General features: G+C 34.4%; 3 protein-coding genes across 3 annotated transcripts; all 3 read left to right on the top strand.

The window, feature by feature from the left end:
* Window positions 1-8,567: 8,567 nt before the first annotated feature.
* Window positions 8,568-16,937, top strand: LOC107643731 (rhamnogalacturonan I rhamnosyltransferase 1-like). The gene is made up of 8 exons (XM_088486160.1): window positions 8,568-9,223; window positions 10,264-10,331; window positions 10,486-10,574; window positions 11,616-11,781; window positions 12,520-12,809; window positions 14,315-14,519; window positions 15,373-15,530; window positions 16,542-16,937. Exons 1-8 carry the CDS (start codon window positions 8,842-8,844, stop codon window positions 16,762-16,764), a joined length of 1,581 nt encoding a protein of 526 aa, XP_088342286.1. The 5' UTR covers window positions 8,568-8,841; the 3' UTR covers window positions 16,765-16,937.
* Window positions 16,938-26,561: 9,624 nt separating this feature from the next.
* LOC107639890 (P-loop NTPase domain-containing protein LPA1 homolog 1-like) lies at window positions 26,562-27,465 on the top strand. The gene is made up of 4 exons (XM_088487550.1): window positions 26,562-26,756; window positions 26,902-27,018; window positions 27,149-27,207; window positions 27,363-27,465. Exons 1-4 carry the CDS (start codon window positions 26,562-26,564, stop codon window positions 27,463-27,465), a joined length of 474 nt encoding a protein of 157 aa, XP_088343676.1.
* A 4,900-nt stretch (window positions 27,466-32,365) lies between these two features.
* On the top strand, window positions 32,366-37,741 carry LOC107639891 (rhamnogalacturonan I rhamnosyltransferase 1-like). The gene is made up of 8 exons (XM_088486111.1): window positions 32,366-32,870; window positions 33,487-33,554; window positions 33,650-33,738; window positions 33,871-34,036; window positions 34,508-34,797; window positions 35,793-35,997; window positions 36,074-36,231; window positions 37,057-37,741. Exons 1-8 carry the CDS (start codon window positions 32,555-32,557, stop codon window positions 37,283-37,285), a joined length of 1,521 nt encoding a protein of 506 aa, XP_088342237.1. The 5' UTR covers window positions 32,366-32,554; the 3' UTR covers window positions 37,286-37,741.
* Window positions 37,742-72,089: the final 34,348 nt, after the last annotated feature.

The following is a 72,089-nucleotide window of genomic DNA, read 5'->3' on the forward strand; positions in this document are numbered from 1 at the left end:
TTACAAGACAAAAAGTCAAAAAGTCTCCAGAAGTTGTTTCAAAGACCAGCAAGTGTTATTAAGTGAAAAAGGGGCTAAGATTCAACCCCTCCTTCTCTTAGCCACTGAAAACCATCAAAGTTGATTTGCTCACTTGACTTTCCTTCAATTGTTAGAGGTTAACTAAGTGACAGCAATTTGTAATTACCATCACAATTGACAATGATAATAAGGATAGAAATTTTGATTCTCAACCCTTGCTAGGACTTTTCTTAGTTGTTAGTTATTTTCTTGTTATTTATATTCCTTGCTTACTAAACTCAAAACCCAAAAAGATACAATCTCATAACCCATAATAAACACACTTCCCTGCAATTCCTTGAGAGACGACCCGAGGTTTAAATGCTTCGGTTAATTTTATTGGGTTTGTATTTGTGATAAACAATTTAAACATTGACCGATGATAATTTGTCGGTTTAGAACTATACTTGCAATGCGACATTTTTGTGAAAATCTTTACCGACATTTTTCCTCCGTCAAATTTTTGGTGCCATTGCCGGGGAATTGCAAATGTGTACCTTGTTACTGGCTGGTTATTGTACTTACTGTGAATATATGTGCCTTTTCGTTTCTTTGTTAGTTGCTTCTAGTTTTAGGAGTTTATTTTTATTATTTCTTTTTAGTTTTTGTTTTTATTTTCTCTTGTTACTATGAATTCTCACCTTTTTTGCTATGAGTTTGGTTCAAATTATGTTGTAGGGAATGGAAGCTACAATGAGAACATGCATCAAGGATGGAACAATCAAAGGTGGGAGGAGCTTCAAGCTTATGGACAACCATCTTGGCAACAACCTCCTCTAACATACTATGAGCAAGAGCCATTCTAAGATGCATATCAATTCTATGGCTATGGTGGACCTCCTTGTGACTACCAATAACCACCACCATATACATATGCGCCATATCCTCAGTATAGCCCTCAACCACCATACTCACAAGCCCCCTACAATCAAACACTTCCATATGACCCTAACTCATATCCACCATACCAACCACCTTATGAACCATATGAGCCATACATAGAACCACCCCAATTCCAACCCAATTACTCCCAAGAACCACCACCTCAATATACACCACCTCCAATGTATGCGAACTTTCAACCACAAGATGAATTTTTCTTTCCACCACAACCCTCCATAGGGAAATGTCCATATCCATCAATCCAAGAGCAATATGATCCTAATTATGTTAGCCAAGTGGAACAAGAGCCACGGGATCATTTTAAGGAAGCAATGGATCAACTTCAAGCAACCATCCATCAAATGGAGCAAGAGGAAGGCCGAAAAGCACTCGAAGCTCTCATGGCTAACATTGCCAAAACGTGAGCCACCATCGACCCATGGGACTCATGCAACAAACAAAGCATTACCATGGATGAATGTGGAAAGTCAACCGAAGAGCGGAGTATGAACAAGATCTTGGAATCTCAACTTGAGAACAAGGGACTAGAGTGTGTTGTGGAACAAGTGGAAAAGATGGAGAGTGTTGAACCGCCACATCCTTGTCATGATGAACCGCCCTCCTATTATGAACCCCTTCTCCCAACCGATGAACCCTTCCAACCACTCCAATCTCCAATGGATGACACTCTTGGTGTTCTTCTTCAAGGGCAAAGAGAGATGCAGCGGATGACACTAGAGTTCATAGCTACCTTGACCGAGGTAGTAGATAATTTAGCCTCCCTACGCTTCAACACTCAAAGTACCCCCATGGCCGCATGTGGAGAATCTGATGAAGAACATATCATGAAGGAGAGATTAGGAACCTCGGTAGAAAGTGGGGAATGTGACTTTGTATTGGAACAAATGAAGGAAGCTGTAATTAATGAAGAGGAAGAAGTGGTTGAAGACTTAGGAGATGCTAAACCTCCATGGAAATATAGAGTTGTAGAGTATTCTTTCAAGAAGCTTGAAATTAATGTTGAGGAGGGTAGTACACAACCTCCAAGGCATGTTCCCTATGAAGAATTGGATGGAATAGATCAAGAAGCAAGTTTCATTGGTGATAATGATCATGAATCAAGCCATCATAGTCATGAATTTGCATCAACAAGTGACATCCTTGAGTTAGAAGAGCCTTCTCCCGAGAAAGCAACGTTGACGTAGATTTCTCTCAACCTCATATTTATGATTTGAGTGACGGAGAAGATTTGGATGAACTCGGTGAGGAAGCGCTTGAAAGTGAGGAATCTTTTCAAAGGTGGAAGTCCTTCGGCAAGGTTGGACGGGAGTTGAATATGTTTTGTCAAGATCGTTGGAGACTTCCCTACCTAGGTTGCCATCTACTCCTTCATTTGAGTGGGTAAAACTTATCTTTATTAGCTATATTGTTCCACTTAAGTATGGTATGCTTGAAACGATGGCCAACTTAGGAGGCTTTGTGGAATGAAGCATAAGAGAAGGATATTTAGTGGTTAGAGTTTCAAATCAAGACTCATCAAGGTTGAGATTTCAAGAGCTAGATGCAACGGTTGGACTAGTGATCGATTGGTTGGATCTAAGACAAGAGTTTGGTACTTCATTGAGAATCCGAATTGCTTGCCACCCAGTTGGAACAATGATTCCACTTAAAGACGGGTGTAGAAACAAGATTTGGGATCCCGGCATACAAGAGGATCAACTTTGAGAGCTCAAAGCTTGTGAAAAACTTCATCAAGGCTTGGTGAATTCACTTGGAAATGTTGGAGCTTATTAGAAGTCGAAGGGTTGGTGGAAGTTTCAAGATGAGTTCAAGTACAAGCCACCATGACAAGCAGCTCACTAAATGTCCAACTTAAGGACTCTAACTAAAAGTGCTAGGTGGGAGACACCCCACCAAAGTAAATTCTTCCTATTTTTCCTTTTTTTTATATTGGTAATAAGTTGCATTTCTATTTTTAGTTAGGTTTATTTAGTTTAGGCTGAGGTTTTACTTGTTTAATAATGTTTGACATTAGTTTCTTATATTAAAAAAAAAAGGAAGCTCACGCGTCATATTGAATGTTGCTCTCTGGTACGAAAACCAGAGAGTTGCGCTGGAACCGTGCGGGTGGGGTGCTAGGCGCACAGCCTAACCCACGCGTGCGCGTCGCTGACGCGTACGCGTCATTTGCAATTTTGGCTTCCCATGCGTGAGCGTGGCGGACGCGCATGCGTCGTATATTAATGATACCACCTCCGGTACAAATACCTGAGAGTTGTGCTGGAACTATGCGAGTATTGTGCAAGGAGCACAATTCACACCCACGCGTATGCGTCACCTTCTCTTTTCTGCTTTTCACGCGTACGCGTGACTGACGCGTACGCGTCGCCTCTTCTTTTCCTTTTTTTCTTCTTTCTTCTCTCCTTTCTCCCTCTTTCTTCTTCCTTTCTTACTTTCTTCTTCTTCATTTCTTTAACTTCTTATCCTTATTCTCTTTTATTCTCTTTTGTTTATTGCATTTGCACACTTTCATTTATTGCATTTTAACTTCACTTTTGTAACTTATTTTTATTTTCGTTCTTACGTTTCCTATTTACCATTGGTGTTAAATTTTCTACTCAATTTTTGAAAATTTCTTGAATCATTTTAGTGCTTCGTGACTTGTTTCGCATTAATGGAAATTTTTGCCCCACACCCAAGATTAGTGCTTTCACCCCTTCTGACTCATTATTATTTGTTTTTATGCTTCATTATCATTGAGTTAGGATAAGACCAAATGCTCTCATGCTTATCACTAATCTTATCTGTGTCAATTCTTGTTTTAACTTGATGTTTCCGAGTATTCTTTCCATTTACTTATGCTTTGACTTTACTCTTGCATTAAGTGTTAGTTGATATGCCATTTGCTTATACTGTTTTCTCACTTGCATGTTGTAGCTACCATGTATTTGAGAACCTCACTATTATTTGGCATTATCCTACCCATATTTTATTTGTTTTTATTTCTTTGTTTGTGGGTTATTCTTCTTCCTTTTTCTCTTCTTTCAGGATGGCCACCAAGAAGGGAAACAGAAAACTTCTAAATGGGGCGGACAAACAAGTCCCGCCACACAATCTTTTGGAGAAAGCGCATCAGTTGTAGCAACCCATCCACTTGCACGTCTTTGCATGCACCGAGGACGGTGCAATCTTTAAGTGTGGGGAGGTCGAGACCGACTTCCGTGGGTAACTACTTCCTGTCTCAACACCAATGTTTAATCTTTTTTGTTAGATTAGTTATTGCATTGGATAATAGACTGCATGTATAGTTAGTTGCTTGCATTTATGTCCTACTTGGTTAAAGTGATGAATTCTTTTCCAAGAAACTATTTTATAACATTTCACTACTTTGAATTAAAATTTTGTTGAACTTGCTTGAAGAAATTTATTTTGGAACATGGTTTTAAGAGCTCGAACACACAAAACCAGTGATTTTTTTGAACCTATTTGATTGGTTGCATCTTATCAACCAATGTTTTATTTTGTTGTGTGTTGTTCTCTCTAAAATTGTGATCTTTGTCTTGCTTGATTCTATATTTTTGTTGTTTGATGTATGCATGCACTTATGTGATTGAGGCCTTTTGTTTCACTGAGCTTACATACCCATATGGCCTTACCCTTTCATTAACCTTTGCAAACCAATGTTGAGCCTATTTTACCCCATTTATTCTTTATTTCAGTACGTCACTAACTCTAAGCGAAAAACAATAATGTCCTTAATTTGAATCCTTTATTAGCTTAGATGACTGAGAGTGTTCATGATTTAAGTGTGGGGAAGTTGGGTTTGGAAACATTTGGTTTGGAAATTAGGTATTGTATATTTTTGGTGAAAATGTGAAAAAAAATAGTTGAGCACATATTCTTGCATTCAATACCTTAATCATATGCATGAATATGTGGTAAACATAGTTAATGGGTAGTTAGATTTTTCATTTTGATTACATGGAATGTCTTAGGTTAGGTGGGAAGTTTAGGTTAATCAAGGATTCGAATTTTAGTCCACTTAACCAAATACAATCCTACTTTGACCCTAACCCCATTACAACCCTTGAAAAGACCTCTTAATATGTGTATTTGTGCATTACATTTTTGTTGATTAGTAGAAGAAGAGCAAGCCTTAGAAAGCAAGATTAGTAGAGAATTGAAAGAGTCAAACCTCAAACACTTGAGTGATTAGAGTGTATACACTTCCGGTGAGGGTTCGATACTCGATTCTTTGTTCCCGGCTTTCACGAACTTTCTTCTTGCACGTCTACTTGTACTTTATTTTGGAATTCGAATTAGTGGAATTCAGTTTATATTTGTTCTCGGAAGATCTATTTACTTTTAACCAAGTAGGTAGAAGTATTTTGCATTTAGTTGCATTCATATAAATAGGTTGCATTTCATAAATTCTACCATTCCTCTTCACCTCCTTTATAGCTTCTCTTGAGCTTAGCATGAGGACATGCTAATGTTTAAGTGTGGGGAGATTCATAAACCACTATTTTACGATTTATTTTGTATTGAATTGAGTAGATTTTATCAATTATTCATACACTTATTCATATAAATTGCATGGTTTTACAAATCCTTCCTAATTTTGTGCTATGATTGAAAATATGCTTCTTTGGCCTTAAATTTGCTAATTTTTAATCCTCTTTTATTACCATCGATGCCATGATATGTTTGTTAAGTGTTTTCAGGTTTTCTAGGGTAGGAATGACTTAGAGGATGGAAAGGAAGCATGCAAAAGTGGAAGGAACACAAGAAATTAAAGATTTCAAAATCTGGTAGTAACGCGCACGCATGAACGACGCGTACGCGTGGCCAGTGAAAAATCCAGTGACGCGTACGCGTGGCTGACGCGTACGCGTGACGAGCGTCACGTGCTGCATTAAATAGAATTCGCTAGGGCGATTTCTGTGCTGCTTTTAACCCAGTTTCAGACCCGAAAATATATATATATTAGAGGCTGCAGAGTGGAGCTGGAAGGGAGACTGACTTTTATTCACACAATTTTAGGTTTTAATAGATGTAGAATTCTAGAGAGAGAGGTTCTCTCCCCCCTCTAGGTTTTAGGGTTCTACTCCAATTTATTCTTAGATTTAGATTTAATTTCTGTTTTTATTTACAATTCCTTGCAATTTATTGTTCTAGCATCTTTGTTCTTCAATTCTACTTGTTATTTCCTTCAATTTGTTATCCTTATGTTTATGCACTCTTGATACTTTGGATCTTTGCTAATGCAATTTATATGTTAATGTTGTTATTGCTTTCTTCAGTTGTCATTGTTAATTTCTTTCAATTGGTAGTTGTTGGATTTTATTATCGTTGCAATTTTATCATGCTTTTATTTTGTGTCTACCAAATGTTTGATAAAATGCTTGGTTGGATTTTAAATTAGATTTTTGTATTCTTAGCTTGGATTGAGTAATTTGGAGACTCTTGAATTGTCAAAGTCTCTTATTGGTTGGTGATTGAAAGTTGCTAGTTGGCTTGAGCTTCACTAACTCTAGACTTTGATTAGGACTTGTGAACTCAAGTTGATTTGCTCACTTGACTTTCCTTCAATTGTTAGAGGTTAACTAAGTGAGAGCAATTTGCAATTACCATCACAATTGACAATGATAATAAGGATAGGAATTCCGATTCTTAACCCTTGCTAGGACTTTTCTTAGATGTTAGTTATTTTCTTGTTAATTACATTCCTTGCTTACTAAACTCAAAACCCCAAAAAGATACAATCTCATAACCCATAATAAACACACTTCCCTGCAATTCCTTGAGAGACGACCTGATGTTTAAATACTTCGGTTAATTTTATTGGGTTTGTATTTGTGACAAACAATTTAAACATTGACCGAGGATAATTTGTCGGTTTAGAACTATACTTGCAATGCGACATTTTTGTGAAAATCTTTACCGACATTTTTTCTCTGTCAATCATCTTCTTCATTGTATAAAATTGCACCTGATTCCAACGCGAGATCCCAAGTTTTTCTATTTTCAAGCATCTGTTTCTCCAAAATATTATTTCTGTTTTCCTTACTTCCTTCATTCTTGTCCGAACCACCATCATCAATCACCCTCTTCCCAACTACTTCATCGTTTTCCTTCATTTAGGCTTTCTACGCTTTCGCTGAAGCACTGGTGCATAGTATATCCGGACAGGTCAACACGGTTTGACCAATTTTTATCGGAACAAACCAAATTTAACCGTTTTAACAATGAGATTGGTCTTCAATTTAAACTGAATTAATTTTAAAATTTGGTTCATTAATTTTTCGATTGAACCAACAAATCCAATCCAAATTTAATAACAATGAGTCTGACTATTATGTCAAAAGAAAAATAATAATCACCTGCTACAATTATAAATAGTGGTACGTAGCGTTAATTATGGAAAACAAATTCAAAAATTTGCCATATTTTTTCATTGAAAATTTGGTTTCATGCCATTATTATGCTTTTCAAGAAAAGTGCTAAATTTTACTACGTGCACCAATCGCGAATTAATATTGAATAGGTTCTCGGTTCATTTTTTCCCATGTTTTCTTGAAGCATATTTTTCACAACACTAATAAACGAACTGAAAGAAAGAAACTTATTAACACAGTATTGATTCCTCAAGAAAAGTGGAAAAAATTTGAAGTCATCAACATATATACAATACAAACCTGCGATGTGTGTACAAAATAAATATCAGCTACTAACTCAAGTCATCATATAAAATATGAGATATTAATTAAAAATAAATTAAATACTACAATATATTTATATATAAATTTATAATAACTAATTTAATAATTAATTTTTTTATGTGTATATAATATTTTTTATAATAATATACACTCATGCATATATTGAGAAATGTATATATATAGTAAACATAGCAAAAGTAAATGTTATGTGCTTGCGGTTTTTTTTTTAATTTTTTTTTAGTAAAATTATAATTAGGTTCTTACAAATTTTGACTTCGTTCGAACTAATTAGTCTTTAAAGAAAAAAGTATTAATTTTAAACTTCACGATAGTAAACAATAGATACGTTATATCCTTCTATTAATTCATCATATAAAATTTAATGATGATATTTATATGCACCGTTAATTACTGTGATGTATTTATTTATGAAAGATTGTCACATAAATAACAATTTTTAGAGTGAAACTTCACCTGTTTTAGTAGTATTTATAGTCAATAGAGAACAATTAATAAAAGTTATATAAAAACTTAAAAAATAATAAATATTTCACTATAAAAAATTACATCATTTTTATACTTATATGCGACAACAACAGAACACGCACTATTATAGACAACAAAATCTATGGACAATTTCATTTTATTTTATTTCGTACTACTATTAACAGAAGAACATATATATTTACTATTTGCTATTTGCTATTGTGAAAAATCTAAATAATATTTTTTTTAAGGGTTAATTAGTACAAAATCAATTTTTTAGAACAAAATTGTCACTTTACTTTTTTTTTTTTTTTTTTACTTAATATGCGTGTTATGTACATTCTCAATATGTATATGTAGGTGATTGTGCACCTTTCTGTATACCATAATAGGAGCATTTGCAATATGCATTTTCAAAAACATAAATAAATAACAAAGCGGCCTAAAAATTTTCTTTAAATACTCTCTTACTTCTTCCATTCCTTAGCTTGAACTTGTTCTTCCGTGTTCTGATTTCTTCTCTGCTCCTTCTTAATTACCACTTCCTAAAACAAAAATAATCCCACCCTCTCCTTCTTGAGGAGAATAATTATAACAATAGTTCTGTTTTTGTTTATATACACATTTTGAATTTATCCAGTTTCATTTGGTTATTATTATTATTTATATGAACAACAATAAATAATTCAAAATGATGTTTAGCAAGGTCATTTATGAGGATCAACCGGAGCTAGAGGACGACGGCACGAAGGAGAAGCCATACGGAAAGATGAAATACGTTGCGGTTATTAAGGCAGAGATTTTCAAGAGCTTGGTGAACGGAGGGGTGTTGAAGGCTGAGAAATTCAAGAGTTTGTTGCATGATGGATATAATGGTAGTGAGAAATTCAGGTTCCTCCTTATGGTTGCAAGAAAGAAATCTTCATGGAAGGTTTGGGTGCTTAGAATTGCGTATTTGGTTCTTCTTTGGACCATCTTGGTGCAATTCAAGGACATCATTGGAGACATGGTTACACCAACGTCCTTTAAGACTCGCTCCTCGGTCACCACCGTCGCCTCACTCCCCCCACAAAGTACGTATCCTTTATATATATATATATATATATCATGTTAATTGTACACTAAAAATAAATTATCAAAATAGTTATAAATATAGAACATACGATTAAAAGTAAAATATATATTAAAAATAAGTTAAATAATATATGGCTGATTTTTTTTTCACTCTCAAGATTTTTCAGAAGTTATAAAATGGCGGAGATCACATTTTGTAAAAATGATATTCAGTATTCTCAAACACAATTAGCGTAAATCATTTTTATACGTTTTTCTAATAATACATAGATGTAATATATTGATAATTATAAGAATCACATATATTATTTTGATTTAAAGCTTTGCGTTCATCCGCGTTTATATATATCTACCAACTGTTTTATAACTATATGATATTTTATACCTTTTATAAAAGTGATATTAATAGATAGTCTTTATTGATATATCTAATATATAGTACGATAATTGAAAAGTATATTTATATACTATCAACAATATAAGTATTTGGATTTGAGTAAATTTTATATATACATTTTTTATTGGTTTTATGATAAATCTTTTTGTGGAATCTAATAAAAATAAAACTTTAGACTTTGAATCTTTAATACTATGACATGAATACTTAAGCTGATAAATGACGACATATTCACATGATAAGAATGAAAAATAAATAATTAAGAATTAATCAGGACTTAAAAATAATTAAGACTTCGACATAATAGTTTTTATTTAATTTTTCTTTCTATTATTATAAGTACAGCTCATAATCTCAATAAGAAAAAATTGGAAATAAATCTCAAACATTTTGGCCATAATCTCTGAAAAATAAATCACATTAATAGATGTCCTTGTAGTTGCACCCAAGCACCTATCTAAAATTTAACCAACAATAAGCAATATGCAAATTTCAATCAAATGCATTAATAACATCACATGAATATGGGTTGTGTATATCATGCTTTTCCAATCAGGCCCATGTGTCATTAAAGGAGACTTGCTAAACGAAATTTCTTGCATTTTTTTTCTCTCTTCTTTTTGTTTTTTCTTTTTCATGCAGGGACTTATGAGAATAATGGGTATCTAATGGTTTCTTCAAATGGAGGATTGAATCAAATGCGAGCAGGAGTATGCATATTTAACCCATTAATCCTATAATATATATTTATAACCGAAGCCTCCAAATTTAGACTTTCCATATACATAACTAATATATTTTCCTATATAATTTTTTTCTTTAATTTTAATTTTCTTTTTTGTTTTCCTTTCAATTTTACCGCAGATATGTGATATGGTGGCCATTGCAAGATATATGAATGTGACACTAATTGTTCCTGAATTGGATAATACCTCCTTTTGGAATGACTATAGGTGAGTGGAACCGGCTAGGTTTTCCCCTATTAACTTTTCAGGGAGAACAACTAGAACTGATGAAGGTGACCATAATTGGATCTTTCTGATTATTTTTATTACAAATTTCACGTCGTTCAAAAATAATATCTCTTGATATTTATGAGTATGAGATGTTTCTTATTTTATAAATTAATTTTTGAAATTAAATTAGATCTATTTAATTTTTTATTTTAATATGATACTAAAATCTATATAATTTAATGTTGTTGGACTATCTAAGTGCAAATTATATATTTAATTTTATTTTAAATTTTTATTTTAAAATTTTGTGAAAAAAATTAAAAACATTAAATTTAATTGGAACATAATCAAATTGACTATTTTTTAATATTTTAATTTCCTAATAAAATTTTTAAAATAAAAATTTAGATTGAGAAAACCAGTAAGAACTTAGCCTGATGTTATTTAATTATTTTGAGAATTTATTACCGATGTGCATTGGGATAAAATAATAATAAGTGTTGAAAATGTAAAATGTCAGAGATGCATAAGCTTGTGTTAGTTCTCTCATTATTTTCACTGAAAGGGACATATAAACACTTGATAATTTTTTATGAAAATTATTTTGATAATAATAAACACAAAAAATGCATAGATATCTGTTTTTTTTTTTTAAAAATACTATATATTGAAATAGAGTAACGCTACATATACATTAAAATTAACCACTAAAATTAACTACTATAAATATATTTTAAAAATAAATTAAACTACACATATATTTATACACAAATACATTAACGTCTGATTTTAGTGGTTAATTTTAGTATATAAATAGTATTTTTTATTGAAATAATAGTATCTGCAATATTATACAAGTAGCGAACAGCAACAATTTTGAGGCTGGATAGCAGCGTTTTAAACCGCCGCAAAATGTTTAGTAATTTTGTGTTATTTTACAAAATTCTCTAGAGAAAATCTCTTGTTGGCTATTTAGTTATATTGGTTCCAGAATGAAAATATGCTCTCAATTTGTTGTCCAATTGTCACGGTATGCAGCCAATTTGCAGATATATTCGATGTTGATTATTTCATCGATTCTTTGAGAGATGAAGTTCGGATATTGAGAGAACTGCCTCCTGAACAGAAGCACAAAGTGGAATCACAGTCCCTCTATTCCATGCCACCCATTAGTTGGTCTAATATGACATATTACTATGAAGTGGTATGTAACCTTAATGCATAAACCTACAATAATGTTATACAGCATGTATGTAACAATATCGGTCATGTATAAAGTATAATGAATATCTTGTACATTTCATGATCCTTTATGAATAATTTTGATACTTCATACTGAATATCATAATTATTTATGAAAATGTTCATATATTTGAAATACTCAAATTTTTTTTATTTGGAAAACAAATTACATACCAAAAATAAACTAGGTCTTTTAAATACAATAAAATAGGCTTTTTTTTTTAATCATATATACAGTAAATGAGCTTTTGTTGTTTCATGCATAAATCTTTGACATAATCTCTCGTGTATTTTTTTTTCCGTGTAAACTCGTGAATAATTTTGATATTTTATTTTAAAATTATCGTAAAACTATTTTTCTAAAATCGTTTAATTTAATAAAAGAAGATTTATGAATAATTATATTTCTAAAATATCTTGTCATATAAGAAATTTTTTTAAATTTACATAAATTTTTATCTCAATTTTTTTAAAATTTATTTTATGTTATTTTTTTAAGATAATAATTATGATCAAATTTTAGATCTTCAGATAATAAAAACTTTAATATCGTATCATAAAACTATTTTTTCTTTCTAAAAGTTTAAGTCGATAAAAAGAGATATATTGATAATTTATTTAATCTCTAACAAAAATTTTATATAAATTGACGTCAAATTCGATATTTTTCTTTTTTTTTTTTATTGAATAATACACACAGATTATTCCTCGGATGAAAACATATGAGGTGGTACACTTCACAAAATCAGATGCAAGGCTTGCAAACAATGGAATTCCAGACGAAGTTCAGAAACTAAGATGCCGTGCAAACTACGATGCGTTGAGATTTACTCCCCCAATTGAGAAATTAGCAAAGAAGATCGTTGACATTCTTAGGTCCCGAGGCCCTTTCTTGTCACTTCATCTTCGATATGAAATGGATATGATTGCTTTCTCCGGTTGCAATGAGGGTTGCACTCACGAAGAGATTGATGAACTAACCAAAATGAGGTATTCGTCAACATGATTAATTAATTCGTCGGTGCTAATTATTAAATATTATATAGGTGTTAAACTAAATAAAATGGTATTTAATTAGGAGTGGACTATATGAAAAAGACAAAAGCTACTTAATTAGGTACTTAACGTTTAGGAGATGAAATAAATTTATAATTAATTTGAATAACATTTATTATCCTTCGCCTCTTACCAGACGAAGATAAATTTTGATTCTACGGTTATGCTATTGGGATTTGCATCCTCCAAAATTTAAATTTTATTTTAGAAAGTAAAATGTGATCTTTTACTCTTAAATAGTTTTTCTTTCATATTTATTATTAGTCCCACCTATAAAATTAATAATGAAAAATCACATTTTACTCTCTAAAATAAAATTTAAATTTTAGAAAATCTAAATTCATACTATTGCCATAGCACCTTTACATTATGAAATACTTCAATTGAAAAAATGATATATATATATATATATATATATATATATATATACACGTGGATCAAAGTTAACATCTATATATCCAATGGTGAATGAAAAGAAATGTTCAACATATTGAAGATTATGTTTATTATATTAATTATGACTGATAAATATTGTTTTAATTATGAAATACTGTAATATTTTTGTGTGTCTTAGCATTACCATTAATAAGCCACTTGGCTCAATAATTAATACAATGCGCAGACACATAAATGATTATATGTTAACACATTTTTTTTATACAATTATTTAATTAATTAAGTTTGAAGTACGACATATGGATAATTTTTTTGTTTTTTGATTTTATATTAAATTTCTTTTTGGAGATAGCATAGATTAAACTATATATTTATTGCTTGTAGTTATGAAAGTTTTAATATCATATTATAAAATTATATACTCTAAAATTTTAAATTAATATATATAAATATATAAATAATTATATCTCTAATAAATATTTTTAATATATAATTTTGTTAAGAAGACAATTAACTATACGAATAAGCACAAGAAACCAATTTTTAAATTAGTCAATATCAACCAATTGTTTTTTTATTATAACTTTTTACCCTTCAACTTTTTTAATATTTGAGGTTTAAAATTAAAAATTAAAAATTTAGAATATAAGATTCAGAGTTTAAAATTTAAGATTTAAAATTTAAAATAAAAAATAATTTTAAAAAATCACTAATATTAATCTAAAAAAATTAATTCTCTAATTATACATGCACTATCATAGATTTCCTTCATGTACACTAAACATAAATTTAAACAGTACTCAAACTTTTTGTACTACCGTTATTCATCTTTTTTCTTTTTCTTTTTTTCCCTTTTTTTCTTTGGTGACAACTACTACTACTACTATTCTTTTATACATGGCATTTTTCCGGTAACGGTACAACCAAATATGGGGTGATAGTTTTGGGGAGTTTTCTGTTGGTGAGTGTTTGAGTTAGTCAAGTTATCAAAAAAGAAAAAAATATACATTGAAATAATTGGTTGCCTTTTGAAAATCATCTAGGTATGCTTATCCATGGTGGAAAGAGAAGGAGATAGATTCAGAGAAGAAAAGGTTAGATGGCCTGTGCCCTCTTACTCCTGAGGAAACAGCTCTAACACTTCGTGCATTGGGCATTGATCGCAACATTCAAGTTTATATTGCTGCTGGTGATATATACAAATATGAGAAAAGAATGGAAATGCTCCACGACTCCTTCCCAAATTTGGTTAGCAAACTCAAAAATCTCTTCAATTAAAAACTTCAATTCTTACTATTGCCTTTCTACAACTGTTCTAAATGCAAAAAAGAAAAGAAAAGAAAAAAAAAAGAGCAGTGAATATCCAATTTGGGCTTTGCTCTAATAACAATTTGGACGTACTCTTTAGTTTTGGAAAATATTAGATCTGATTTATTCTTTGAAGTGGAATATATAAAAAAAAATGTTATGAACCAATTCTTTTCAACAAATATCAGTTAATTTTTTAAAATTTTTTTTTATTTTTATTTTTAGATTCTAAAAAATTATAAATTTTAATTCTAAATTTTAAAATATAAATCTAAATTCTAAGGTTAGTTAATGTTGATTAACTAAAAATTAATTTTTTTTATTTTTTCTTTAAAAAATGAATCTATCTTAGTTTATAAAAAAATATTAGAGAATCAATACTTTCTATTAATATTAGACAACACTTTAAGTTAAAAGTAATGTTATACATTTAAATTTTTTTATGAACTAAGTTTAACCAAGTTAAATAATAAAATTTAAAATAATACTATCCATAACTAATTTTTATTGATGTTAAACCAATTTAGTTGAATTTAGTTCATAAAAAAATTTAGACGTATAATATTATTCTGAAGTTAATATTTTATTTTTATATTATTAAAATTTAAAATTTTATTGGCCATATATCATTGCTCTTATTTATAATTGGGAATCGAATTATGATTTAATTTGATTAGAGAACCAAATTATTTTTGGAAAAATGGTTCATGATCAAATTAAGTGTTTACTCTAGTAATTAAAAATGATAAATGACTTACCATGTTATCTCTATATTGCTCAACCTGAATAATAGGTGAAGAAGGAGACATTATTGGAAGCCTCGGAACTTGACCCTTTCCGGAACCATTCAAACCGAATGGCTGCATTGGACTACTATGTGTCAATAGAAAGTGATATATTTGTTCCATCATACAGAGGCAACATGGCAAAACTCGTTGAAGGACACAGAAGGTGCATTTTTATTTCTCAAGCATTATTTGTACACTTTAGACATGACATTAATCAATAACAAAACATCCAAAATATTTAAGTAAACGAGGTAAAAAGTATAGGTAACCGGCGTGGATACTGACAGCATAAAGCAGCAGCGATAACATTGAAATTCTACTAATTTTATATAAGTAATTTTAAATAATTAATTTTTTTCAATCAACATCAACTAATTTTTTAAAATTATTTTATTTATTTTAAATCATAAATATTTAATCCTAAATTCTAAAAATTATAAACCAAAGCACTAATCCTAAGTTAAAAGTCTAAACACAAATTGACTATAATGTTAATTCATTAAAAATTAATTTTTCATATTTTCGCATTATATATATATAGTTAATAAACTTATAGTTTTGGCATAAACAAAAGAGAAATAATAGTTGCACTATTTTTTTATATATTTTTTTATGATAGGAAAGATAAATATATATTTTTTTAAATTTTATTAACAATTTTTAATATAAAATAAAAAATATACAAGAGAAATATATATTACTCAAAAAATATTAATATTCTAAAAATCAGATCGATCAAACTAACCGATTTAATAAAAAAATTGATTATTTAACTGATTTTACACACACTAAAAAAATTAAATTATACAATTTTTTAATATATAAATATATATAATATTTTATTATATTAATTTAACCTCAATTTAATTTCAGTTGAAACTCAAAATATTTAAATATCTATTATACGAATTTAATAATCGATCCTATGTTTTATAACAATAATATTTTAAAAAATAATAAAAAATTATTTCAAATAATTTAAAATTATTTTATTTAATATTTATTTAATTATTACTAGAATAATTATGGATTTTAAATATATAAATATATAATTATAAATATTATATATATAAAATTATAAATATTATATTATATAAAATAATTTTAAATATTATTTTCCTAATGTCGCGGATCTGGTAACCTTGTTAGATATTAATTATTATACTAATTTCAGGTATTTGGGGTACAAGAAAACAATTCTTTTAGACAAAAAAGCTCTGGTTGAGCTGATAGACCTGTACAAGAATGGAACAATAGGGTGGAACGAGTTCTCCAATTCAGTGAAGGAAGCACACGCAGACCGCGTTGGGGGCCCCACTTCAAGATCTGTGGTCCCAGGCAAACCCAAGTTAGAGGACTATTTCTACACAAACCCACACGAGTGCATTCAGGAATAACCATATTCCCACATTCTCATTTGGGATAATTTTATATTAATCGATAAAATTTATATTATTTTTGTGTATATTTTTTATGTATATTTCATGAAATAAATTTTTTTATTTTTTATCTTTTACTAATCATTTTTATAAAAAATATTTTAAAATATGCACAAAAATAATATCTATCATATTTTTCTTTATTTTATTATATATCCTCAGCCGTCACATACAAATGGAATTGGAAAAGAATAGTAGGGAGAAAAAAAACAGAAAGTTAATGAAGCCAAAAAAAATTCGTCATCCAGGTTTTTTTGGTTCAAGATATATATTATCGTCGGGGTGTAATTAAATTTAGTTATTAGGGTCTATTAATATTAATTTTTTCCAACATCATGGTACAACTTTCCTTTTCGTTAAATATTTTATATTCTAATTTCTTTTTCTAAGAAAGAAAACAATATTTTAACTGCATTCATTAGTTAAAACTTAGATAAAACAAATATTAAATACAGAACTAATCCATCCTGGATCAGAATTTCATTTAAGAGTTTATTGTTGGCTAATAAATTGTTACATGTACAAGGCAGAATTTGAACCCCTAATATTTACTTAAGCAAACTAGTAAACTAACTACTAAATTACTAAACCAACCCAACTTGATTACTTCTGACATATGTAGACAACCACCTATATATTAAAGGTAGATACTACAATGAAGATTTTATAATTGTCTTCATGTGAATATATTTCTTTTTTATCCTTGGATGCTAGATTGTATGATTAGATTTTGATATTTATAAAAGTGTTGTTTTTGTTTAAAATGTGGCTAAATAAATAAACCACACTTTTAACCAAAGCATCTTCATGAGAAGATATTTTTGTCATCTTCATTGTAGTATCCACCTATATTAAATACCCATATTCGAACTTCACTCTTCACATAATTTCAGCTTTTACTTTTATCGAGTAAATACTCAAAATGACTCTTGAAATTTGACCCCGATTCAATTTAACCCTTGAATTTTTATTTGACCCAAATTATACAACTAAACTTTGAGGCGTGACTCAAATTGGCCCTTCGGTCAACTTCAGTCACTGAAAAGATGATGTGTCACATTTAATTGATACCTAGTACCGATTAGACGACGTCGTTTTACTGTTTGCGTCTAAACATGTGCAAAATGACACCTTGTGACACTACAAGGATGTTAAACCCCAATTCACTGTCCATTCATCACAGAAACTTCAATTGACCCTTCTTCTTACTCCTCTCGTATACGCTTTGAAACTGAATCCCATTTTCATCATTTAGGTCAAGTTAGAAGCTATTCACATTGTTTGCACCTAGTGAAGATGAAGAATATGCGAACAACCATTTGTGTAAGAACAGGTCAATAACAAAACCATTACTCTCAACCCTCCGTGCTCTATTTTGATATCTTTTGTTGGTTGAAGTTTGTTGATCATTGTTTTTTGTTATATTTTATTAATAAATCACTCGGAGATGTGGGTTGATTATGATAGATGATAGTGTTAGGGTGCCAGGGTTTAAAATTTTTTTATTGTATTTGCGCTATGATCAATTGTCAATGATGTGTTAGGTATATGGATATTAGTAGCAACGGAATTTTGTAAACCCCAGGTAATTAGTAAATAATTAACTAATAAATTAATTATTAATCAACAAAATTAGAAAATTAAATGTTATAGTTTAATAAAATAGAAATAATTAAAATATAAATTTTGACACTAATTTTTTAGTCCAAAATCGGGCTAATGGACCGAACCAATCGAATCGGACCCATCTTGGACCCAAGGCCCATATATAAAACGCCAACACACAGCCTTTTCCTCCTCAAATAAATGAAATCATGTTGAAGGGGGGGTGTTAAAGGAACGAACCTTAAGTTCCAAATTCACTTCAACTTTCAAATCCTTCTAACTTTCAATCCGGAGCTCCAATTGATGAGCGTCAGCGGCCATGCGTTCTCTCGAAATTCTCTACAAAACACACCAAACAATTTGGTAAGAACTTTGAGTTTTCTCACCCATATCTTCTCTATTCAGTTTCGAAAATTGGAGATTTGGGTATTGAAGAATTATATGATTTTGATGATTTAGGTAAACTCTAGCGGTGGATAATCACCGGGTTTTGTCCATTTGACTCGTCGGTAGCGGTAAGACAACCATAACCCTTGTGAATTGGTGATTTAGTGAGCTCAATGTTAATTATAGTGATATTGTGTGAAATTATATTGTGTTCTTGTTGATTTGGAGTTCAATTGTGCGGTTTGGAACGAAATCCGGGTGATTAAGCTTGAGAAATTGATGTTTAGAAGCTTGGAGCTTGTGAAAGGAGAGGTTTTTGAGGTGTTCCGAGCTTAGGGAGAAATCTGCCAAAATATAATTTTGGTTTCTCGTAGATAAAATATAATGTAACGTGAAAACTTAGGCTAGAAGACCATAAGATATGAATGAACTTAATGAATTATTGATGGATTATGTATATAGTTTACGATGTGTATTTAAAGGATAAATGAATTTCTATGTGTTGGATTGTGACTTTGATGAGTATAAAATAAATGTGATTGTTGATGTGTTGAGAATTGATGGTGAGTTTATGAAATTGAATTGAATAGATTGGTTGAGAGATGTATGATTCGATTTTATAAACGGCTTGTTATTGGAGTTGGTTAGTTTTGGAAAAAGATTTAATATTGGAATTGGTTTGATTTTGAAATAATTTAATACTAGAAATGATCTGAATGACTAAGAGGTGTTTGGTTTGATGGTTGGGACCCTTGAAGGGTGGCAGAAGTTTGAGTTTTAGGGGAGGTGCTGTCAAAATTTATAGAAGAATTTTGAGATGTTTTATTTTGGTTAATTTGGATTGAAAGAATTTTTTATTTGATTTTGATTTATTTAAGAAAAGAATGAATTATGTTTGAGTTTAAATGATTTGGTTTTGAAGTTAGCTCGAGGAATATGTAAATGAATGAGATATGTGACCCCGTATAAGAGGCAGTGGCGTTGTCCACTTGCTCTGGGAAAGAGATAAGGAAGAAGAATGATGAAAACTGAGTTTGAATTATGAAATTGGATGAATATGATAAACGAGGCATGATTATGGTTGATTGATGATGAGTATGACCCTAAATCCAAGCTTATTGACCTAAACTTAATCCTAATCCTAGAGAGAAGTGAGAGCTTCTCTCTTTAAAACTAACTCTAAAACTAGATCTAAACTTCCTAATGATCCAAGATGTGAATCATGCCTCTCCCCTTTAATCCTTGGTTTTTTTAAGTGTGTTTGGCGCCAAAGTTGGTTTGGATTGGGCCCCATGGTGGACGAAATTGTGATCACATTAATGTAGTACTCTTTGTTATTGTATGGAATCATTATTATGGCTCTTTACTATGTGTGGACACAACTCCGTTCAACTAACCAGCAAGTGTACTGGGTCGTCCAAGTAATAAACCTTACGTGAGTAAGGGTCGATCCCACAGAGATTGTTGGCTTGAAGCAAGCTATGGTCACCTTGTAAATCTCAGTCAGGCGGATTTAAACATGATATTTTATTAGATTAAAATAAACAATAAAAGGGATAGATATACTTATGTAGATTCATTGGCAGGGATTTCAGATAAGCGAATGGTGATGCTTTTCGTTCCTCTGAACCTCTGCTTTCCTGCTATCTTCATCCAATCAGTCTTACTCCTTTCCATGGCTGGCTGTATGCAAGGGCATCACCGTTGTCAGTGGCTACATCCCCTCCTCTCAGTGAATCATATGCTCACGCACCCTGTCACGGCACGGCTATTCATCTGTCGGTTCTCGATCATGCTGGAATAGGATTCACCCTCCTTTTGCGTCTGTCACTAACGCCCAACAATTGCGAGTTTGAAGCTCGTCACAGTCATTCAATCATTGAATCCTACTCAGAATAACACAGACAAGGTTTAGACCTTCCGGATTCTCTTGAATGCTGCCATCATTCTAGCTTACGCCACGAAGATTCTGGTTAGGAGATCTAAGAGATATTCATTCTAGCTTAATTCATGTAGAACAGAAGTGTTTGTCAGGCACGCGTTCATAAGGGAGAAGGATGATGAGCGTCACACATAATCATCACCTTCATCACGTTCTTGGGTGCGAATGGATATCTTAGAAGCGAAATAAGAAGAATTGAATAGAAAACAGTAGTACTTGCATTAATCTTTGAGGAACAGCAGAGCTCCACACCTTAATCTATGGAGTGTAGAAACTCTACCGTATGAAAATACATAAGTGAAGGTCCAGGCATGGCCGAGATGGCCAGCCCCTCTGATCTAAGAACTAGACGTCCAAAGATGCCTAATACAATAGTAAAAGGTCCTATTTATAATAAACTAGCTACTAGGGTTTACATGAGTAAGTAATTGATGCATAAATCCACTTCCGGGGCCCACTTGGTGTGTGTTTGGGCTGAGCTTAAGTGTAGCACGTGCAGAGGTCATTTGTGGAGTTGAACGCCAGTTTCTGTGCCAGTTTGGGCGTTCAACTCTGGTTTTGGATTCCTTTCTGGCGCTGGACGCCAGATTTGGGCAGAAGGCTGGCGTTGAACGCCAGTTTACGTCGTCAATTCTTGGCCAAAGTATGGACTATTATATATTGTTGGAAAGCTCTGGATGTCTACTTTCCAATGCAATTGGAAGCGCGCCATTTCGAGTTCTGTAGCTCCAGAAAATCCACTTTGAGTGCAGGGAGGTCAGAATCCAACAGCATCAGCAGTCCTTTTTCAACCTCTGAATCTGATTTCTGCTCAAGTCCCTCAATTTCAGCCAGAAAATACCTGAAATCATAGAAAAACACACAAACTCCTAGTAAAGTCCAGAAATGTGAATTTATCATAAAAACTAATGAAAACATCCCTAAAAGTAACTAGATCCTACTAAAAACATTCTAAAAACAATGTCAAAAAGCGTATAAATTATCCGCTCATCACAACACCAAACTTAAATTGTTGCTTGTCCCCAAGCAACTGAAAATCAAAATAGGATAAAAAGAATAGAATATACTATAAATTCCAAACTATCAATGAAACATAGCTTCAATCATATGAGCGGGACTTATAGCTTTTTGCCTCTTGAATAGTTTTGGCATCTCACTTTATCCATTGAGGTTCAGAATGATTGGCATCTATAGGAACTCAGAGTTCAGATAGTGTTATTGATTCTCCTAGTTCAGTATGATGATTCTTGAACACTGCTATTTTATGAGTCTTGGCCGTGGCCCTAAGCACTTTGTTTTCCAGTATTACCACCGGATACATAAATGCCACAGACACATAATTGGGTGAACCTTTTCAGATTGTGACTCAGCTTTGCTAAAGTCCCCAATTAGAGGTGTCCAGGGTTCTTAAGCACACTCTTCTTTTGCTTTGGACCTTGACTTTAACCGCTCAGTCTCAAGTTTTCACTTGACACCTACACGCCACAAGCACATGGATAGGGACAGCTTGGTTTAGCCGCTTAGACCAGGATTTTATTCCTTTAGGCCCTCCTATCCACTGATGCTCAAAGCCTTGGGATCCTTTTTATTTGCCCTTGCCTTTTGGTTTTAAGGGTTATTGGCTTTTTCTGCTTGCTTTTTCTTTTTCTTTCTATTTTTTTTTTCGCCTATTTTTTTTTTCTGCAAGCTTTGTTTTTTGCTGCTTTTTCTTGCTTCAAGAATCATTTTTATGATTTTTCAGATTATCAAATAACATGTCTCCTAGTCATCATTCTTTCAAGAGCCAACATATTTAACATTCTTAAACAACAACTTCAAAAGACATATGCACTGTTCAAGCATACATTCAGAAAACAAGAAGCATTGTCACCACATCAATATAATTAGGCTAAGTTCAAGGATAAATTCGAAACTCATGTACTTCTTGTTCTTTTGAATTAAAATATTTTTCATTTAAGAGAGGTGATGGATTCATAGGACATTCATATCTTTAAGACAAAGTTACTAACTACTAATGATCATGTAATGAAGACACAAACATAGATAAGCACATAACATAGAAAACGAAAAACAGAGAAAGTAAGAACAAGGAATGAGTCCACCTTAGTGATGTCCTTGAGCTCTTCTATGTCTCTTCCTTGTCTTTGCTGCTCCTCCTTCATTGCTTTTAGATCTTCTCTGATTTCATGAAGGATGATGGATTTCTCTTGATGTTCCACCCTTAGTTGCTTCCAATAATTGTGTGGAAGAAAATGTATCCCCTGAGGTATCTCAGGGATCTCTTGATTTGCAGTCAAATGTTCTACCACTGAGCTATAGACCCTTGATGGAAGCTTTTGTCTTCCCTTTCCTCTTTCTAGAGGTTTCTCTGGCCTTAGGTGCCATCAATGGTTATGGAAAAAACAAAAAAAGCTATGCTTTTACCACACCTCACGTAAGGAAGCAGAGCTGTTACATAGAGAAAGATCTATTATGTCCCTCAATGACATTATCTTCTTATGGATCTCTATCATTATGTCCCTCAATAATCATGAATACTAGATTTTGAATAAAAAAATCAGAAGTACCAAAAATTGGAAGGCGACAAGAAAATTGGAAGCGAGAAGACAAAAATTCAGAAGCTTCAAATGCGAGTAGCGATGAACACATGGCAACGCGAGCAGGGACCAACCCAACGGCGAGGCGAGGCAAGCAGCGACGAACATGACGGAGACGCCAACAATGAGGAACACAGGCAATGACGAGAAAATCGAATAGAGAAGAGTAAATCACGAGCAGTGATAAGGAACGCGAAGAGAAAAGAGTAAATTGCACATCAATCAAAATTTAAAGTGGTTGGGGCTAGGGTTTCTAATTGAACACGGTTGGAGTAGTTTTGTTATTTCAACAATTCAACCAAATTAAACCACTAGTAAGTAAAATTTGAGAGAAATTTTTGTCATACCTGAGAGACTTGAGAGGAAGATGTGAACGACACTACGGTGGAGCAAAGCGAATGTTTCAGAATGGCGCGGACCAAAGATCGAACATGGCGGAGCAGAGCAGAACACGATGCGAGAAGAAGCACATGACACGAGCAGAGCAGAACGCGATGCGAGCATAGCAGTGAAGAACACCACAACGGCAAGAAAGAGGAACCCAGAAACGCGAGTCAATTTACATTACCCCCAATTTCTCATATGCAGCAACACTAATCATCCAATTAAAAGAGAAACTAAAAATCATAGTGGCGGTATAAACCTCCATAATAAACTAAAGCGCCACAAATATATCAAAAATTCTGGCAGAGACTAAAAATGCCAAAATTGGACAAAAAATGGCAGTTTTGTGTAACCGCCGTAAAACTATTGCCATTTTAATCCACTTTTTTTGTAGTGAACACCACTTCCAAACACTACAAAAAAAAGAATTTAAAATGGCATTTACATTATGGCGGTTCTTTAAAACCGCCATAATGTTCGAGTAATATGGCATTTTATGATGGTGCCATAATTAATGAGCATAAAATGGCAGCATTCCGTGATTTTGGCGGTTAAAACCGCCATTATCGGAGCACATCTTTAAAAACTTAAAATTAGAAAGGGCCTAAACGAAGGAAAACCCATCAGGTTGGAAAAACCCAAATATCTTAAATCGACTATGTCTCCCAAGAAGGAAAATCCTAACGCGCGTTGCCACCATTGTCAAACCCAAAAACGACGATTTGTGCTCTACTTCGACGACGATCTGCACCAAGCGACTGCTCCGACGACGATCTGCTCCAGCGACGATTTTCTTGGCGTTCTCCTCCGACGAAATTGTGTGCTGTGAACTGAAATGATCTCTCCAGCGACGATCTCCTCTGGCGGCGCGTTCTCCTCCTTCAGTGATCTTCTATGATTTGGCTTCGATATGAAGATTTGTCGCCGCTCATCTCATCGCCATCATTCATCTCTGCGCCATCGCAAGCAACACCGTTGTCGCTATCTTCTTCGATCTGGTTTTCAATCTGGCTCATCTCCTCGCCATGGCAAGCAACACCGTTGTTGCTACCTTCCACTGTTTGGTTTTGCCATCTCTATCACTTCTAATAGGTAATTCTTCGTTCTTTTAGATTTACTTCATGCTCTAGTAGGAAGAAACAAAGAATACTGGTTCTGTTTTTATTATTGTGTATTTTAACTTTCATTGATCGTTTGTGATGTTGTTGTTAGCTTGTTACTGCTGCATTTTCTATTGTGTTGTTGTTTTTTTGCTTCTAATTTTATTTAGTTTGAGATCTAATCTGTTCTATTAAACAGATTAATCTGCATCATTTGTCCAAAATTAATTAGCTCAATCGTTTTATTTTTCTGAATCATTTTAGCTGCTAGACCTTTGTTTGCGTATCTGATTGTTGCGCATGGTGTTTTTTTAAACGGTTGTTGCTTTGAGCTAATCGTTGTTTGTTGCAATTCTGGTGGTTAAAGCTTTGCAATTTTTGTATTTTCATGCTGCTTAACTTTCTCTTGGTGGGATTTGGTTTGGTGTTGTTGCAGGAGAACACTAAAATGAAGCATCCTTAATTGCTTTATGAGGCCAAGCTTTACAACATTCTTCAAGGAGGAAGTATTTTTTTTCTTTTTTTTTTTGGGAAATATTAAGCTATTTTCTGAGTGAGGAAGAAAAACAAAAGAATTGACTTTTGACTTTTGAGATTTTATTTTCTTAATATGTAGGTGGCATTCCTAGCATAAGATGGTCTGGTGTAGATAGGGAGGATAATGTTCTCGTGATGGATTTGCTTGGGCCTAGTCTTGAGGATCCATTTGTGTATTGTGGAAGGAAGTTCTCATTGAAGACAGTATTGATGTTGGCTGATCAAATGGTGACCTTGCTTTGCTTTAACTTTTATTTTATTTTTTGGTTATAAGGGTAACAACTGTGCCAGAAAATTAACCACTTCCCTGTTTTATTTTCGTTCATTTTTTTTCCTGATGAAACAGATGAATTGTTTTAGCACTCTTTATCTGCTATACAGTTCTGCTGAAAATTGTCATGTGCATCACCATTATAAATCTTGTTGTGTGTTATGTGTTCTGATGCTAAGAGCGCGTTTGGTATTGACTCTTTCTTAATTTTGTTGGGATGCAGATGACTAGAATAGAATATGTGCATTCCAAAGGTTTTCTACATAGAGATATAAAGCCTGACAACTTCCTCATGGGACTTGGTCGGAAAGCAAACCAGGTAGCTACACGGTTATTGCTTTGTTCAGAGAGAAACATTTTTAGATATGGTATGTGATGCTATGTCTGAGTACAAGTATCTCAGTCCCAATCAGAGAGCAGATTTGGTGCTAGCCTGCAGGTATGCCATTCTTTTCATACCTTGTTGGGGCCTATGTTGATTTACAATGCAGGCAAATTAGAGATGATTTTTCATGGTCAAGATTTTTACAATACCACTAACCATATAGCACATCTTTAGAGACTGAAGTGTTTATGATTCTATTCAATGCCAATAAAATTTTATGGACTCATTTCCAATTTTCTTTTTTTGTAGTTTGTTTAGAAGAAATAAGCATATTGATAAATGTAACACTAAAATTGCATATATCTTCTATTTTTGGTTATAGGATGCGAGGAAGAAAGGAGTCTGTGACAGTGCTGTTGTGTGGCACTTGTGGCTGTGGCAAATCCACATTGTCTTCACTGCTGGTAATTTATCTTCATCTTGCAAGAAACTACATATAGTATCTTGGCCTGTTAATCGCGTTGCAAAAGCTTGGCCTGTTAATCGCGTTGACTCTAATGGGAAGCCTATTTGGGGCCTTGGACCAGATAATGGAATTGGAAGTCCAATGTATGGTCCCTTGCGGATTGGTAAGGCAGAACCGATAAATCTTCAGTTTGGTTTTTATGGGATCATTGCTTGGCCCAGTGATGGTGGTACTAGTCGAGCTGGAAATGTTGATGAGTCGAGGGCTGATGATTCTGGTAGTAGATATTTATCCTCTTGCTGTAGCTCACCGACCTCAGAAGGTCCTGCGAAAGAGGTAAATTTGAACAATTCTTTTTAATTTATCTTCTTGTTCAGTGCAAAAAATTAAAGGCTCGTTATTGTTGGTGATGAAAAAGTTGGAGTATAAACTAAAGACGTTAATCTTTTTGTTGCCCCTTTTTTCATTATGTATTTTATAGCTCAAGGAAGATTTCTCAGTGCATGATAGTGATGAAGAGTTAGACGACGATGATCAGCTAGAGGTAGGTAGTAATGATGATTTAAGTGATGATGGTCACAAAGACGTCCATGACGAGGTAAAGTTAAAGTCTCCATATTAGTTTAAATGATACACCAATATGAACTGTTTGTATGCGTGCACGTGCATGTGTATATACTATCAATTCTTCCTAAAAAGGAATTTTAGGCCTTTCCATTGCTGTGCAGAAAGGGTCAGTTGATGAGGAATCTACAAAGTACCTTTTCCTCCTGATCTTGATAAGAAGGCAAGTGTTTTTTCTTGCTAGGTTTGTAATATGGAATATAATAATTGATAATCTTGAGAAATAATAAAGAAATATAATGAAATACAATATTATTATTCATATCTATAAGTTAAAAATATCACTTATACTATTGTACTATTGATAATATAATGCAGGACTCTTTCATACTTGACTTGGGAAGATTTTTCACTGGCTATGAAATTGGAGTTATCTCAAAATGTGGTATATATATATATATATATTACTACAATGTTCTAATAATATAGATCTTAGCTTATTCATATATATAACAAAATGGAACAGGAGTGATGATTTTATGTAATTATATATTTTTGTTAATGAGGTTTGCCTCCACTTTATCTATTAGTGTAATTCTTCTAAAATAAATAAAGAAAAGGAAGAAGATATAATTGAAAAGGATAATTAATGAGTGATGATTAAGTGTTTTAGAATAACAGTTTTGCACTTCATAAAAAATGATAAAATATTACTTTTTATTTTATTTAAAATAAACGCCCATTTTTTAAAATTTAATTTGTATATATAAATATGTTGGTTGTGTTGTGATGGGTGCAGGAGCAATTTTATGCAAAGGGCTGAATAGAGGATTAGGGACACTGTTAGCAGGGTCTTTAGCATTTATTGTTGGATATATTGCAAATGCATGTAATAGGGTGGTTTAAGCTATTTTCATTGGGGTTGCAGTTTTTCTTATAGGTATATACTTTAATAATGGTTGTGACAATCGAGTAGCAAGAAGGTTGTGATGACTAATAATTTTGAGGTTTATTTTGTTATCCTTGAGCCAGTAGCTACTTATACAAGGTTCTTTCCCTATATAAAGAAGAACTATGACTATGGCATAATCATATTCCTCTTGACCTTCAACTTGATTACGGTGTCAAGCTATAGGATTGACAATGTATTGAAGATTTCACATGACAGAATCTACACCATTGCTATAGGCTTTGGCATTTGCCTCCTCATGAGTTTGCTCATATTCCCAATTGGTCAGGGGAAGATCTCCATAATTCAACAGTTTATAAGCTTGAAGGCCTAGAAAATTCACTAGAAGGTGATATATATATATATATATCAATTGATAATTTGCCATAATTAGCACTTAACCATGCTGAGATATGTTGCAGCTTGTGTGAATGAATACTTTCATGGAGAAATTGAAGCCTCTGGAGAGGACAAATCGTCTGAGGATCCAATATACAAAGGCTATAAAGCTGTTTTGGATTCAAAATCCTCTGATGAAATGTTGGCAAGTCCATTTAATCATTCCTTGGTTCATTATTCCAATGAAGTATTGATGATAGAAGATCTTCTAGTAATTTAGATAGGCATTACATGCAAGTTGGGAGCCAAGGCATTCATGTCACAGATTTCCATGACAGTAGTATGTTAAAGTTAGAGCTGTTCTTCGCCAATTCGGATACACTGTGGTTGCTTTAATGGCTATTTGAGAACAGAAATTCAGGTAATGCATCAGTAATTTCATAAGTTTGAGCTTTAAATCTCATTGATAGAGTGATATTGACAGTTTAAGGGAGTTGCTCCTGCCATAAACTTTTTTGCATATCGTGTTGTATTGTTAATATTGGGTATTACTCTAATGAGCTTGGCATCCTTAAGCAAATAAGCACTCTAGAAGCAAATAATTAAAATGAACATGATTTTCTTTTAGGAGGCAAAAATTGGGCATGAAAATAAGCACTCTAGAAGCAAATAATCAAGACAAAAGAAGGATTGGAGTGAGGACAAAGATTATCATGACAAAGTACACCAAAAACTATGATTGAGATTTTATGTATTAAGAGCTATATGTTAAGACATTTATAATTAAAAAATTATGTTATGTTAGATACTTTATTTGTATAGAGGTTATTACTTTTTATTTTTAATACTAAAAAATAATATATTATGTTTATACATTGTTTATGAGTTATATAATATTTTGTTTATGAATATTGATTTTTTGTTATTGAAAAAATTTAATAAAAAATTATTTGTTTAATTCGATAAAAATAACTGTTAAAATTTGTCTTTGTAAATGATAAAAATGTCACTTTTATTCAGTAAAAATGGCAGTTTGTAACTATCATTTTAAACAATGTAAAATGCCATTTTAATTCGGTAAAAATGGCGGTTTCAAACGCCATTTTAACTAACTAAAAATGTCGTTTTAACCAACCAAAACGCTGTTTTGTCAGGGTAAAAACGGCGGTTCGTAACCGCCATTTTAACCAACCAAAAATGCCATTTTTTTCTAGAAATAACGGCGGTTTGAACCGCCATTTTAACCAACCAAAACCGCCATTTTAACCCTGGAAATAACGGCGGTTTGAACCGCCGTTTTAACCAACCAAAACCGCCGTTTTAACCAACCAAAAATGCCGTTTTATTTGGAAATAACGGCAGTTTGAACCGCCGTTTTAACCTATCCAAAAACCGCCGTTTTAACCCAGGAAATTGTGGCGGTTTTCTAAAAACCGCCGTAATAACCAGAATGGCGCCCAGAATTACGTCGTTTTTTAAAACCGCCGTTTCTGGTAATAATGGCGGTTCAAACCGCCGTAAATACCCAAAAAAACCGCCATTTTAACCAGATTTTTTTGTAGTGAAAACTCACCAATTATCAAGCTATACACATATAACATACAAAAAAATCAACACTATGGCTAGTAAAATATCAAACCACAAGAATTTGAACAGACTTATCTTATCCAATAATATTAAAGATAAAATCCAGCAATATTTCAATGCTAGATCATCCCTAAACAACCAAAATTACAAAATCTACTCAAAAACCAAACATAAAAATGTAAAAATGTTAGGGCAGGAAATTGGAGTGTAAGTTTTGAGTTGCTACCCACAAACCTTATTTAGAAATGATGGGCTCGACGAGAGCTTCGCGTGGCCACAAATGGCTCGTCAATCGGAGCTCTGGTTCAGAAGTTATGAGTGAAACAAGATGAATGTGAATAGTGTTCTTCCCTCTTCTCCTCTCCTCTCATCTCAGCACCTCCCCTCTCTCAATTTAGGGTAAAATGAGCTGAAAGCTCATTAAAAGATGTATATATATGTTGGGCTTGGACCCAACTTAGGTCCGGTCTAACTCGTTAGTGTTTTAGGTCCTTTTGACCAAACTTTGGGCTAAAACCTTTAAGATTAATGCCCAATTTTCAATTCTAAATTATTTTTATCCTTTCAAAACAATAAATTCAATTTTCAAAATCTTATTTTTCTCAATACGCGGTACCGGTCAGACTAGAGCCGGTACTACCAGCTGAAGTGCCGGTTAGTACGCATTTTTATAAAAATTTTCGCAAAAGATACATTTTTCCACTCAGAAAAATTCATTGAAATCAAATTTCATCTTTATAATTTAAAAAGAACACTTCTATATTTTTCAACCTATTTCGGGTAATTAAAAATTATTATTCTATTAAAACGGTTATTCTGGTTCTTACATACTTGTTTTCCAAATTATCGACATTATTCTTGTATTGCTGTTATATAGAAAATTTTGTTGATTGTTTAACTTTAACCTTCCGGTGAGACTATATTGAAGCTAAATAAATTTTTTTTGGATTGAAATAGAATAGTTTAAACTTTAAAGACTAAAAAATAACCAATTTAATACTTTATTCTTTAACTTATTTTTAAATTTTAATATATATTTTATATTCTATTTTGTATTTTGTTTTGATAACTGCTTCTGATATATTACTATCACTCCTATCAAAATAAAATTAAATTATGAAATAACTGCTAAGTGCTAATTAAGCAACAATGAATGAGCATGCAGCTTTAAATTCGACGCTGCCGCATTAACAGTGCGTGACAAAGATTAGTCTTAATTATAATAATATCTGATCGATAATATTCTATATATCTCTTTAATTGAATCCATATCGCTATTTCAAAAATCATCATTTTTAAACTGAATTTATTCGGTTATAATTTCTGACTGATACATTGGAGCCGAAATAGTAAAGCTATTTGGAACTGATGGGATGACCACATTGTAAGTCCATATGAGTCAATTCATTCTAATTAATGTCTACCTTTTGTTCTCCTTGCAATAATGTAATTGAATTTCAACCTTTCTTTTTTAAGAAATATAGAATTATACATCATACAATTGATTACAACATAATTCCATGATGTTATTACCATAATACGAAGGCCTAAGACTACGACTCCATTCATTTATTTACAACTTATTTCTTTTCTTTCAAAATGTAATTTGAAGGAAAAAAAAGACAAATAATTCAATTGAGATGAACAATGTTCAATCATTGAAAATATCTTTCCTAATTTAATACTCTCTACGACTTGTATTCTTGACCTGTGTCAATTTTAATCATTACTAGCTACTCACTGCCAAAATATACCCATGTAAAATTAATTTAGTAAGTACTTTAATTAAAATAAAGGTTTCAAATACGACTATTGAGAATAAAAAAAAAGTTAGAGAATTTTACACCTTTAAAAAACTTAACCAAAAGTGATTGCAAATATAAAATTATTTTCATTTAAAAATAATAATAAAAATGATTAGTTAATTTAATATATTTAATTAAATTATTTTGTAATATAATTATTTTTAATTATCATTTTTATACTATGAAAATAATTTTATACGAATAATAATATCAATAATTTAATTTTTAAAAAAATTATCAAAGTATAAAAAGAAAACATTATGATTATTAGATATAACGAGTATATATATAAAGAGTTTAATTTTAATATATTGACAGTGTAAAGCGTTTTACACAGTTGTACAATCATATTTATTATTTTAGATGATCATTTATGTAGTCAATATAAAAAATAATTCACATAGTCAATATAAAAAGTAATTATTTTTATTGATATAATATGATATTACATAATTAGATACATATATAAAACTACTTTATAATGATAGCGTATGAAAATTAAATTCTATATATAAAAAGCACATATAAGAATGAAACTCGTGTGAACTAGTGAATGGAACCTATCCACTAATAAGTATGTACGTAATAGTAAATACATAGATAGAGACTATAATTATGTTTGAAAATTGTGATATATGCTCTTCTTAACATCCAGATATATATAGTATAGAAATGCGTACAAACCCAACCTACCAAAAGTTTTCATCTAGCTTCCAAAACTAGCTTTTGTGGATATACAATATATAGTTATTCCACAAACTGGTAATTAAGGTGCTACCATAAGAACTTCCAAAATCAAGAACCAATATATAGTTCTAAAACAATGAGATCTTAGAGGGCTTCCTTTTTCATCTATTTCAAAAAAGAAAGATTATTATTATTATATTATTATGGATAATAATAAAGCCAAGGTTGATGATCATGGAGAGCCTCACTATGCAGAAATCATGAATAAGAATAACAATGGAGGGTTCATCAAATGCTTGATAGTTGAATGGAACAAAACTGAGAATCTAAAGGGTTCTTCCTTAATAAGTTCCCAGTCCCCTCTACTTCGGCTCAAAATATTGGCGATTGCGGCCATTTCCATGTTGATGTTGCTGACAAGTGCCATCTTGTTGGAGTTCACTGCACTTAGTGAAACAATGAAGCCAAAGATTCTATCACTGCGCTCTTCTCATATCGGCATTTTTGGCGCTCCAGAAAGTAAGTCTACGATATAAGATTCCTTATCTTGGTTTGAATCTATCATTTCTGCGGAGAAAAATCATATTTGTACCTAAATTTTTGGTGTTGGCTACCATTGCAGTTATATATTGTAAAAAAGAATGGATATCCGATTCATGTAAATGACTAAACATTTAGGTGATTGTGGTGAAATGCAGTTACAAAAGTTTAAGTTGATAAGTAAAAATACAAGAATAATTATATTTTTAATATGTTTCATAAATAATTATATTTTTAATATTTTTTTCGCATTTTTTTTTGTTTTGGTAATACAAAAATCCTAACTTTAAATGTTTCTATTATAGAAATTCTAATATTCTGATGATGCTACTTCTCCCAATAACTATAGAAACATGCCGATGTTATATTATTAGCGCTACAGTTATATATTATTAGCGCTACAGTAATATATAACATAGAAAAGGAAAGCATGTATAAATTACCTTGTGATTTATACATTACTCTCCTAGATCTATGGTCTGCACACCGAAACATTGTATTGTGTCCAAATAGCATAACTGTTTACAAAATTATAGCAGCTAGCTGATTAATTATTATTTATTTTGTGTATTCTTCAATGTGTGGTGGTGTTCAGGGATTTATGAGAACAATGGTTATTTGATGGTCTCATCCAATGGAGGATTGAACCAAATGCGAGCCGGGGTTAGTATCAGAAACCGAAATTCAGAGCATCTTTCGATTATTTTAACCATATACATATATAAATCACATAGCTGATGTATGTCTGTGCTATGCAGATAAGTGACATGGTAGCCATTGCTAGTTACTTAAATGTCACTCTTGTAGTTCCAGAGTTGGACAACACCTCCTTTTGGAATGACCGCAGGTGTGCGCGAAATATTTGTTGGTTTTTTTTTTTTTTTTTTTTTTTTTTTTTTTTTTTAATGATACCAAATTTGCAATTTGTTTTCAGAATTATTTATGATGAAATTATTTTATTGCTTTTCATTTTTTGTAGTCAGTTCCAAGACATATTCGATGTAGATTATTTCATTGAGTATTTGAGAGATGAGGTCAAAATAGTGAAGGAATTACCTCAAGGGATGAAGAAAAGGATTGCATCAAGATACCTCTATTCCATGCCCCCTGTTAGTTGGTCTAACATGTCATATTATTATAAAACAGTAAGTTCTATGATGTTTGATCCTATTGATTGAAGGTTCTAGCATTTTTTCTAGAGTAAATCTTCAATTTTGTGTAGAATTGTATTTTTATTTAGGGTTGGTTTAATAAAATTGAACCACCTGCGTTGATAAAATCAAAATAATAGTTTTTAATAAGTATAAAGAACAAAAATTATGTTTGACATATATATGTATTTTGATGAATTGGTATGTCATGTATGCTATATGCTAATGTGTTATTTAATGTGATATGTCGGCAAATTTTATTAGTCAAAACAATATATTAATTAACTACCGATTGATCAACATGATAAGGACTACATTAATAATTTTTAAATTTTAAGGGCTTGAAGAAAGTATATTTGAAATTTTACAGACTAGCTAAATATATCAAACCTTTATTCAATTTCAGAGCCAATAACCTTGTATGATGTTCTAACTATATTGCATGCACAATGCTTAATAATGCAGATTCTTCCTCGCATAAAAAAACATCAAGTAGTACATTTTACGAAAACTGATGCCAGGCTTGCGAACAACGGCATTCCACTGGAGGTTCAAAAGCTGCGGTGTCGCGTGAATTACAAAGCGTTGCGATTCACTTCTGATATAGAGATGGTTGGCAAGAAGATTGTTAAGATTATGAGGCAAAATGGTCCATTTTTGGTGCTTCACCTGAGATATGAGATGGACATGTTGGCATTCTCTGGCTGCTATCAAAGTTTAAACGAGAAAGAAATGGAAGAATTGACAGCAATGAGGTCAAAGTGTTAAAAGTTTAAACAAATTGTGATTCGTATAAAATTATTTCTGATAAAAGTTTAAAGACTAGGGGCAGTACTTTTATTAAAGAGGAATACTAGGGGTTAGGGGTTAGCAATTTTTGTGTTTTGTAACTATCAATTGGCCATCAATAGTCTTTTTAATGGTGTGAGATTATATCCAATGGTAAGAGATCATTCACTTTTTTTTTTTTTTTTTTATGGTTAAGTGCTGGTCACAAAACACAAAAGTTGCTGGCCCTAAATTTTTTCTTTATTAAAAATTTGACCAGCATTTAACCATCAAAAGAAAAGTGAATAATCACACACCATTAGATATAATTTTATTTCATTAAAAACACTGATGATGACTAATTGATAGCTACAAATCACAAAATATACTGACTCCCTAGCACTCCTCAAGTTTAAATTATTATTTAAAACAAAAATATTTAAAAAATAATAGTCCAAAAAAATCTAAATTTATTTTATTTTATATTTTTTAATTATTACTAGAATAATTAGACAATATTAAATTGAGTAATGTTAGAGAACAAATTTTTTTCAACTAACATTCGCCAACTTTTTAAAAATTATTTTGTTTATATTTCTGGACCGAAATCATCTATCTTTAATCCTAAATCCTCAATTATAATCCTAAATCTTAAAACTGATTAATGTTAAATAACTAAAAATTAATTTCCTATATTTTTTTACTAAATGTAATAAGTATATAATTATGAATATTACGTATATAAAATTATAAATATTTAGTTAAATAAAATAATTTTAGATTATTATTTCTATGTAGTTAAATATGTAAATGATTTTGTATTTAATACATTTTATCATATCATAAAAGTACATAAGAATTTTACTTTTAAATTTTCATACAGTTTTTTTTACCTCTTATATCATATTATGAAATTATCAGCTCTCAAAATTTAAACTATTAAATAGCAGCTCATTAATAAAGGTACATTTTTTTTTTTTAGGTATGCATACCCTTGGTGGAAAGTGAAGGAAATAGACTCCAATTTGGTGAGAAGTATAGGCATATGCCCTTTGACCCCAGAGGAAACTGCTCTGACATTGAAAGCATTGGGCATTAACCCAAGAATGCAAATCTTTATAGCTGCTGGGGATATATATGGAGGGGAGAAAAGAATGGCACCTTTGAGAGAAGCTTTTCCAAATCTGGTAAATATATATACCATATGCTTTGATAAAATATATATCGCCCTTAATAATTTTCTGCTTTTCATGTTGGAGACAGATTAAAAAGGAAACGTTGTTAGATCCTTCTGACCTTGAGCCCTTCCATAACCATTCAAATAAGATGGCAGCACTGGATTACATTGTCTCCATTGAGAGTGATATCTTTGTGCCTACTTATAGTGGAAACATGGATAAAGTTGTTGAAGGTCACAGAAGGTAACATATAACAATCCAATATATACCATACTAAATTCCTAACTTAAAGGTATTTATGTATTTATTTTGTACTTTATACTAAGATTTTGAGAAGCTTTAAAAGTAATTTTTTTGAACTTTTGACTTATGAAAAGTAGTAGTATTAATGTCTGATGCAATTTTCAAAATCAAATTACAGCTTTCTAAGAAGCTCTTTAGGAACTTATAGAGAAATTAAAAAAATGACTTCTCTCATCATACTACTACTTTTTATCACATTTTTATAAAATAAGTACTTTTAAAACTAAAAATTCAAATATAAAATAACTTATTTATAAACTACTTTTAATATAACTATTTATTGTTTAAGCTATTTTTTTAAAAGAAATTTAATTAAACTGTTTATCCTAATTGAAAATCTAACCACATTCGGTGATAAAAAAGTTTGTGTGGAGATCAATGTTCGAAGCAAGAGTAAATATAAGCGACATATTTGTTATATATAGCGCAAATAGTTGCTTTTTATTTTTTATATGACTGGTAATGGTGATTACTATCAAAGTGCCACAGCACAGGCGATATACAAAATTATGGTGAATTCACACAATACAATTTAACATAGAAAAAATTTAACCGTAGATAACTTTTCATAAAAGCAATCATAATATCATTACTGCAATGTAAAAAATTGGAGCATGAGAGAACAAAAAGGTAACTAGAGAAATGAAAATTCGAAGAGCAAACCTCAATTACAGTTTTTATGATACCGAATTTATATTTATACTATTTTCTCATGTGCTAACTAGCTAATTGGCTCGGCATATATATGTTACATTAATCTTGCAGGTACCTGGGGTACAAAACCACAATAATTCCAAATAGATATGTACTTGTTCGTCTAATAGATCAATATAGGAATGGGACAATAAGTTGGGAAGAGTTTTCAAGAGTTGTTAAGTTAGCTCATGCTAGAAGAGGAGGCCCAATAACAAGATCAGTTGTTCCTTTGAAACCAAAGTTGGAAGATTACTTCTATTCCAATCCACAAGAATGTCTACCACAAGGTTCCTCCTAGTGTGCTCTATTATACAAGGTTCAGACCACTCGTGTCACTTTTTATAACCGTTGATCTATTTCAACTTGGAACCTTTGACCTATTCCATTGTAAACTGATGCTAACGAAGTTCTAGATCGCCTATGCTCTAAAGGGAAAATGAAGCATTGCAGATTAAACGCGTCCACAAATGAGGGTTATAACTTTATTTTTTATACAAATACTACATAATATAAAATAACATTAACTGTGAGTTTAAATAATTTCACAAAGTAAATAATTTATAGGAGAGTTATTACTATATTAGGAAATAGTTAGTTGATTTGGTCAACAGTTAGTTAGATTGGAAAAAGAGTTGTTAAGTCAATTTTGTAGAGAGTCTTGTGTAAGTTCTTGAACATGAGAGGTGCACTGATGCCTATATAAGACAGTGTAATATTAAGATCAATTCATCAATACAGAATTACTTTTTTCCAATAGAAATTCCTCAATTCTCTTTCGCTTTCTATTCCTTCTATATGCATGGTATCAAGAGTTTTATGATCCATGGGCCGAACACTCAAGCACTGCTACTTCAACAAATAATGTTGTAGTCATTTAGTAACAATCAATCAATCCAACAATTGTTTCAACTCAAACAATTCTCAATTCCACTTGTTGATAAACTAACAAAAGATAATATTTTCACCTGAGACATCTTACAACATTAACAATTTGTGGTCAAGAACTCTATCTAAAACGACCTTGATAAGGAAAAAGTCCCTGCAAGATATGCCACCCCTGAAGATGAAGCAGGATTAAAACTCTACAAGTAGTGATGCATAAATGAATGCAATGTCACATCTTGGTTGTTTACTTCCATGAATGTGGCCTCCAAGTGCAAAGTTATAGGCTGCCACTTTGCACATCAAATTTGGTTTTGAATTCACACATACTTTGGCTCTCAAACAAAAGCATGAGTCAGACAATTATAACTCCAGTTAAAACGTGTCAAGAAAGACGGATCTACGTCAGATTATCACTTAAAGATCAAGAAACTGGTGGATTCATTGGCAGCAATAAGAGATCCTCTAACATATACAGAGTATAGTATACAAATGTCATTCTTGATAGTTTGAATGAAGAATATCAATCATTCATCACATATTTTACAACTAAAGAGCCTCAATACATAATTCCAGACGAAGAAGCTGTTTAAATGGCCCAAGATATCTTGTACGTTTTAAAAAGCCAGACTCATCAATGGTCCAAGTTCATTTCTCACAAACTTCAGTTCTTGATTCTCGCACCTTTGATCCCTCACCATTTATGAACTATGGTCGAGGCAACAATGCTGCTTATTATGGAAGAGGAAATGCTAGAAGAATGGGCGTGGAGGTAGAAATTAAAGAGGATGACGTGGCTATTGGAATAGCATTTGTGCCAAATTTGGCCATGTTGCTTCCGATTGCTATTTTCAATTTGATCAATCATTTCAATATCCTTGACAATAATCTTTGCCCGCCTAACTCAGAATCGTGATTTACCACCACCACTTTCTTTCCACAATCCGAAGGCTATGGTTGCAACCTCATCTTGAGTAGAAAACCCTTCATGGTATGTTGTTTTGGGTACTAGTTCTTGATGGTACTAGTTCGTTACAAAGGGAGTCCACTTATCAAAGGATGCTTGGGTGTAGTTTCACTCAGATTCAATACCCATCATTTAAATAAAGGCAGACAACTTCAAGTGAACGCAACCCTCAAACAGTAGTTGTGACTTGTGAGGCAAACACTAACAAATCATAAAATCTAGCCGCCTTCGGTTAGGCTCTTCCTCAACATTTTAAGTAACATTAACACCAGCAGTATCAAATACCATCTCATTGTATCTCTCCTAGTTACCTTCCCAATTCACCTCTTTCATGTTCACTTTTCTAATCAAGTCAACCCTCTTTGACTGACCCTCTGACCTATTGGTTATCAGTGCAGATCGATTGATTCTCTACTCATCAACTTCTTCGTATTTAGTTCACTCAATTCTATCTTTGAATCCATTACGATAAAGGTGAAAGTTATATTCAAAGCCCCTAACCACTTAGTCAGCTGACAATTATAGCACGGATACCTAGATACCCCTTAAAACCTAAATGATTCCATGTTAAACACATGATGATAAGGTGGTATTGCAGGATGCAAAATTTCTAAGAGCCAATGATCGGTGAATCAGAGGAAATGCTACTATTCTCTCTTTTTTTTTGTAAATTTATTTATTTATTTGGTCATGATGATACTATTCTCCTTACTTCTTCAGTACTACAATATACAGTAGCACCAGCCGAATCTCCCTCTCATTTCTAAGTTTTCTTATAATCCTATTATTTTATACTAACTTCAATTCATAAACTTATTTTTCATCCTCTAAGGATGTTCATTTTACTATGTATGCGGATGATTATTTCATATGAGAAGTGGATGCAGAATCTAGCAACTCAAGCAAAATATCATTATTATAATTAAAATAAACATCCACTTTTCGAGTTAGATCCAGTCTAATCAAATAAACATCCACTTTAACGTAAAAAATAACCATCCGTGCACACCTAGTGCATTGAACATCCGGCGTATTTTAATTGTATTTACTTAAATCCAATCCAATCAAATAAACATCTACTTAAAAATAAAAATAACCATCTGCATATCTACTTAATTGAACATCCAAAATATTTTAATTGTAATTACTTAAAATTTAATTCAATCAACTAAATATCCACTTAAAAATGAAAATAAGCATTCACATATCAAGTAAAATGAACATCTAGCATATTATGAATTGACCATAATTTTTAATATGTACATTAAATTTCTCATTCGTAGACTTAGAATAATTGTGGCATATGTTTTCTCTCAACAGGAGCATTCTCATTTCAAGAACATTCATGAATAGAAGAGACACTGCAATAAGTAACAAATGTGTAGTTAATTCGTTATTAACCAAAATTAATCACTGACAAACTAAAATGCACTTGTCTCATTGAATTAGTGAACAAGTATGGGATTAGGATTAGGAACATAAAAGGACACTAGGTAGAAAGTATTGTCTAAACTTGTAGAATCTGGATTCTTTATTAACATTCATGAAATTGGAAAAGTAATCAACCAACATTTCTTGAGCTCCTTGTTAATTGCTGTTTAAGCTTTCAAATATGTATAAGTGTCTGGTTTCTGTATCCGCTCTTGGCAACTATTTGTGGGATGATTTCTTCAAAAATTCTAAAACCAACTTTGAAAAAGATGAAGTATTGTTTTGCAACAACTGATCTGGTTTATCATACTCAGTGATTATCCCTGTAAAATTCATTAATGTTATGAGATATATGCTTTTCTAAGTTTGATTATCATTGATATTATGATCTCATATATTGAGGTGCATAATGAATGTTCATGTACCTTCATCAAGGACCAAAACCAAGTCATTATCAATAAATGTAGGAATCCTATGTGCTACAATAATCACTGTGCATTCATTAGTTTTATTTCTAATAGTCTTTTGAATTAAATTGTGTTGCAGTGTTAATGTATGTTGTTGCTTCATCTAGAACCAAAATCCTTCTCTTCTTCAATAGCAACCTAGCATGATAAACAAGTTGCATTTGTCCAACACTCCAATTTTCTATATTCTCAACCACTGTAACATTACACAAAATTAATCAAATGTCAAATAGATAGAACTGAACATAATAAGTACAAAAATACTTTAAGGCTTGTCACAGTTATACTCCTAAATGGTGTAATGTATTCTTTTTATTTTCTTTAAAAAAATGTCTTACCTAGTGCATCAAGAAGTCTTAGATCCTGCCTTATAATTTCAGCAAGATGGCACTTCTTGAGAACTTGAAGAGCAAAGTTGAGAAACATATAGACATAAGCTGACTTAACGAAACTTTAAAAGGTCTCAGTGACCGTTCTAAGGAATTTAAAAACAAAAAAACAACACCATATTGCTCAAGTAAATTTGTGCTGAAGTGTTCAACATACACAAAATCCATACAGTACCTGATTCAAACATACCAACAAGATAGAAAAGACAAATAGCAATCAATATAATAAAAATCAACCATCCGGATACATAGTAAAATAACCATCCATTTTATATCAAATAAAGATCGATTATGATCAACTAGTCTAAGTGACATTGCATTCAAAAGACCAAACGTCGAGCCAAAACTACTGTACTAATTAAACCAAAATTCTGCAAAATTTTGCGCGCTAGAATAAAAACCAATGCAACCATCAACAACAACAAAAACTTGTACAATTCATTCCAATACATTCAAATTCCAACCATAGTGCTCATATGCAAAACAATCAAGTAACTGAGCAAAATTCATTGCAAGCACATCTAGTTATGAGTAAAACCATAGTCATCAACTAACATTTGGATGAAGCAACGCCGGTGGAGAGCTCCGCTGATGGAGGATTATGGGGTTAATGGGTTCTGTTCGAACAGCAATGGAAGACTAAACCTGGCCGCGAGTTGGTGTCCATCTGGTAGTAGGTCGACGATAGTTGGGGATGGGTCTTGTGGCAGCAACGGCGGAGACGAGTTCAGCGGCCACAAGTTCAACGGTGTGCGACACTAGGACGGTGGTGGCAGAACGCAATCAACAGGGTAGGTACTGGCACATGAGAGAGTGACGAGCTAGGCACCAGGGACGCGCGACGGGAAGGACATCATCTTGCCTCCACGCGTGCTGCTAGTCGATGATAGGGAGACCTGTGACGAGAAGAATGCGACCGTCTGAGATATTGGCTACCGAAGACAGAGACACTCGCATGCAAGAGAGGCGGGCTGATCAAGGTGGAAGATGCATTCCGCGAGGGTTGGATGTTCAGTGGACAAGGTGGGGGGTGGGTGCCGTTTTGGAGGAAGGAGAATTTGGGGTGAAAAGGGTTTATAATTAGGGTTGGATGGTTGGTTTTGTCAAATAACTGAATTGGGATTTTTGAGTTTAGGGTAATCCGTGGACTAGTTTTCTCTATTTATTCTTATTGGGCTAAACAACCAGCCCATTGTATACATTGTATAGATTCTCCATTGTCTCCCTAACGGAGTTCATCTATGAATTCAAATTATCAGCAAAAGAATTCGACGGTAATATATTAGAACGTTCCGTTAAATTGTTTTACGTGGGATTTTTTTGATGGAAAATTCGATGATAAAATATGTGCCCATTTAATTTATTTATGTGCCACACTGATAAACTCCATATTTAGGGTTTATCTTGTGTTGATTTTAGGGGATTTTATCACCTTTTACCCACATTTATTCAATGAAATAGCATGGTTTCATGATTGTCTCCCAATTTGTGCTTAAGTGTGAAAACATGTTTTCTAGATCCTTAATTAGCTAAATTCAATTCATCCTTGATTCCACTAGATGCCTTGATTTGTTTGTTAAGTGATTTCAGGTTGAAAAGGCTAGGAATGAATCAAATGAGTGAAGAGAAAAGCATGCAAAGTGGAGAACACATGAAAAAGCCAAAGATTTGGATATCTTCATCCACGCACACGCGCACTGTACGTGCACGCGTGGATCGCAAAAACGAAAGGGACGTGCACGTGCACTGTACGCGTACGCGCCGGTAGGCGCACGTGATTTTTTTTATAGAAAACATGCCCAGCAATTTATGAGAGCTGTGGGGCCCAATTTGCAACCAACTTTGGCGCCAAAATGTATTTAAAGGACCAACGATTGAAGGAAATCAACAACTTAGAATCATTTACACACATTAGGATTAGTTTAGAGTAGTTTTAGAGAGAGAAGCTCTCACTTCTCTCTAGAATTAGGATTAGGATTATGTTTAGTTCTTAGATCTAGATTTAGATTCATGCTTTCTTCTACTTTTGCTTCTCAATTATTGTTGTTGCAATCATGATTCTTCTATTCTTTTGTTGTAACCTCCTTTATGTTGCTTCTATATTTTGTTGTAGATATACTCTTATTCATTCTCTTCTCTTTCAATTCAATTAGAGGTAATTCATAATAATTGTGTTTCTTTTAATTGTTGTTGTTAATTCTTTGCAATTAGTTGTTGTTAGATTTTGCTCTTGTTGTTGATTTACTATGTTTTCCTTTTATGCCTTCCAAGTATTTGATGAAATGCTTGGTTAGATTTTAGGGTAGATTTTTAGTGCTCTTGGCTTGGAAAGGTAACTTAGGAACTCTTGAGTTACTAATGTCCAAGTGATTGACGATTGGGAGCCATTAACTCTAGATCTTACTAATTGAATTGGTGGAGAACTATGACTTATGGACTTGGATTGACATAGCTCATTTGACTTTCCTTTATTAGTTAGAGGATGACTTAATGGGGTTGATCCTTGCCAATTCTCATGTTGTAGTTAGTGATAAGGATAGAGATCCTTGACCACCAAACATTGCCAAGGCTTTTCTAGTCGTTAGTTTATTTTCCTTGCCATTTATCTTTCATGTCCCTTATCAAAAACCTCAAAATATGCAACTCATAACCGATAACAAGAACACTTTATTGTAATTCCTAGGGAGAACGACTTGAGGTTCAATACTTCGGTTTATAAATTTAGGGGTTTGTTACTTGTGACAAACAAATTTTTGTATGAAAGGATTAGTGTTAGTTTAGAAATTATACTTGCAACGAGGATTCATTTGAGAATTCTAAACCGTCAAAAGTCCTCTCATCAAAATGGCGCCGTTGCCGGGGACTTACAATTGTGTTATGTTATTGGTTATTGTATATATGTAAATATTGTGAATAGCTTGATTTTTGGATTGCTTGTTAGTTTTTGCTAGTTTTAGGACTTTGTTTCATTATTTCTTATTAGCTTTTGTTTCTTATTTTCTCTTTTCATTATGAATTCTCACTTTGGCTATGAGTTTGGTTCTAACTATGTTGTAGAAAATGAGAGCTTCAATGAGGATGTGTATCAAGAATGGGACAATCAAAGGTGGGAGGAGCCATATGCATATGATCAATCCTCTTGGCAACAACTTCCACCAATGCACTATGAAGAAGAGCCATTCTATGATGCATACCAATCAAATGGCTATGGTGAATCTCCTTGTGACTTTCAAGAACCACCACCATATGCCTATGATCCATACTCTCAACATAACCCTCAACCATACTCACAAGCCACTTTTCACCAACCACCTTCATATGACCCTAATCCATATCCACCATTCCAACAATCTTTTGAGCCATATGAACCACATATAGAGCCACCACCATTCCAACATCAACATTTTCAGGAGCCACCCCCTCCATGTTATTACCAAGATGAACTACCTCCAATGTATGAAAATTTTCAACCACAAGATGAATGCTACTTTCCACCACAACCTCCCATGGAAGAATACTCATATCCATCGATCCAAGAGCCGTATGATCCTAATCATATTATTCAAGAGGAACAAGAGTCAAGAGATCGTCTCAAGGAAACATTGGATCAACTTCAACCAACCATGGAGTGTGTTGTGCAACAAGTGAAAAGATTGGAAAATATTGAACCACCACAACTCTACCAAGAAGAACCACCTTCCTACTATGAATCCTTCTCCCAAATTAATGAACCCTTCCATCCACCCCAACCTCCAATGAATGATATCCTTGATGTTCTTGTTCAAGGACAAGAGGAGATAAAAATGGATGTACAACAATTCACGGCCGCCTTGGATGAGGTGGTAAGCCGGTTAGCATCCCAATGCTTGAATACTCAAGGAACTCCCATGGCTACATATGGAGAATCAAATAAAGAGCATAACATGAAGGAGAGATAAGTAGAGAATAAGGGAAGTTGCTTTGTATTGGAACAATTGGAGGAAGCTATAATTGTTGAAGAAGAGGAAGAAGTGGTTGAAGACTTAGGAGATGCGAAACCACCTTGGGAATCTAGAATTGAAGAAAACCCCTCCAAGAAGATTGAATTTGATGATAAGGAGGAATGTGCACAACCTCCAAGGCATATCCCTTATGAAGACTTGGATGGGATAGAGCAAGAATTGAGTTCCCTTGGAATTGAAGATCAAGCATCAAGTCTTAGTGGTGAAGAATCCTTTGAGCATGAAGAACCTTCTCCCGATGAGATGGAAAGTAATGTGGAGGTAAACCTCTCTCACCCTTCCATTTATGATTTGAGTAAGGGAAAAGGCTTAGATGAAATTGTTGAACAAAGGATTGAGATTAAGAGATCTTGTGAGGAGGTGGAGATCCTTAGAAAAAGGAGGATGGGAATTGAATACGCTTTGTCAAGATCCTTGAACGCTTCTTTACCTAGGTTGCCATCTACTCCTTCATTTGGGTGGGTGAAATTCATTTCTGTTAGCTTTATTATCCTACTTGAATATGGTTTGCTTGAAACGGATGGCCAACTTAGGGAGCTTTGTGGGATGAAGCATAAAAGAAAAATGTTTTGTGGTTGGCGTTGCAAATCAAGACTCATTATGGTTGATGCTTCAAACATGAGATATAAAGGTTGGAGTAGTGCTCAACTAGGGGGGTCTAGGAGGATTGTTGGCCACTTTATTGAGAATTCACCTTACTCACCACCCAGCTGGACTAATAATGATGATCAACTTCAAGACGGGTGTGAAAATAGAGTGTGGGATCCCGAATTACAAGAAGAGTATCGACTTTAGGAGCCCCAAGCTTGTGAAGAACTCCATCAAGACTTGGTGCAACTCATAAAAAATCTTGGGGCACAATGGAGAACCAAGCATTGGTGGAAGTTCCAAGATGAATTCAAACACAAGCCACCTTGAGAGGAGCACCCCATAAGTCCAACTTAAGGACAATAAACAAAAGTGCTAGGTGGGAGACAACCCACCATGGTAAACTCTTTTCATTTTTTCTCTTTTGTACATACTAATAGAGTTAGCTTAATTTCATGTTTTGTTGAGTTTGTTGAGTCTAATTGGTAGTTTAGTATGTTAAATAAGGTTTCATGGTGTTTTGGTAGCTGTTTGGAGGTTTTGAATGCTTGGATTGGTGCAAAAATATAGAAAAAATATTTTTGAAAAACAGAGCACCATCCGCGCGTATGTGCACTGTGCGCGTACGCGTGCATTAAGCATTTTCGCCTACCCACGCGGACGCGCCATGTACGCGTACGCGTGGATTGAGAAATTCCACCCCAAGCCAAAAAACCCGAGAGTTGTGCGAATGTTGCGCGCATTGTGCCTTTCGCACAAACCAACTCGCGCGTACGCGCACATGACGCGTACGCGTCACTCTCGAAATATGCTGTCGACGGGACGCGCCATGTACGCGTACGCGTCGCGTCCATTGCACCACCATCCGCAAGCGCGCGGCATTCGCGCGTACGCGCGGATGTCCTTCCTTCAACACATCTCTTTTCTTCTCCTCTCTCCATTTCTTTCCTTTTCCTTTCTTATTCCCTTCTCCTATCCTTCATCCAACACTCCCAAACACCATTGATAACCATTTATTTTAGTAGATAATTAGTTAATTAGTTAGTTGGTTAGTTAGTTTTAGTTTGTTTTTATTTTATTTTCTCTTTTTCATTGTAAGTGTTGGATTGTTAATCTTGTTTACCATTAATTGCTGCTGACTACAAACGGGATGTTATCTTAACACCATTATGTTTATAATCTTTGTTGGATTCTACTGTTGAGGTTATATTTTGCTACTTGGTTTTGAGTTTTTCATGCTTACCTTTTAAGAATACCAAGTGATGAGAATTGCCTTCGAGCTTGTAACTCTTCTTGAATTGCATGATTTGGCCACCATGTGATTTGAATCCTATTCTTTGATTAGGCAATCTCTTGACATTGGATGGTGTGCATTTACCTTAATACATTGTATTTCATGATTATATGCATCCATATGTTATGGTTTGAATGCTCTCATGCTTCTTTAATGCTTGTTTTACCTTACGAGTTCACTTAAAGCATCTCAAGCACACTAGAATAAGTGAAGTGCACGCTTCTTTTCTGACATAACTTTTATGCTAATGGGTGTTCTAAACCGCACAATTTAGGATTCACACACTTATTTGTCATTCATGTCACACTAATTCACTCACTCAATCCTAGTGACTCATACCTCATTTCAACAATGTATGCTTCCTTGCTTTGTTTTTTCTTATCTTATGGTGTTATTTTCTACTTTTCATGATTGATGCACCACAAGCAATAACGGAAGCGGAAGAAAGAACACGCAGCACCGGTTGACCTACCAGCTGAAGGTAGCAATCCGAAGAGTCGCCGTAGCCCCTTGCTCATCTTTAAACGCACCGAGGACGGTGCAAACTTTTAAGTGTGGGGAGGTCGTCCAACTGGTCGGTGATTTTAGGTGATGGTGCATGAATTGTGAATCACACTTTTCACAACTCGTACCACTAACCAGCAAGTGCACTGGGTCATCCAAGTAATACCTTACGTGAGTAAGGGTCGAGTCCCACGGAGATTGTTGGTTTGAAGCAATCTATGGTTATCTTGCAATTCTTAGTCAGGAAGTCAATTATATTTATCAGTTGAATTGCGAATGAACAAGAGAGCATGGGTTAAAGGTTACTTGTTATGCAGTAATGGAGAATATGTTGGAGTTTTGGAGATGCTTTGTCTTCTGAATCTCTGCTTTCCTCTGTCCTCTGATTCACGCACGCACGTCCTTCTATGGCAAGTTGTGTGTTGGGGTATCATCGTTATCAATGGTTACATCCCCTCCTCTTGTGAAAATGGTCCAAATGCTCTGTCACAGCACGGCTAATCATCTGAGGTTCCTGATCATGCTCGAATAGGATTCACCCTCCTTTTGTGTCTGTCACTATGCCCAGCACTCGCGAGTTTGAAGCTCGTCACAGTCATTCAATCCCTGAATCCTACTCGGAATACCACAGACAAGGTTTAGACTTTCCGGATTCTCATGAATGCCGCCATCAATCTAGCTTATACCATGGAGATTCTGATTAAGGAATCTAAGAGATATTCATTCAATCTGATGTAGAACGGAGGTGGTTGTCAGGCACGCGTTCGTGGGGGAATGATGATGATTGTCACATTCATCACATTCACGTTGAAGTGCGAATGAATATCTTAGATAGGAACACGTATGTTTGAATAGAAAACAGGAATACTTGCATTAATTCATCGAGACACAGCCGAGTTCCTCACCCCCAACAATGGAGTTTAGAGACTCATACCGTCAAAGAGTACAAAGTTCAGATCTAAAAATGTCATGAGATGCAAAATAAGTCTCTAAAAGTTGTTTAAATACTAAACTAGTAGCATAGGTTTACAGAAAATGAGTAAACTATGATAGATGGTGCAGAGATCCACTTCTGGGGCCCACTTGGTGTGTGCTGGGGCTGAGACTTAAGCAATTCACGTGCATAAGGCTGTTTTGGGCGTTCAACACCAGGTTTGGATCCATTTCTGGCGTTGAACTCCAACTTTTAATCCTTTTCTGGCGCTGGACGCCAGAATTGGGCAGAGAACTGGCGTTGAATGCCAGTTTACGTCGTCTATCCTTGAGAAAAGTATGGACTATTATATATTTCTGGAAAGCCCTGGATGTCTACTTTCCAACGCAATTGGAAGCGCGCCATTTCAAGTTCTGTAGCTCCAGAAAATCCACTTTGAGTGCAGGGAGGTCAGAATCCAACAGCATCAGCATTCCTTTTTCAACCTGAATCAGATTTTTGCTCAGCTCCCTCAATTTCAGCCAGAAAAATACCTGAAATTACAGAAAAACACACAACTCATAGTAAAGTCCAGAAATATAAATTTTTCCTAAAAACTAATGGAAATAAACTAAAAACTAACCAGAATATCCTAAAAACTATATGAAATTAACCCCAAAAAGCGTATAAAATATCCGCTCATCACAACACCAAACTTAAATTGTTGCTTGTCCTCAAGCAACTAGACAAATAAAATAGAAGACTAATAGGTTGAGAAGCAAGAATATCTCAGAGTTTTTGAGTGAAGCTCAGATTCTAATTAGATGAGCGGGACTAGTAGCTTTTTGCTTCTGAACAGTTTTGGCATCTCACTTTATCCATTGAAGCTCAGAGTGATTGGCATCTATTGGAACTTAGAATTCAAATAGTGTTATTGATTCTCCTATTTCAGTGTGATAATTATTGAACACAGCTATTTTATGAGTCTTGGCCGTGGCCCTAAGCACTTTGTTTTCCAGTATTACCACCGGATACATAAATGCCATAGACACATACTTGGGTGAACCTTTTAGATTGTGACTTCAGCTTTGCTAAAGTCCCCAATTAGAGGTGTCCAGAGTTCTTAAGCACACTCTTCTTTTTGCTTTGGACCTTGACTTTAACCGCTCAGTCTCAAGTTTTCACTTGACACCTCCACGCCACAAGCACATGGTTAGGGACAGCTTGGTTTAGCCGCTTAGGCCAGGATTTTATTCCCTTAGGCCCTCCTATCCACTGATGCTCAAAGTCTTGGGATCCTTTTTATTACCCTTGCCTTTTGGTTTTAAGGGTTATTGGCTTTTTCTGCTTGCTTTTTCTTTTTCTTTCTATTTTTTTTCGCCTATATTTTTTTTCTGCAGGCTTTGTTCTTTGCTGCTTTTTCTTGCTTCAAGAATCATTTTTATGATTTTTCAGATTATCAATAACATGTCTCATGTTCATCATTCTTTCAAGAGCCAACATATTTAACAGTCTTAAACAACAAATTCAAAAGACATATGCACTGTTCAAGCATTTATTCAGAAGACAGAAAGCATTGCCACCACATGTAACTAATTAGAATTTCTCTTATTAAAAACTCGAAATTTTATTGCCTCTTATTCAAAAATATCTACTATTTTATTCATGTTTGTTGATGATGAGAAAAATAGACTATAACTTAATTGGAGATAAAATCAAAATAGATACTAATTACTACTATATGACTCCTAAGGTAAAACTAAAATAAGAACAATTATCACAGAGTTAAGGCTAAGATTAGAACTCAACAACCTTGAGGTTTGGAAGTGGATGTTCCTCTAGTCTATGAGGTGCTTGGTCCTTCAAGAGATAACTCCTGACGCTTCAGTTCCTTTAAGTCACGCCCTTGCTCCTCTTGTTCCCTGAGCAGTTTGCAGAGCATGCTGTTTTGATTTTGCTCTTGGATCTCTGGATATCCATCCTCTTTCAGATCGAACTTAACTTCCGGGATCACTGATCTTAGACCCATTATTTTGTAGTAATGGTCTAAATGTTCCTTGGTTAAGAAGTTTCCTTGATTCCAAAGTGGTTTTGGAATACTCTCTTTCTTGCCTCTTGGAGTGGGTTGTTTTCCTTTAGGGGCCATGATCTTAGTGATCACGGATAAGCACACCAAACTTAGAGGTTTGCTTGTCCTCAAGCAAAAGAAAAGAAAGGAGATGGGTAGAAGGAGAGCTCCTCCCCACTATCCTGGCGTTTGAACGCCCATACGCTGCCTGTTTTGGGCGTTCAACGCCCAAATGCTGCTCTCCTGGGCATTCAACGCCTAGTTGTTGCCCTTTTCTGGCGTTGAACGCCAGATAGCTATCCTTACTGGCGTTCAGCGCCCACTGGATGCCCCTTTTGGGCGCTGAACGCCCAAAATGGGCTCTCACTGGCGTTTTCTTGCCAGTGAGCTCTTTTCCTCTGTTTTGTGTGCAGATTCCTTCTGTAACCCTGTGAATTTATGAAATTGATTCTTTATCTTAGTATCAATGAACTTTATATAAACAAATAAAAATAAAAATAGGGCAAAATGCTTAGAGGATTGATGCCCCATGGCTGGGTTGCCTCCCAGCAAGCGCTTCTTTATTGTCTTTAGCTGGACCTTGCTGAGCTTTTAGTCTAGCTTCAGCCTTGAGCACTCTTGCTCAACATTGCCTTCAAGATAGTGCTTGATTCTCTGTCCATTGACAATGAACCTCTTATCAGAATCAATATCTTGAAGCTCTATATAACCATATGGTGATACACTTGTGATCACATATGGTCCCCTCCACCGGGATTTCAATTTCCCAGGGAATAGCCTGAGTCTAGAGTTGAACAGCAGAACCTTCTGTCCTGGCTCAAAGATTCTAGATGACAGCTTTCTGTCATGCCACTTTTTTTATTTCTCTTTATAAAGCTTGGCATTTTCGAAAGCTGTGGATCTGAATTCCTCTAGCTCATTTAGCTGGAGCAATCTTTTTTCTCCTGCTAATTTGGCATCAAAGTTTAGGAATCTGGTTGCCCAGTAGGCTTTATGTTCCAGTTCCACGGGCAGGTGACATGCCTTACCATACACAAGTTGGTATGGAGAGGTCCCTATAGGGGTCTTGAATGCAGTTCTGTAAGCCCACAGAGCATCATCCAAGCTCCGTGCCCAATCCTTTCTACGAGTACTTACTGTCCGTTCTAGGATTCTCTTTAATTCTCTGTTAGAGACTTCAGCTTGCCCATTAGTTTGTGGATGATATGGAGTAGCCACCTTATGGCGAATTCCATACCGAACCATGGCAGAGTAAAGCTGTTTATTGCAAAAGTGAGTGCCCCCATCACTGATTAGTACTCTAGGGACACCAAACCTGCTAAAGATATGTTTCTGGAGAAACTTCAGCACTGTTTTAGTATCATTGGTGGGTGTGGCAATGGCCTCATCCCATTTTGATACATAGTCAACTGCCACCAGAATATAAGTGTTTGAGTATGATGGCGGTGATGGTGTTTTTGCGGAAAAACTAATTTCCAAAACACACAAAACTAACCGGCAAGTATACCGGGTCGCATCAAGTAGTAAAACTCACGTGAGTGAGGTTGATCCCACAGGAATTGATGGATCAAGCAACTTTAGTGGGTGATTAGTTTAGTCAAGCTAACATTTGAGTGAGATTGGGTGAAATTGTAGCCAACAGAAAGTAAATGACAATGAATTTAAAGTTGCAGAGTGTAAATTGGCGAGTAACTTAAAGAGCAAGAAATGTAAATTGCAAGAATCTTAAATTGCAAGAAAAGTAAAATTGCATTAAATGTAAAGGGGAGTGGGTGCTGGAAATTAAAGAGAGCAATAGATCAAAGCTTAGAGAAAATTAAACTTGCAGGAAAAGTAAATCAGATCATGAACAGAAATGTAAAATGCAGAGCACTTGCAGAAGAATTAAATTGCTTGAAAGTAGATTGAATTCAGTGAGAACAGAAAGCAATGAGAATCAAAGATCAAAATCAAGTTCAATGTAAATTAGATTGTAAACTTGCAGCAAAGGAACTTGTAGTAGAAGAGAAATTAAAATTTCAGAAGAAGAAAACAGAGAGAATTCTCAAGTTAGGTGAGATTGAAACAGAATTTCTTCAATTCTCAACCCAAGATTCAAAACAAAAAGAAAAACTAAAGAGAGAGTTCTGTATTCCTAATGCTCCCTAGTGGAGCTAGCCTCCCTAATAAAATGAAACAGATGCCTATTTATAGGCATTTTTACAAAATGAAAATGAAATTCAAAACAAATTACAATTAAAATGAAATTTCTATTCTAACTATCTCTTGTGCCTTTGAGTGGTGTCAATTGGACCCTTGCTCTTGATGGAATTGGGTTGACAAAAGCCTCTGTTGATTGCTCTTGGAGTTGGAGAGAAACCCATTGTGAACCGGGCCATGAATCATAAAAGTTTGAGTTAAAGTTTGAGGCAAACTTTTACTCAAACTTTTTATACCAGCTGCCCTTATTTGCTGCTACCAACGTTTGGGCTAAAGTTTGAGGTCAAACTTTTAGCCAAACGTTGGGCCTTCTTGCATGCATGTTGGGGTACTACTTTGTCTGCTTGTCAACGTTGCAGATTTCATGCCCACTATAGACTATTATATATGGTTAGAAAGCTCTGAATGTCAGCTTTCTAACCCAATTGGAATCACCTCAATTGGACATCTACAACTCAAGTTATGCTCATTTGAAGAGGACAAGGTCGCTGGCCTTGGTGTGCAGCGTTTGAGGTAAAGTTTGCCTCAAACGTGGTCGAAAACGCCAGTTCTGGAGGCTCAAACATATTCTCCACCCCATACTATTATACATTTTTGGAAAGCCCTGAATGTCTACTTTCTAATGCCGTTAAAAGCGCATCATTTGAAGCTCTACAGCTCGAGTTATACTCCGTCGAAGGTGCAGAGGTCAGTTGGCCTCACTGCAGGTTGCCACCATGTTCGTTTATGCACATTGCGGGGCAGTTTTCTCCCTTAGTTTTAGTGTCCACCATGCAGTGCCATATATGCTTGGAAAGCTCTTGATTCCTACTTTCCATTGCTTTTTGAATCACCTCATTTGGAGCTCTGTAGCTCAAGTTATTCTTGTTGGAAATATACCCCTTGTATGCATGTGTGGCGCCAACGTTTGCAAAAAAGCTTGAGGCAAACGTTGGCGCAAGCTTTTTCTCCCCTGGGTATGTTGGTGTGGTGCCAACGTTTGCCAAAAAGCTTGAGGTAAACGTTGGCGCAAGCTTTTGCTCCCTCCAGGGTGTAGTCAAGCTCCTCCAAAAGTTTGAGCTAAAGTTTGAGGCAAACTTTAGCTCAAGCTTTTTTCCTCTCTTGCTCTTTGTTTTGAGCCACGCTTTTCTTCCTTTGGGCCACGCTTCTCTTCCTTGATTTGGTCATGGGTCACGCTTTTAGAAGCGTGGCCTAAGCCTCCAAAGTGTGCTCCAACTTCAAAGTGTGCCCAAAATTCCTCTTTTCTTCTTTTTAGCTTATTTTGTGCTCTTTTTGCTTCTTTTTCTTCTTATTTCCTACAAAGTTTATCAAATCAAAAGATCAAAGAAATATACCATTTAAGCACCAAAGAGTGCAATATTTAAGCACTAATCATAAATTTCTTGTATGAAAAAGCATAGAAAAATATGACATGGTGACATGTCATCAGGTGGGAAGGGTCCCATGAAGTCAATTCCCCATACATCAAATACTTCAATTTCCAAGATTCCTTGTTGAGGCATGGCATAACCATGAGGAAGATTACCAGCTCTTTGGCAACTGTCACAGTTACGTACAAACTCTCGGAAATCTTTATAGAGTGTGGGCCAATAGAAGCCACATTGGAGGACCTTGGTGGCTGTTCGCTCACCTCCGAAATAGCCTCCATATTGAGATCCATGGCAATGCCAAAGGATCCTCTGTGCTTCTTCTCTAGGCACACACCTACAGATTATTCCGTCTGCACATCTCTTAAAGAGATAGGGTTCATCCCACAAGTAGTACTTTGCATCAGTAATTAATTTCTTTTTTTGTATCCTGTTGTACTCCTTGGGTATGAACCTTGCAGCTTTATAGTTTGCAATATCGGCAAACCATGGTGTTTTCTGAATGGCAAATAAATGCTCATCCGAAAAAGTCTCAGAGATCTCAAGAGAGGGGAGGGGCGTCCCTTCTACTGGCTCTATCCGGGACAGATGATCAGCCACTTGGTTTTCTGTCCCTTTTCTGTCTCTTATTTCTATATCAAACTCTTGCAGAAGCAACACCCATCTGATGAGCCTGGGTTTTGAATACTGCTTTGTGAGTAGATTTTTAAGAGCAGCATGATCAGTATACACAATCACTTTTGATCCTACTAAGTATGATCTGAACTTGTCAATGGCGTCAACCACTGCAAGTAATTCTTTTTCTGTGGTTGTGTAATTTTTCTGGGCATTATTTAGAACGCGACTAGCGTAATAAATGACGTGCAGAAGCTTGTCATGCCTCTGTCCCAACACTGTACCAATGGCGTGATCACTGGCATCACACATTAGCTCAAATGGTAATGTCCAGTCTGGTGCAGAAATAACTGGTGCTGTGACCAGCTTAGCTTTCAGCGTTTCAAACGCCTGCAGGCACTCTGTGTCAAACACAAATGGCGTGTCAGCAGCTAGCAGATTGCTTAGAGGTTTTGCAATTTTTGAAAAATCCTTTATGAACCTCCTATAGAATCCTGCGTGCCCCAGAAAGCTTCTGATTGCCTTAATATTGGCAGGTGGTGGTAATTTTTCAATTACCTCTATTTTTGCTTGATCCACCTCTATTCCCTTGTTTGAAATTTTATGCCCAAGAACAATCCCTTCAGTCACCATGAAGTGATATTTTTCCCAGTTTAAAACTAGGTTGGTTTCTTGGCATCTTTTCAGAACAAGTTTCAGGTGATCAAGACAGGAGCTGAATGAGTCTCCATATACTGAGAAGTCATCCATGAAGACTTCCAGAAATTTTTCCACCATATCAGAGAAAATAGAGAGCATGCATCTCTGGAAAGTTGCAGGCGCATTACACAGCCCAAATGGCATCCTTCTATAAGCAAACACTCCAGATGGACATGTGAATGCTGTTTTCTCTTGATCCTGAGGATCTACTGCAATCTGGTTATAGCCTGAGTAGCCGTCCAAAAAGCAGTAATAATCATGACCTGCTAGTCTTTCTAGCATCTGATCTATGAATGGTAAAGGAAAATGATCCTTTCTGGTGGCTGTATTGAGCCTTCTGTAGTCAATACACATGCGCCACCCTGTAACTGTTCTTGTAGGAACCAGTTCATTTTTTTCATTATAAATCACTGTCATGCCTCCCTTTTTTGGGACGACTTGGACAGGGCTCACCCAGGGGCTATCAGAAATAGGATAAATAATCCCAGCCTCTAGTAATTTGGTGACCTCTTTCTGCACCACTTCCTTCATGGCTGGATTTAGCCGCCTCTGTGGTTGAACCACTGGTTTGGCATTATCCTCCAATAAGATTTTGTGCATGCATCTAGCTGGGCTTATGCCCTTAAGGTCACCTATGGACCACCCAAGAGCTGTCTTGTGTGTCCTTAGCACTTGAATAAGTGCTTCCTCTTCCTGTGAATTTAAGGCAGAGCTTATGATCACTGGAATCGTGTCACCTTCTCCCAGAAGTGCATATTTCAAGGATGGTGGTAATGGCTTGAGCTCGGGTTTAGGAGGTTTTTCTTCTTCCAGAAAAATTTTCAGAGGCTCTTTCATGTCCTCTGAATCCTCTAAATCAGGCTGAACATCTTTAAAGATGTTTTCCAACTCTGATTCGAGACTCTCAGCCATGTTGATCTCTTCTACCAAAGAGTCAATAAGATCAACTTTCATGCAGTCTTTTGATGTGTCTGGATGCTGCATGGCTTTGACAGCGTTCAACTTAAACTCATCATCATTGACTCTCAGGGTTATTTCCCCCTGTTGGACGATAATGAGGGATCGTCCAGTTGCTAGGAAGGGTCTTCCTAGAATGAGAGTAGCACTCTTGTGCTCCTCCATTTCCAACACAACAAAGTCAATGGGAAAGGCGAATGGCCCAACTCTGACAATCATGTCTTCAATCACGCCTGATGGGTATTTAGTGGAACCATCAGTAAGTTGGAGACATATCCTGGTTGGTTTAACTTCTTCAGTTAAGCCAAGCTTTCTGATAGTGGATGCAGGTATTAGGTTGATGCTTGCCCCAAGATCGCATAAAGCTGTCTTGGTGCATTGACCTTCTAATATGCATGGTATCAGAAAACTCCCAGGGTCTTTGAGCTTCTCAGGAAAGCTTTTCAGAATGATTGCACTGCATTCTTCAGTGAGGAGAACTATTTCTGTTTCTCTCCAATCCTTTTTATGACTCAAGATCTCTTTCATGAACTTGGCATAAGAAGGTATTTGCTCAAGTGCTTCTGCAAATGGAATCTTTATTTCAAGAGTCCTGAGATAATCTGCAAAGCGAGCAAATTGCTTATCCTGCTCCTCTTTCCGGAGTTTTTGAGGATAAGGTATCTTGGCTTTATATTCTTCAACCTTAGTTGCTGTAGGTTTATTGCCTACAGAAGTGGTTGAAGAAGCCTTTTTAGAGGGGTTGCTTTCAGCATTTGTGTGTGTCTGATCCCTCACTGGCAATTGAGTGCCAGAGTTAGAGACTGGAGTGACGTTATATGCCAACTCCTTGTCTGTTCCTGGCGTCTGAACGCCAGAACTGTGCCCATTTTGGGCGTTCAGCGCCAGATCTTGCCCATTTTGGGCGTTCAACGCCAGATCCTTACCTATTTCTGGCGTTGAACGCCAGTCCTGCCTTGTTTCTGGCGTTGAACGCCAGTCCTGAGCATGGTCTGGGCGTTCAGCGCCAGCCTTCCACCAAATTTCTGGCGTTTTAGTTCCAGAATTACTTTTTCCTGGGCTCTTACTATCCTCAGGTGAATTTTGGGTGGTTTGCTCATTTCTTAGCTTTTTGCTGCCTTGAGGTGGGGTATTTACTGTTTTCCCACTTCTTAATTGAACTGCTTGGCATTCTTCTGTTATTTGCCTTGACAGCTGCTGCTTTGTTTGCTTAAACTGTTCGTCCATATGTATATTAGCCATCCTTGTCTCTTGTAGTCTATCTTTGAATTCGGCTAACTGCTTTGTTAGAAAGTCCAATTGCTGATTGAATTCAGCAGCTTGTTTTACAGGACTGAGTTCAGCAGTTGCTGTTTTAACCTCTTCTTTCATGGAAGGGTCACTGCTTAGGTACAGATGCTGATTCCTGGCAATTGTATCAATGAGTTCTTGAGCTTCTTCAATTGTCTTTCTCATGTGGATAGATCCACCAGCTGAGTAGTCCAAAGACATCTGAGCTCCTTCTACAAGCCCATAATAGAAGATGTCTAACTGAACCCACTCTGAAAACATTTCAGAGGGGCATTTTCGTAGCATCTCTCTGTATCTCTCCCAGGCATCATAAAGAGATTCATTATCTCCTTGTTTAAAGCCTTGGATGTCCAGCCTTAGCTGTGTCATCCGTTTTGGGGGAAAGTATTGATTCAGGAATTTTTCTGTCAGCTGTTTCCATGTCCTTATGCTGGCCTTAGGTTGGTTATTTAACCACCTCTTAGCTTGATCTTTCACAGCAAATGGAAACAGTAATAGTCTATAGACATCCTGATCTATTTCCTTATCATGTACTGTGTCAGCAATTTGTAAAAACTGTGCCAGAAACTCTGTAGGTTCTTCCTGTGGGAGACCAGAATACTGGCAATTTTGCTATACCATGATAATGAGCTGAGGATTCAACTCAAAGCTACTGACTCCAATGGAGGGTATGCAGATACTACTCCCATATGAAGCAGTAGAGGGGTTAGCATATGACCCCAGAGTCCTCCTGAACTGTTCAATTCCACTTAGATTCATGATGGAGAAAGGGAGATGATAAATTTTTTTTAACCAAGAACAATAATAAGAGACTCTAAACCAAAAAGAAAAATTTTCCTAATCTAAGAAACAAAATAAACCGTCAGTTGTTCAAACACGAACAATCCCCGGCAACGGCGCCAAAAACTTGGTGCACGAATTGTGAATCACACTTTTCACAACTCGTACCACTAACCAGCAAGTGCACTGGGTCGTCCAAGTAATACCTTACGTGAGTAAGGGTCGAATCCCACGGAGATTTTTGGTTTGAAGCAATCTATGGTTATCTTGCAATTCTTAGTCAGGAAGTCAATTATATTTATCAGTTGAATTGCGAATGAACAAGAGAGCATGGGTTAAAGGTTACTTGTTATGCAGTAATGGAGAATATGTTGGAGTTTTGGAGATCCTTTGTCTTCTGAATCTCTGCTTTCCTCTGTCCTCTGATTTACGCACGCACGTCCTTCTATGGCAAGCTGTGTGTTGGGGCATCACCGTTGTCAATGGTTACATCCCCTCCTCTTGTGAAAATGGTCCAAATGCTCTATCACAGCACGGCTAATCATCAGAGGTTCCCGATCATGCTGGAATAGGATTCACCCTTCTTTTGCGTCTGTCACTACGCCCAGCACTCGCGAGTTTGAAGCTCGTCACAGTCATTCAATCCCTGAATCCTACTCGGAATACCACAGACAAGGTTTAGACTTTCCGGATTCTCATGAATGCCGCCATCAATCTAGCTTATACCACGGAGATTCTGATTAAGGAATCTAAGAGATATTCATTCAATCTGATGTAGAACGGAGGTGGTTGTCAGGCACGCGTTTGTGGGGGAATGATGATGATTGTCACGTTCATCACATTCACGTTGAAGTGCGAATGAATATCTTAGATAGGAACACGCATGTTTGAATAGAAAACAGGAATACTTGCATTAATTCATCGAGACACAGTAGAGCTCCTCACCCTCAACAATGGAGTTTAGAGACTCATACCGTCAAAGAGTACAAAGTTCAGATCTAAAAATGTCATGAGATGCAAAATAAGTCTCTAAAAGTTGTTTAAATACTAAACTAGTAGCATAGGTTTACAGAAAATGAGTAAACTATGATAGATGGTGCAGAGATCCACTTCTGGGGCCCACTTGGTGTGTGCTGGGGCTGAGACTTAAGCAATTCACGTGCATAAGGCTGTTTTGGGCGTTCAACGCCAGGTTTGGATCCATTTCTGGCGTTGAACTCCAACTTTTAATCCTTTTCTGGCGCTGGACGCCAGAATTGGGCAGAGAACTGGCGTTGAATGCCAGTTTACATCGTCTATCCTTGAGCAAAGTATGGACTATTATATATTTCTGGAAAGCTCTGGATGTCTACTTTCCAACGCAATTGGAAGCGCGCCATTTCGAGTTCTGTAGCTCCAGAAAATCCACTTTGAGTGCAGGGAGGTCAGAATCCAACAGCATCAGTAGTCCTTTTTCAACCTGAATCAGATTTTTGCTCAGCTCCCTCAATTTCAGTCAGAAAAATACCTGAAATTACAGAAAAACACACAACTCATAGTAAAGTCCAGAAATATGAATTTTTCCTAAAAACTAATGGAAATAAACTAAAAACTAACTAGAATATCCTAAAAACTATATGAAATTAACCCCAAAAAGCGTATAAAATATCCGCTCATCAGGTGACAAGTCTCTAATCCCAACACTTTTGCATTTCATTTTAGGTTTCTAGGATTTTTACTTTCATTTTCTTAAATTTTGCATATGTATACACAATAAGCTTAGTAAAAATAATGTGATTTGACAAGATTTCTTTCTATAGGGCACCAATTGATTTGAGTGAAGTGAAAACTTTTCATAGAACTTGCTTGAATTATATATATATATATATATTGTGGATCATGTTTTTGAGCTAAGAACACACAAGCTAGTGAGATTTGAGCCTAATGGTGTGGTTACATCTTATAACCACTTATTTTTCTTCTTGTGTGCATTATTCTGTTTCTATGATTGTAATCTTTGATTTTTTTGATTCTTTATGTCCATTGTTTTGTGTATTCATGCACTTATATGATTGAGGCCATTAATTCACTTAGCTCACTTACCCAAATAGACGCTTAACCCACTTATTCTTAATTTTAGCACATCACAAGCCTTAAAGCGGAAAACAATAAAAGTCCTTAATTGGAATTTTTGATTAGCTTAGGCTAGTATGAGTGTGTCATTCAAGTGTGGGAAAACTTGGGACATTGGGTGAATAAAAGGGTAGTTTATGTATTTTTGTTGTAAATATTGGGAATTGGGTACATGCTCATGTATTGATTAAATTTATAGACCTTATGCATTGATATTCTTGTATATAGTTTGAAAGAAAGAAAAAAATGAGAAAAACAAAAGAAAAAGAAAAAGAAACAAAAAGAAGAGTATGGAAAAGAAAAGAAAAAAATATAGAAAAAGAAGAAAAAAAAGAAAGAAATAAAAAGGGGACAAAATGCCCCAAAGTAAAGCGAAGCTTAATAAAGATCAATGCATATGAGTTGTGAGAATGCATGAGTATGTGAAAAAGTGAGAAGAATGGGTAGTTGGTTAGCTTTGAAGTTGTATAGGTTGTTATATAGGTTAGGTGAGAAGTCTAAGCTTATCAAATATTCAAATTTCAAGCTCACTTGACCAAATATGCATCCTACCTTGACCCTAGCCCCATTACAACCAATGAAAAGACCTCATGATACTTGTATGCATGCATGAAATATTTGTTGATTGTTAGAAGAAAAACAAATCTTAGAAAGCATGATTAGAGAAGAGTTGAGTGAATCGACCCTAAACACTTGAGCGAATAGAGTGCAAACACATCCGGTGAGGGTTCGATTGCTCAATTACATGTTTCCACCCATAATCATCTCTTTCATGCAAGTTTGTAAAAATATTCAATAGCTCAATTCAATTTTGGATTAGACTTACTAGTCCTTAGCCCTTGTGATTATATGCTTCTTGGGAATTGATTTATTTTGACCAAGTAATTGCATTCATTTAGATAGTTGCATATAGGTAGATTGCATTTAGTTAGATTTCATTGAATAAATGTTGGTTTAAGCATGAAGACATGCTTGGTTTAAGTGTGGGGAGGTTGATAAATCCCATATTTAGGGTTTATCTTGTATTGATTTTAGGGGATTTTATCACCTTTTACCCACATTTATTCAATGAAATAGCATGGTTTCATGATTGTCTCCCAATTTGTGCTTAAGTGTGAAAACATACTTTCTAGGTCCTTAATTAGATAAATTCAATTCACCCTTGATTCCACTAGATGCCTTGATTTGTTTGTTAAGTGATTTCAGGTTGAAAAGGCTAGGAATGAATCAAAGGAGTGAAGAGGAAAGCATGCAAAGTGGAGAACACATGAAAAAGGCAAAGATTTGGATATCTTCATCCACGCGCACGCGCACTGTACGCGCACGCACACTGTACGCATACGCGCCGGTGAGCGCATGTGATTTTTTTATAGAAAACGTGCCCAGTGATTTCTGAGAGCTGTGGGGCCCAATTTGCAACCAACTTTGGCGCCAAAATGCGTTTAAAGGACCAAGGATTGAAGGGAATCAACAACTTAGCATCATTTACACACATTAGGATTAGTTTAGAGTAGTTTTAGAGAGAGAAGCTCTCACTTCTCTCTAGAATTAGGATTAGGATTAGGTTTAGTTCTTAGATCTAGATTTAGATTCATGCTTTCTTCTACTTTTGCTTCTCAATTATTGTTGTTGCAATCATGATTCTTCTATTCTTTTTTTGAAACCTCCTTTAAGTTGCTTCTATATTTTGTTGTAGATCTACTCTTGTTCCTTCTCTTCTCTTTCAATTCAATTAGAGGTAACTCATAATAATTTTGTTTCTTTTAATTGTTGTTGTTAATTCTTTGCAATTAGTTGTTGTTAGATTTTGCACTTGTTGTTGATTTACTATATTTTCCTTTTATGCCTTCCAAGTGTTTGATGAAATGCTTGGTTGGATTTTAGGGTAGATTTTAGTGCTCTTGGCTTGGGAAGGTAACTTAGGAACTCTTGAGTTACTAATGTCCAAGTGATTGACGATTGGAAGCCATTAACTCTAGATATCACTAATTGAATTGGTGGAGAACTAGGACTTATGGACTTGGATTGACATAGCTCATTTGACTTTCCTTTATTAGTTAGAGGATGACTTAATGGGGTTGATCCTTGCCAATTCTCATGTTGTGGTTAGTGATAAGGATAGAGATCCTTGACCACCAAACCTTGCCAAGGCTTTTCTAGTCGTTAGTTTACTTTCCTTGCCATTTATCTTTCATGTCCCTTATCAAAACCCCCAAAATATGCAACTCATAACCGATAACAAGAACACTTTATTGTAATTCCTAGGGAGAACGACCCGAGGTTCAATACTTCGGTTTATAATTTAGGGGTTTGTTACTTGTGACAAACAAATTTTTGTATGAAAGGATTAGTGTTGGTTTAGAAACTAGCAACGAGGATTCATTTGAGAATTCTAAACCGTCAAAAGTCCTCTCATCACACACGTATCGTCGTATTTTGGGGTCGATTTATAAATTATACGATAATATTTTTGGGATAACGAAATTAACGCTTCACTTGACGAAAAAGCTGACGATAAAGTGATGAGTACTAAGAACTAATTTAGAAATTTTTAAGATTAAAAAGTTCAAAATCGTTGTAGATATAGTTTTAAATCGGAACGAATTTAACATTATCAAAATTTAGTTCACAAGATGTCACAAATCAAACTAATAATCGGAAGCTTAGGCCAGGATCGTTTTCTTGGACTCGCAATGCATTACATTAGAATTACCTATGAGAAAATAGGGGTTTTGTACAATTACGGAATGAAAATTGGCATAAATGAAAAGAAAAATTAGTAACTAAATTACAAGAAAGTAGAATCAAATGGCAAGTACAGAACTAACGAAGTAAACATGAGATATAATGACAAAAATTAAAATGAGAAAAACACTAATAAAATAGAAGAAATTCAAATGCTAAAAAAGAGAAAATTCAAATACTAAAAGAGTCTTGGCTAGGATTGAAGATTAAGGATCACTATCCTTGTCACTAACTCCAAACATGGTAATTGTTAAGAGTTAATCCCTCTTCATCAATTTCTTCATATTGAGAAAAGTCAAGTAGGTATAATTTGTGTTAATTCGCAGTTCTAACCAACGTAGTAATTGAATTCAGTAAAAGGTTAGCATTAGTGAAAACAAGATCAACTAAAAACTCAAAATTAGACATTAATAAATCAAGGGCACCCAAGTTCTCAACTCCAAGCCAAGAAAGAAAAATCTACTCCATAACGAATGTGAATATTTCATCAAACACACTAAAAGAAAAAAGGTATGTTGCCACACTTTTTTCTTGTTGTGCTTTAAAAGCGTGGCCGAAAGGAGTCAATGGCAACACCTTTTATGAGGGTGGCAATTTATTAGAGATTTGGATACGTTTTTTTTGTCACGCTTTAAAAGTGTGGCTGAAAAGGTCAATGACCACGCTTTTACGAGGGTGGTAATTGATTAGAGATTTGGCCACGCTTTTTTATGCGATGCATCAAAAACGTGGCCATAGAGAGAAACAAGAATGCTTTTAATTATGTTATGGTGACGTTTTTAAAGCATGCCAATAGGGTTATGAAAAACTATATTGAAGAAAAACGAACACTTCACTATTAACACAAACATTTTTCACTCTAACACCAAAGCTTCTTCAAATTCATGGTGTTTCCAACCCTAATCCCATAGCTTCTTCATCGCGCCTCCAACCCTAACCCCAGAGCTTCATCGCGCCCCAACCCTAACCCCAGAGATTCATCGCGCTTCCAACCCCTCCTTCGGCATTCTTTCCATCGGTGCTCCTTCCGTTTCCTTTCTATCTCGGTGCTCCCTTCCGTCTCAAACCCTCCGTCGTGCTCAGTCTCTCTCGCAAGCCCCTCCATGGCTCAAACCGTAACACTCTGTTTCTCCTTCGCGCCGTCAGTCACCATTATCCTTCCTCCACGCCGTGTTCCTGGTCACCGGTCTCTGTCTTCTTCGCATGTCTCATCATTCTATGCGTGTGGTTGTGCTAAAGCTCTGAACTCCAAAGCTTCTCCACGTCCCTGACTCAGCTTTTACCCCTACTCTTGTAGGTGAGTTTATTTTATTAGGTTTGTTTATTTGTCTTATAATGTAGTTTTTTAGACAAATGTTTGCCTCATGTCTGAGCTGAATTGATAATCATAGTTTGTGCAAATGTTTGATTTTGTTGTAATTCAAAGTATTATTATGGATATTTGTCACTCTGTTATGGATATTTGAGGGGATGGTTGTTGAATTCAATTGTTGATAAATGTTGATGAAACATGCTGCTTGGTACAATTTGTCGAAATTTCTAGGGGTTTACTTTTCTCTCGAGTTCATGTATTTAATAGTATACTAAATTTCTGTAAATCTTAACTATAATATTTTTTCATAGGTGAGGGTGGTGAGCAACCATCACGCATGGAGCCTCTTCCTGATAGCTCAATGAACCCAAAAAGAAATGCTATCAAGCAGGTTGCTAGTGAGAGATTTGGTGTTTCAAGTTACTATCTTACAAATAACTAATGAATTACAGATAAAGATAGCCCATGTAATTGTTAATACATGTTCATGAAGCAAAGCTTATTTTACATGTACTTCTTTTCTTTTATTTCTCTTTTGAGAAAAAATTAGCCAAATGGTACTAGGTTCTTTCACTGAATGTAGAGTATTAGTATATGGTTAACGTCATAATATTCTCCCCAAGGAGCTAAACCTGGAGAAGGAGGTGAACTTCGTGGCCACAAGGTCGTAGGAGACATTGTTGTCACCAGGAATTTAACTCCTAGGTAGTAGTTATCAGCCCACATCCTCATCACGATATTTATTCCATTGAAGATCTTGCCCAATTGATTCATGATCTAACCTGAACTCAAACCATTTTCAAGTACTTTAATCTAACCTTAATACTTTAAAAGAATACTCACTTCTCAATTTTATATTCAATAGATAACCATCTTCAAACAATCCCTTAAATATTCATTTTCAGATATCAAATATCAAATCTATCAATTAAACATCTAAGGCGCAGTTCACATAATTCGTTTTAATTAAATCCTTATATAAAAAATTGGATATAACCTTCCCTAAAAATGGACTTAAACTATCCTTACGAATTCCCTCAGTCTCAACAATTTACCAGCCTTTCATCAGCAGTTACTAAAATAACATATTCTCAATAATCAATTTCTCATAATTCAGTTTAACAACACCCTACCATCAATTAAAAATCAGAATTTCCATTAAACATTCATTTATAATCAAATAATCCAACTTCAAAAATTCATAATTTTTCAAGTAATACGAACCTCTCAGAATTAAACCCTAACAACTACATTTGCTCTAGTTTATCCAACACTTAACCTCATACAATTTTGTTCACGATCGACTTACTGATTCGTTTTCAAAGTTACTGTTTTATCTTAAAATTCCAATTTTCAAGAAAATCAATTTAGTAATCAAACTTCAATCCTTTAACAAGTCTCAAACCCAATGCTAGTTAATAATAAATTAGCATGAACAGCCACCACGGCGTCATCAAGCAAACAATTCAATAGCAACCGATTTGGCATAATCAACTAAAATAAAACTTTTTGCCAATTCTGAAACAATCATAAACTATACACAATCACAATCTCAAATCAAAATCAATCTCAATAATTTAACAACTATTATAATTCCATCACATAATCAACTCAAATCAAAATCTGAATTCGTTTTGCTGCAATACATTATATCTTATTATAATATTTTCTTGAAGTTATCATTTTGAATCTTTTAAATAAATTATGGTTTGATTATTTTCTTGCTTGATTTTATCGACAATTATTCTTGAAAATTTTGATAAAGTCATTTTTGATTTGGCATACACTTTTTACATAAACTTTGAAACCTCTTATTAAAGTCTAAACCTGTTTGATTGTGATGCCCCATTTATTCTTTTATAAATGTATGGGAAAAATTTTACTTTAGATTTTCTTCTTTAAATACAAATTGATTTTCTTCTGATCTTATTATAATTTTTATACATATTCTTATATAATTGTACACCTAAGTATTTTTGAAGATTCTTTAGAAACTATCTTGCTCATAGCCCAATTAATTTTTATTTTACCAACTTCATGTATTTCATTTTAGTTAGCATCTGTTCTGACGTAATACATCATTTAAATTTATAGTATTTCTTCTGAAAGATGTTGGTTTCAGATCTTTCCTTTTGAGAAAGGTAAATTAATTTCTTATTAGATTTTTCTATTCTTGTGGATGTTTTATTCAATTTTGTTCCTAATTACTCCTTTGAATTTTGTAAACGTTGCTATTTGACTTTTAGTCATTCCCTTTTTCTTGAATTAATTTAAATTTATTTTAAAAAAATGCATCATTTTTTCTCTTATTGTTTCTATCAAGGTTCTTTGATTTAAAGTTCTTCCATGAGATTGTAATTTGTGTTTTTTTTCCAGCCTACTTCACCATATATATGCATTCTTATTTATTTGTAATTGTAAATTAATTTCTTATTAGATTTTTCTATTCTTCTGGATGTTTTATTCAATTGTGTTCCTAGTTACTCCTTTGAATTTTGTAAAACGTTGCTATTGAATTTTAGTCATTCCTTTTTTCTCAAATTAATTTAAATCTATTTCAAACAAATGCATCGTTTTTCCTCTTATTGTTTCTATCAAGGTTCTTTGATTCAAAGTTCTTCCATGAGATTGTAATTTGTATTTTTTTTCCAGCCTACTTCACCATACACTACAAAAAAAACTGATTAAAACGTCATTAATATTAAGGCGGTTATTTGAAAACGCCACAATATTCATGGATTAAGGCAGTTTATGTCACTGCCATAATATATTTGTAAATCAGGGACATTTTAAGTGATTTTGGCAGTACTAACCGCTGTAGAAGAAAGCCCAACATAAACCTAATGGCAAGTAGAAGAGTAGAGCGTGAGCAACGAGCTTCTCCTCCAGTGGCTTCTTCTCCTCCATTGATGCGAGCTTCTCCTCTATTCTTGTGAGCTTCTCTGCCATTGATGCGAGCTTCTCCTCCATCGAGCTTCGGCGTTCTATCTTGTACGAGCTTCTTACCCTAACTCATCTTTTCCGTGTCCGTTCTCCCTTCTAGGTTTTTATACAAAACTCTTATCCTCTTCTTCTTTGTCTTCTTTTGATTCATGATTTGTTACTTCCTCTCTTTTTATTACTATTCTTTCGATTCCTTGTTTTATGTGTGTGAGAGTTGCGTTGGTGTGGCAGAATTCGAAATCTTCATCACTGCTGCTCTGCGAGCTTCTCCTCCATCAATGATTCTTCCCCTCCATCGATGTCATGTCCATCAATGCTTCTCCTCTGATGGTACATTTGCTTCCGTGGATGCGATTTGCGAGGTATTCTATTAGTTTCTGTTCTTCGAGCTTCTCATCTCCTCATCTACCTTATTTTGTTTGATTCTAGGTTTTGATTGTTCTATGCCAACTGCTACTTATTTTATTTAATTCCAGGTTTTGATTTTCTTCCTTGTTCAATTTATTTTTAGGTCAAAAGTTGGGGATTGTTAGAAGAAATTGAGTAAGGTCTTCACTGAATTTCTTCATAATTATAGGATTGATTAGAATCATGTGAATTCTTGTTTTCTCCTGATATTACTTGCACTGTGAACTGCATAGATGTTCTTCTTCATGTTTTCTGTTGGCAAAAAAGCTTTTAAGGAATTTACTTGAGTTGTTATACTTTTTTTTTTAATTTTGAAAGCTTTTAAGAAATTCCTCAATGTTTTCATCTAATCAGGCAACCACTGTCTTCGATAAAAGAATATCTCAAGACATTGCAATTCAGGAGGCGCTTCCAATGCATTAAGTACACCTTCATCGTGGTTAATCTCTGACTCTATAGAAGAAAAGCACAGTTCCAAATTTTAACTACTTAGGTACATGAAGCAAAACATGCATTTGAATGAAGCTGTAAAATTTTCCATTTTGTCTTTTTTTTCTGCCTCTTCCTTCAACCCCAAGGCCTTCTAATGCCTTTACATGCTTCATAAATTGCACAACTTAATTGGTTCTTTTACATATCTGAGTTAGGACATGACAGCTATAATAATTGGTTTAATTCCAGCTTGCACCTGTCTCAACAATTGTGTTCTGCACACCCGACAGCAAAACATTGGATGTAATGGTTAGCATTGAATACCATCGCTCCTCTCACTCTCTCTGTAACATTACAGATAGATCTTAGTACTCTTATCTGTTGTATTTTTTATCATCCTGTTATTAATGTGATCAAATTCCATTTTTATTTTAAATCAATCAACTCTTATGACTGATATATGATTTTTCGAAATCAACAGGATGGTATCCTTTTTGCCACAGCCGCTTCCATTTAGGCAAAAGCTCAAGAGATGATTTATGGATGGTGTTTGGGTAAGAGATTTTTTCTTCTCTCATTTATTTATTTTTTAGCTGATGTATGTGTAAGATATATTGGAGTCAATATTCAGTTACGGTGCAGATGAAACAAATGAATACATTTTTAACTTGGAACAACAGTAATTCTTAATCTATATATTTTCTTTTATAAAACATTGATTAATTATAGCTTTTAGCATTATAAAGAGTTAAGAGTGATCTGAACCTTCCGGATGTATCCACTAGGTGTTTATGTGTGTTCTGACAAAGGGATCGAGTGTGAGTGGGGACACACCCCCAAACCATTTGGATTATCATTGCAAATTGTTGTTATTATTTTGGCAGATTCCTGATTTTGCATGCTCGCCAAATCCAGAGAGTGAGTATATTATCCTATTCAAAGCTTCTCTTTCAATTATTCTTTGATATTGTACTTGATTTAGATATTTGGGATCTATATGCTGAAAGATGAGCACGAACCAACCTTAGAAGACGTTCTGCAACCTGGCAAGAACATGTTGGCAGCTGGTTATTGTATGTACAGTAGCTCTTGCACGGTATGCTATCATCAAATTTCCTTCACACATGTGGTGTTATGTTAAGTAGTTTAGTTTGTGTTATTAGCTTCTTTGAGATGAGTTAAATTTTGATTGTATGGATTGATTATTTTAATATTTTGCTGCTGATTATGCAGCTTGTTTTGCTGCTGATCATTGGTCCGGGCATGGGCACTTCGTGCCATGGCAGGAATTCGCCTTCATGTAATTGCACCTCTTGTTCTTGTTGCGTGGGAAAATGTGTTTAATCAGGTCAGGTTCTGAAAGTGGACTAAGGATTTTGCAATGTGAGAGGCATGTTATTTTACTCATACTATGTTGTTTCATAACAGGATATGACTAATCAAGCGCTGCTTATATGAGGGACCGCAGTAGAATGATCAAACAGATGCGGTTGAGAAAATCTGCTGTTAGTGTATTTGGATATGTAAGTTGGTCGCTTAATCTTAGTTGTTATAGAAGCGTTCTGTGGATTTCAGAGTATGCTAAGCTTTACTTTTAACCATCATGTCTACTCACTGGCATATATCTCCATTGTCTAGGTTCACGAGGTTAAGGATAACATGAAAGACAGGGTAAGAATTATACATTACTGATTAATTTTAGTATTGATTTGTCAACAATTGTGTGCCTAGTAAGTGATGATTAGCAAGTAGTGTTCTCTCTTGTCATTGTAGTTTTAAACATGACGTTGTTTTATAATTCACTCTGCTTAGGAAGCCCAAACTGATGGTGATCCTGAACTTCTGGATGATTCTGAATTTTTTCAGTAATAGCTGAAAGAATTTTTTGAGACAGTTGATCTTAATTCATCTGGTAAAACACTTTGTGGCTGAAAATCTTCACATATAGCTCTTTTTTCGGCCAATGTTTTTAATTTCCTCATCAGTAATATCCGCCTTGAGGTTTCCTATCACTCCCAGATCCCAAATTCTCTGAAGGCCCATGCATTTGATGTAAGTACCTAACAAGGCTGGTTGTTCAAATTATGAATAATTGACCCTGCCTATTTACTTGATAGGATAGGTGAGTTCCATTCCTCCACTCTTTGTGCTGATGACACAAGATCTTCTATGTCTTCAATGATATAAACGAACTTTTACCTTCACCTTGTCACACAACTCAAATTTCACTTTCAGTATCCTTTGTTAGGAGTTGTTTCTAACTTGGTGTTATAATCTGATGTTTCTTGAAAGAATTGAATATAATAAAATTTGAAAAAGTGTCATTTTGTTTAAAGTCCTTTGGAAGGATGCTTAATTTATCAGTTCAAACATTCAACTGATTTACATCTTTACAAAATCTTAGGATTGAGTATTTCCCATGCGTACCAGTTTGAGGGTTTGAAATAGTAGTCATAAGATTAGATGAATAATGTATCCCTAGTTAATAAATAACATCCACAGTGGCAGTAACATTCAAATTTTTTTATATAGTTTATTTATGTTTGACTGTATATAAATACTACTCCTCTGAAGTTCTAGTACTCAAGCAATTCAGGAAACATTTCCCCTTCATATTCTTTAAAACCTCTCCTTTCTCTTTTGTTTTCTTATTTCTCATTTTATATTGATTATTTCTGTGTTTATGATGCTTGTCTTGACTATTATGTCCATAATTTTGTAGGCTGTGAAGAAGGGTGATACTATTTTTATTGGTCAATACCTGTTTACAAGAAATGAAACAACTTCTGTGCGGCGAGGTAATGTTGCCTTTCATGGATAAAGTTTATTGCAGAATTTGTTCTTTATTCAATTAGCTCCTTTTACTAAGTTGAGAGAAAATAAATTTATTAACGGGTTGTAGTGATTAGTATTGATATCTAAGACAAACTGAATAACATATATTTCCCAGAAAAGAAACTCGGGTGTGGAATTAATTGTGGGTGGAAGGTTGTTTGTTCTACCATGGCTATATATAATTATATATGATGCTTTAAATGCTTCATGTTATTGTTTTTCATTTTTTTTAAATGAATAAGCGTTACTTTGGTTCTTATACCGAAATATGATTATAAATAAGAAAGATTTCAATACCTATAATAAAGAAAAAAACTTGTAGAAAGAGCTAATCAACTAAAAAGTTTAAAATTTTCTTGAAATTAGTAAAAATGCATGCATTTAAACGTTAGATAAAAGATGAACTTCCAGGAAGTAATTATAATCTAGAAAAATAGCTTGAAATGTTGGATATTATGATTGGATTGGTCAAACCGTATTACCAAATTCCTGGGTTTTATTTGGAGCGGTGAATTTGGCTACAGTGGGTTAGCGTTTTTACCTTTTGTTTTTATCTAGGTCAAAATTATTGGAATATTTTATCTATTTTAGGTAGGTGTCTAATTAATAGATTTTGTTTTTATAAAAATTTAAATTTTGATAGGCTTATCTATATTGGGGGTGGGGATATATGCATAATCATATTGCTCCTGCAGATCAAATCCTTTGATTTCTTTCACTGGCCACTATGTCATATACATGGATATATAAACAAGATTACTATTTGGTTGTTCTTAATTCTCATTTTTTGTTTAAATTTATTTTGTGATGTTCAAGTTAATGGTTTATTTATTTATTTTTTTTATTTTGTTTTCAAATTATATTTTTGTTGTAGGAATTGGATCAAGAGAGTAAGATTCCATCG

The sequence above is a fragment of the Arachis ipaensis genome, chromosome B5, assembly GCF_059453495.1.
Source record: "Arachis ipaensis isolate K30076 ecotype BB chromosome B5, ASM5945349v1, whole genome shotgun sequence".
Lineage (NCBI taxonomy): Eukaryota > Viridiplantae > Streptophyta > Magnoliopsida > Fabales > Fabaceae > Arachis > Arachis ipaensis.

Bases quoted from the DNA above. Each gene is read 5' to 3' on its own strand.
- LOC107639890 (XM_088487550.1), top strand. From the start codon at position 26,562: ATGTATGGTCCCTTGCGGATTGGTAAGGCAGAACCGATAAATCTTCAG. The intron at 26,757-26,901 runs GTAAATTTGAAC...TGTATTTTATAG, and splicing joins CAGAAGGTCCTGCGAAAGAG to CTCAAGGAAGATTTCTCAGT. The intron at 27,019-27,148 runs GTAAAGTTAAAG...ATTGCTGTGCAG, and splicing joins ACAAAGACGTCCATGACGAG to AAAGGGTCAGTTGATGAGGA.
- LOC107639891 (XM_088486111.1), top strand. From the start codon at position 32,555: ATGGATAATAATAAAGCCAAGGTTGATGATCATGGAGAGCCTCACTAT. The intron at 33,555-33,649 runs GTTAGTATCAGA...TGTGCTATGCAG, and splicing joins TGAACCAAATGCGAGCCGGG to ATAAGTGACATGGTAGCCAT. The intron at 33,739-33,870 runs GTGTGCGCGAAA...CATTTTTTGTAG, and splicing joins TCCTTTTGGAATGACCGCAG to TCAGTTCCAAGACATATTCG.
- LOC107643731 (XM_088486160.1), top strand. From the start codon at position 8,842: ATGATGTTTAGCAAGGTCATTTATGAGGATCAACCGGAGCTAGAGGAC. The intron at 10,332-10,485 runs GTATGCATATTT...ATTTTACCGCAG, and splicing joins TGAATCAAATGCGAGCAGGA to ATATGTGATATGGTGGCCAT. The intron at 11,782-12,519 runs GTATGTAACCTT...TAATACACACAG, and splicing joins TGACATATTACTATGAAGTG to ATTATTCCTCGGATGAAAAC.